This window comes from Condylostylus longicornis, unplaced genomic scaffold, assembly GCF_029603195.1.
Source record: "Condylostylus longicornis isolate FDR11 unplaced genomic scaffold, ASM2960319v2 ptg000072l, whole genome shotgun sequence".
Classification (NCBI taxonomy): Eukaryota; Metazoa; Arthropoda; class Insecta; order Diptera; family Dolichopodidae; genus Condylostylus; species Condylostylus longicornis.
Window position 1 is genome coordinate 1,855,584 of NW_026578040.1, and position 72,089 is coordinate 1,927,672.

At 23.3% G+C, this 72,089-nt stretch overlaps 1 protein-coding gene across 1 annotated transcript; it reads right to left on the reverse strand.

Annotated features, from left to right (window-relative positions):
• Window positions 1-17,793: 17,793 nt before the first annotated feature.
• On the reverse strand, window positions 17,794-52,684 carry LOC129612365 (pseudouridylate synthase RPUSD2-like). Its single transcript, XM_055525924.1, has 11 exons — window positions 52,622-52,684; window positions 46,140-46,232; window positions 41,476-41,563; window positions 40,186-40,408; window positions 34,923-35,010; window positions 20,882-21,102; window positions 20,028-20,218; window positions 19,193-19,414; window positions 18,681-19,078; window positions 18,411-18,566; window positions 17,794-18,309 (listed from the first exon to the last, which is right to left on the reverse strand). The coding sequence occupies exons 1-11, from the start codon at window positions 52,682-52,684 to the stop codon at window positions 18,235-18,237; spliced, it is 1,818 nt and encodes a 605-aa protein (XP_055381899.1). The 3' UTR covers window positions 17,794-18,234.
• Window positions 52,685-72,089: the final 19,405 nt, after the last annotated feature.

Sequence of the window (72,089 nt, forward strand, 5' to 3'; positions counted from 1 at the left end):
ATGTATTGACTTTTGCAAATTTAAAATTTATGCACTCTGTAATATTGATTATAATTTTATTAATACTAGTAATAAAAATAAATAGATTTTTATAATAAATTAAATTTTTTATTAATTATGATAAACTTGTACATTATATATACACCCAAGAATTATATCGCATAATAAAAATATACATTTGTACGTATTCATGTGTATTGAATGTTATTCATTGAAAATATAGGAAAGTTGCAGATCCCAGGGATGCAATAAATTTATATTACAAAAAAGAATAACAATAACAACATTTTATGTCCACATAATATGTTCAAATTAAGAATGTTAAAATTTTAATATAAAATAAGAAGCCATAAATAATTTTAGTTCTAAGGTTGCTGTTGTATGTTTATTATTTATATGCATTTATATGTACTTGAACGTTTTAATTATAGGGTTACCATTTAGATTTTAAACAAGATTAAGGACTTCTTTAAAACGTAATAGTAAAAATTAGATTATTTTTACCAGTTCCGTAATTGTACTGTCTTTTTTCGTGAACAGTGAAGTTTCTATTTCAATAAAAAGACATCGAAAGTGAGTTTTTGATATATGTACTAATAGTTCTTTTCGTTGTGTTTCCTATTTCGTTTCTTAAAGACGTGGGTAAATACGGAAGCAATGGTTACCCTGAATCTCTTGAGAAACTTAAAATGTTTTTTCAAGTTTTATTATTTATTCTCTTATGTACATACATAATTCAATACTACAAACTTTTATCACCTTCGCTACGCAAGCTCTCCAGCGTTAATTTTATGGCTGTTTTTTCTTTACATTTTCTGTTGAAATAATAACTGCAACATAGCTTTCATTTACATGATATGTATTTCTTGAAATAGATGTTAATCCTATACGTGCAAAAAAGTTTTTAACTTCCCACTTTTTAGTTTATTAATCTGAATGGGGCAAATACATATCTGTTTCTGGAAAACCCAACTTCGAATATAAAAACGCGTAAACGCATAGTTGTTTGAGAAAACCGAATTAAAGCCGTTTTCGATGTAATTATTGTAATTTTTTTCAGATAAAAATGCGAAACCAAGTTGCCAATTTTAGAACTGGTAGTAGATCGGACAAACTTTTCTATCACTTAATTTTCAAATCTTGAAATACTTAAGTGAATTGATACGCATAAAAAAATGGCAATTAACCTAATTAGTCATTTAGGTACGTAACAACAAGTTCACCATACATAATAATCCCATTAGCATTTTTAAAAATAGACATGGTCACTTTATTTACGCAAATTTATGCATATACCCCCCAAAATAGAAATATTACGTATAAGTATGTGTACATATTCAAATGAAAAATATTTTGCAATTTATCTTTTGAAATATAATTTCATGTTTTAAATGTAATAAATATATACGGTAAAAGTACAAACATAGTTATAAACATATATGTACATATGTATAGCCAAAAACTTTCTTAAACACAAAAGATATTCATATAAGGAACAAAGCAAATTTTGTTGCAATAATCTTAAAATTATTTCCCAAACGTGATATTAATTATTAAAAAGAGATGATGTTGCCAAAATATCAATATTTTATTAAATAACTATTATAATAATGTATTCTATTATCCATTTTGTACGTGTGTGCATATATATCCATTTTGTACGTGTGTGTGCATACATATGTATATAAGTATACGTATGGAAAATAATATAAATTTCACATAAATTGTTTTATGTAATATTTATCCGTATTTAAAAATGAAAGTTTATGATAAAGTAACCATAAAAATTTTAATAAGATAAAATGCATTAAAATTTTAAATTTACAACTACTTGTATACAAACCAAAAATTGATTAAAGTTGTAGGTATGACTTAAAACCTTCTAAGTAAATTTGGTACCTTTGTGTCACTTTTTGGATTTTGCTTGTGAGTTTTACATTTGGGCACGTGTGCAACGAAAACCAAATCCAAGCATCGTGACTGAAAGTAGCAAAACTTTTGAAATGGAAAAGTTCCATAAATTCCAAAATGCAAGATTGTGAAAAATTTCACAAAACTTAAATTTGCACACATTTTTCAAACAACTTGAATTGCATTCCGAAGAATATGAGGTTCTGAAAATAAAAATTTTCCGAATGCGCTAATTAAGTGAGTGAGTTTTCAGGCTTCGTTGCGTTGAGTGAGATTTTTCAGGCTGCGTTGTGATAGGTAAGATCAAAATTGTCTTGACCACATTTTTAAAAGTTTTATGAAAACCCAATTTATTTGTTATATATTTTGGTTTCTGTTCAATTTGAAGTTTTAGAATTACAGTAGTTATAGTTATATTCAACTTTGTATAATTTTCGCAATTATAATAAATTATATCTTGATCTTAAAACAGTCTTGTGAATTTAGATATAGTTAGAATCCATAAATTTAAAGCTATTTTTATTATAATCAGTAATTTATAACTACACACTTCTATCATATAAAAATATGTGAACAATCTTTGTTTTTAATTTACTAACACTTGCAGCACTTCTAATGCTGCGTGTAAAATATGTTTTAGTTCAAAAAAACACAATTTTTAAGAAAATAGAATTCTCTTGAAATTCGTGATCTAGCAGAAGAATGTTTTATTGAGTTTGAGTTGATGAAATTTAATAAATTTATTTATTCAGTTGGAAAATTTCTGACAATCCTTTTGTGTAAACTTTTGAACATACATTTATAATAGAAACCAAAAATAGCATTTTTCACCTTATAATAAAACTGAGAGAAGAAAGTGAATAAAAATCAAAGATTTAATTTTATTTTTTTATTTCCAACATTTCATATAAATTTTTTCGTATCCTTTTTATAGTTAATGTCACAGAAAAAATGAAAACGGTAGTACAAATTCCTTTGAAAACAGTGAACTTAAGAAGAAAAAAAAAATCCATCAGAATGGAATCAAATCCCTGAATATCACGGATGTGATATAAACAACAACCAAAAATTTCAAAATTATAAAATTGAAAAATTTTTCATCTCGCGTTCCTCATTTTTTAACGACCATGAAATTTGTTATTTGTTCTTCTGATTTTTTTTTTCAAAAGAGAATCAAAAATCAATTTTTCAAGTGCTTTACGTTAAAAACAATTTTAGATTTTTGTTTTTTCCTCAATGTGTTTTTTCAATATTTGCAAAGGACCTTTTTAAATATGTATATACTTATACATACATATATATGATATTTCACACCCCTCCGGGAATACCACAAATATTCAATTTCAGTTTACTTATTTTATTTTATTTTTTTTGTTAAGATTTTTCGTTATTTGTGTCTCTGTTATGATATTTATACGAGTACAAATCTGTGTTATACTGTGTTAGAAAAATCCTTTCAAAAATTAAATATCTCTGCTATAATATGCAAATAAAAGAGCAAGGAAAGTTTATACAATTTAATTCTCAATTCTTGTTAAATAATATCCTTTTTAAATTTATTAACTTGTATATTGTAATAATTTATGAAAACTAAGTGTATTATGAAATATGTACATGTACATAAAATGTTGAAAATGTTATTGAAGTTAAACCTAATTTGACAATGTTTCCCTTTTGTATTCTGAACATTCTTTATCTTGCCTCTTATAAAATTTTCGCTTTATCCATCGTAACCTTTATCCAACTAAACGATTGTAAGCCTTTTGTTTTCGGATCCTTTTTTGGACAAATTTTCTAATTAAACATATTTTAATTTTTCACAACAGTTACTTAAAGACTTTTAATGTTAAAAAGCTCTCATACACTTGCTTTTTATTGAATAAATGGCTTAAAGTAACGCAAATTCGTCTTTAGAAACTTAAGAGAAGCAGAAGGACAAAAATAATACAAAAAAAAAACGCTCGAAAAAAAGGTATCAACTACACAAAAGGATTTTAGAATTTTTTAAGTTCTTTTTGTTTTATCTGTTCTTTTTTTTCCTTGTTTTGTTCTCGTTAAAGTGTATATATGTTAATAATTTTTTCATGTCATAAATATTTGTTTAGAACCTTTTTTTATTACCGTTGAACGAATAATATAATACCAGAACCCAAAAGCGTTGATTGGGTTACGTAAAAGTTATTTTTTCTCTTGGTTCTTTCTTTTCTTTCTTTTTCAGTAGTGAGCACCGTTAAATGTTTCATGCTATAAAACAATAATATTGTTGCTTATATCATGACAGAATTCGTGTTTTGTTTTTTATTTTACCACCTTAAAGCGATAAGAATATTATAATTTCATATTCATAAATTTTTATTAACAATATTTATTCATAAAAAATGTACACAAAATGATTTCTTGTTTCTTTTTTTATCATAATATTTAGAATTTATAAAATATACATTTGTATATACATTTCAGATCAGATCAGTATGTTCATATATACCATAACAAAATTTAAGATTATAAAATTTAATTTTCAAAAAATAAAGATGAAAAATATGCTAAATAAAAACAGAAAAGAGGAATAAAAATGTAAGGAAAAAAAGAAAAACCCTAAAAAAATTGATGAGTCTTTGAAAATGCTTCCCATGCGAGCTTTCTGAATTTTATTTTTTATCCTTTTTTTCATATATCTTGAAAAAATTTTCTTTAATTTTTAAATAAAATACTGTAATAAACAACAATATTCCATAGAACATCAACCTCCCAAATATATGCAATGAATTGATAAAATCTATTTTGTTCCAAATTTTATTTAATAAAAACGATTTAATTGTAAATATTGGCACATTTACACAAATATTTGATGTTTTATTTGTTTTGTTTAATTTTGTCATATTTTTAGAATTTATAAAACCAATATATAAAAATTATTAAATTTCCTGAATAGCAAAGAGAGGAGGTAAAAGTGAATTCATTTGAAGCATCATATAGTTTTGTGTCAAAGTTCAATATTACGTAATTGTAACAATAAAATCTCTCACAAAATAATAAATGTATTTAATATTCGGGTTAGAGTATAGTTAACATGATTACATTTTTCTTTATAAATTTTTTAGAGCATCAATTTTACCTATTATATAAAATAGGTAACATACAGCCCAAATAGGAAAATATTTGATTGCATCAAAAACCTCCACTTGAATTTCTCTAAAAATATTTTCAAAATTTTTGAACAGAATAAAAATGTTAACATTTAAAGGAAGCAAGTAGCACAATATCCGATGAGAATTTCATATATTTCCAATTTTATAAGTTCTTTTCTGTATTTTTATGAAACATTTTTTAACATCACAATACCAGCATGTATACCGAACTGCAGTAGTAGCAATCGATGAATAACAAAGCACAAAAGTGTATTGTCATACAACATACAACGTTACATAACGATATTTTTAAATAAAAAAAAAAAGGAAAAAGGAAATTTTTTTTTCTAATTTTTGGGCAATTGGAAGTTAACTTTATTGCATAATTCTCCTATACACACCAACCTGTAGTATTGCTATAGATTGTGTTGTTTTGGTTATTAGTTTAGAATTGAATCTAAGATTAATATAAATTATATATATTGATATATACATATTTATATATATATATATATATATATATATCACACATTATACAGAAACAATAAAAAAAAAAATAATAAAATAAAAATTAATAATAACAGAGAACCAGAAAATTATTATATAACAAATCCAATAAAAACTAAGGATTCTTACCAATATTATAGATACTTTTTAAAATGTGCCACACTTTCATTATAAAATAATGTAAGCTAAAAAATAGAGATTCAATGGTCCCGAAAAATAAATAATTTTTTTTAACATTGAAGCTACAAACAATATAACATTATAGCTAAAATTCCTTTAGTCAAGGATGTGAAAGTTTCGTTTTACCCCTGACCTGAGCTTACGTATTCTCTAAGTATAACAAAAAAGCTTTGTGTTTAGGTAAAATTGAATTTCCTGAAATCTACAGATTAATTTTTTCTAAAGGACATCGTCATTCGAAACAGATGATTTCTGTAGGATTTTCTATCTAAATTCTTCTGATTTTTGTAGGAATAGTTATCTAAAACCTGCTTTTTTCAAATTGTTTATATCGTTTTCCTTCCAGTTAGCTTATAAGAATCTGAAATTTTAGTAGTTTTTAGATACTTATAAATTGTCTATTTCGTTAGGAAAAAATATAATTACTTTTCTTAGTTCACACAATTAATCCTTGAATTCGACCATTATTTTCACGCTTCATTTAATTTTTTATTTGCTTCATTTGAAATATCTTTGAAATATTTTGGTATACGAATGAAGGGGATTCCAATAATGTAATAGATTGTTTCTAAAAACAGTATTTTAGCTTATTGAGGGGAAAAGCTACTTTGGAAATCATTGGTTTAACCCAACTTTGTTTAATAAATTTTTTTTGTATAATGCGACAATTAATACCATGATTATTGACATTCAAAGTACTAAATAGGGTAGATTTTTGTTATTTCATTTAAAGGAACAAAGGAAATTAAAAAGACTCCTTTTAAAACTTACAGTAAAATTCAATGTTCATAAAACTGTATATTAATTTGATTTTTAAACTTTTAACTAAATAATATATTTGTGAGGGGTTCCACCGAATTTTAATATGAAAATTTTACTGTCTTTTTTATTCAAATTTCCCTTATTATTTCTTTTTTGTGTCCTTTTTTTTCTTATTATTATACAATATTTATATTTAAATAAATATACTTCGTTTTCAGTACCAAAAGGTAAGTATTGTCAATGTCAATAGGGCAAAGATAAAATTTATTTTATATTTTTGAATTCAACTTTTATATTACACTTTCTGTTTTTTTTTATATTATGACTTTTATTCTTTGCTGCTTTGTATACAAAAAACTAAAGGCATCAATTTTAAATTTTATGCATTATTGCAATTTTTCACCAAAATTATTCACAAAAAACCAAAAAAGAACTGGTTAAATTTTTGTGGTTATTTTACATACATATTTACATTTTATAGTATTTCAATATTGAGTAAATTGTTATATACATACAAATTTTCGAATTTATAATTTCTGTACTTTTTTTGTTTTATTTTTGGAAAAATGTTTAAAAATAAAGTCTTTAAACCAAATGCGTAGTAGTGGTACAAAATATTTAAGGATAATGCGTATAAATGGCCATATACATAATATGTATCGGTATTATTATTACATGCTTAATGAAGCATAAAAAATAATTACCGAATAGAGTAGTAATAAAATTTTGTTTTTTTTTTGAGAAAAAAGAGATTAAAAAACCATAATCTGTTAATTAAGTGGGTTGAAACAACTGCCGGAATAAAAAAAACTTTACTTTCATACTTGTATAAAAATTTTTTTTCTGAAATAAATTCTCTAATTAAAAAGAAATCGGACATAAATTACATAAAAATTTTAAAGTTTAATGGAGAAACTGTTAAATAATTAATTTACAAATAAAACAGAAAAAGTACGAACTATCAACTCGAAAATCATTGAATCTTTCAATTTTAATCCATTTCAGTTTATATTTGTAATGTTCATATAACAGGTGATTATTTGCGTCCTTTGAAAACAATCGAAACTACAAATACAAAAAAGTAGAGTAGGAGAACAAACCTCGTTTTTTTATTCAAACATACACGAGTTTATTGTACTAAAAACTTACACAATTCGCTTATTGTTATTGTTTTATACTTTGCTCTTTTGGAATACAAAAGTTAATATAACAGTAGCAAAAAAAATTAAAAGAAAAGCAAAAAAAAATTTATGAAAAAAAAAAAAACAAATAAAGAACGAGAAATTTCGGTTTTTGTTTCGGTAACAGATGTGCCACAATAAAACCATAAATTATTTTAGGTAACGAGATCTGACATTTAAGGCCCGAATATAAAGTTTTTGTGATTTTTTCTGTTTTGCGGTTTTCATTTTCCTGCGATGATGAACTTACATAAAGAGATTTGTGTTTTGTTGTTCTCATGTTGTGACGCTTTCATGTTTTCTTTCGATGTTTGTGTTTTTCCTCATCGTTATTGTGTGGCAATTCTCACTATTCTTTCTTGTTCTATTTCGAACAAAGTTTCCCTTTTATCATTTAATTATTTTTTTTTATTTCCAGATTCTAGTTTATTTTTCCAATATATGCACAGGGCATATATATTGCAAGAGATCAGTTTCCTGTTATTGAAAACAAATTATTTTTGTATTATCTGAAACACGTTTATTCAGTTATTTTCCAATATCTTGTGTTTATAATTCTTTTACTAAAATGATGCTATAGTGGTCTCATTCTATAGCTACAAAACCTGTTATTGTAAATAAAAATGTTAAAACAAATACGTTTTTATTTATTCTCGCAATGTGTGAAGTGTGTTAACTTTACTTATACAATACTGTTCGCATGGGGTCAGTATGATTTATTGCAATTACACTATTATACAATTTTTAAAATGTAAAAGTTATCTTCAATTTATAACACGTAAATATATATATTGCATACTTAAATTTTATAATAAAATAACTTGTGCTAACACTCTTAAAAAATTTAATAATATAAAAATAGCAAAAATGTATAAAGCCCTTAAAAATATATTTAAAAAGTTGACTTAGATTTTTAAAGAAAGACAAATTTATAATTTTCAAATTACATAAAATGCCTGAATTATTAGTCGAATCGATAATTCAAGTCAAAAACGTGAGAAAACTCTTTCAAAGTATTGAAAAAATCTATAAAAAGTTTATACCTATGCGGCTCACATTTAAAAACAGTAAACAGCGACTTTAGAAGTACTAGTATAATTGACAGAGTCAACTGTGTTTTTTCTCGTTTTATTTATTTTTAATTTTTTTTTTTAGTAAAATCACTTAATCTAATTTATTTAAGTTCAAGTAATAAAAGATTGTTACTCCTTGCTTCTTCTGAAATCTCAAAACTTGGGTTTTTCCACTCATATTATGCTTTTTTGTGTCTTTTGAAATACATACATTTATACAAAATTATATCCCGAAGAGGAAAATTTAACTGAATTTCATTGATTAAATACATAAAAAAATAAGGGATTCCATAGAATAAGAAAGGATTTCGTCGGGTCGAATTTCAACGAAAATTCTTTGTGCAATGGAAAATTTTTAGAGAGATATAGACTGAAATGATTTTAATGAAAATTTATTTCTGAGATTACTTTGAATATGAAATGGAGTGTTACAATTTCTTTTGGGATATCAAAATTCGAAAATTAATCTAATAAACCATTTTATATTTTGACCATATCCAAGCAAATCACCAATAGATTTTCTTGAAATTTAACATTTAAGTTCTGTTTGCTAAAGACTTAAAAAAAAATCCTTACTAATATGCAAATTTACATTTTTGTACAAGAGACAAGAAGTGTACAAACCGTTAATGTTAAAAATTTTTTCTCCAAAATTTGATTTAAAATATTTGACAATAAATTATTGCATAAAGTTGGGTCAAACCAATGGTTTGTATTATAGCACTTTTCCCTCCGACAAGTAAAAATACTGCTTTTAAAAACAATCTATGTATACTTCCTACACTATTAAAATTATTTTCATTCATATGCGAAACTATTTCTAGGATTGCATATATTTAGGATGAACGATTTATGCAGTCTTTGAAATAAAGCAAAAATTAATATAAAGAGGGGTTAATATAATGCTCGATTTTAAGGTTCAATTGTGTGAGTTACGAAAAATAATTATATTTTTTAATGTCATTGAATTTACCGTTAGCTTTTTGCGTTTATAGAAATTTGTTCAAAAATTCAAATTTTACAAATTTCAAGAGGCGATAACTTGAGAGGAGGTGGAGATGGAAACAAATTTTTCTAAGTAAATGAACTATTTGTTAATGTCTAAAAGCCCCTAAAATTTTAAGCTTCTACAGGCTGGGGTCTAGAAGGAAAACGAAATCAAAAATTTGAAAAAAAAGGCTTTAGATAACGGTAAATTTGAACGGCCATTTTGTCATTTTTAGGGTTTTGGGTGGTATAACTTAGGGTTAGAGGGAGGAGATAGGTAGAAGTTTTGTAAACAGACACAAAGACAATAAGGTGTCCTTATTTGAATTCGATGTGGTTTAAAGTCAATCAATTCACCAATGTAAACTTGAAAAAAAATTTCATTAAAATCGCTTCAGCTTAAAGAGTGATACAAAAATGCTGTGGTACATGAAAGTAAAAGCAGGCCATCTACCAAAACGCAAAATTTTCTCGTCAAGTTTGTACTCTACTAACACTAAGAATTTCGATAAACATATTTGATATACATAGTTAGAAACAACCATATTTGATATAGTTAGAATCTAGTTTTGTTTTGCATTTTTATAAGCAAAACAGTGGTATTCCTATAATGTCGATATTAAAAAAAAAACAAATAAAATCTCAATGAAAAAACCATCTTCTGCTGTAAAAGTCAAGTTGACATCTATGATTTTGACGTCCACAGTTTCTTAATGGCTCTCTGACATGGCAAAGGTTTTTCAATCGAAAACTTAACATTTAAAATTTACTGCGGTGAAAGTGCCTTTCTAATTATATATATTAGAGTCGGCAAAGCAAATTAAATGATTCTATATAGAAATATTAAACTATTTATTTTTAAGTGAATTGTAAATGGTCCCGTACTGTCTGGTGTTGTCTAAGCTTACAATATCACAGTTTTGAGTCCTTAGTATTGAATGATAAAATATGAAAACAAATAATATTTTTTATTCAAATTTTCTTTTTATTTATTTTTGTTCAAACAAATTAACGAAACAACATTATGAAAATAAAGAAACAACATAACTATTTTGATGCTATGCAATTGGTTTGCTTTTCTGTTCTTTTCCTTCTTTTTTTGTGATTTCTTTTGCAATTTTATATTTCTTTTTTGTGATTTTTTACAAAAAAAAAAACTTTCCATTTCAATTAAAAAAATTTTTATTTTTTTTTTGTATTTTGAAAATTTTTTAAGTAATGCTTTTCAAAAAGCAAAGATTCAAAACAAAATTTAAAGGAAACAGAAGGCAACACGAAAAATAAAAAATTAAAATTGAAAATTACAAAAATTTTACAATTATAATTTTAACAGTTACTTTAATTTTTTTTTAATTTAATAATTTTAATATTTTTTTTATATTTTTTTGTTTTGTTTTTTTTTTTTAACTTATCAAAGGATAATAACCTACTAACACTAATATAAAAAGCTTTTATTTTTTTAATATTTAAAATTTTGTTGATTTTGTTTTTGTTTTTTATTCTTTTTCTTATGATTTTTCTTCGGTATTTTGTTTTTGATTTCCTTATTCTGCCATTTTTTTTTTGTGTAGTAAATCTTCATTTTGTTTTTAAATTTTTTTTTTTGTATTTTTGATATCTTTTTTTATTTTCAATAACTTATTTAATGTTTCTATTGTATATGTATATGATAATGTATAATAATATGTGTGTATATACATATGTAATATATATTTTTATGTACATAAATGTGTAATTATTATTATGTACTTTCAGCAAATATTTTTTTTCTTTTTTGTTATAATTTTTGTTTTCTTCATAATGAAAAATGTCTTCTATGTTTGTATTTTTTATATGTATATGTATGCATATGTATATTATGTAATAATAATGATAATAATAATATTTTAATAATAATAATAAAATTTTCTTAATTTATGAAATTTTTTATTAAATTTTGTGAGTGATAATTTTTCTCATTTTCTTAAATTTTAATTTTAAGGTTGTTTTTTTTAATATTATTTTCTTTTTAATTTTTTTTATTTTATTTTTTTTTTTAAATACTGTATTGTCTTTTGATCATGTATTTTATTTTATTTCTTCTCCTAGATCTAATTTTTTCATTTTGTTCTCAGAAATTTGTTCGTTTTTTACTTTTAATTAGTGACCCCTGTTGCCTTCATACAAAAAGAATTATATTGTATAATCGTATAGTTGATTGATAGTTGATGAAAATAAAAACAATTATATTGAAATTGAAGTAGATAATAACATGCACCCAGGAATACTCATTTTATAAAAGGCATTGATAAAGATAGAAGATAGACTGATAATGATAAAAAGGTCTATAATATGTAAGTACTCGTATGTCAAATATGGAATGCTTACTTTCTTATACGTACTTGTGTTATTTATTGAAAAAAAAAAAAAATATTTTTGCCGTTTTTGGTTTTTTTTTGTGAAGTACTAAATTTTAAAACGGTCAACTCAAAAGATTTTGTTGCAAGCGATGGAAAGAGGGAGGGGGGGGGGGAGTGGATCCCAATGCCCAATAAACAGTACAAATGTTAAGTGATTTGTTCGTTTTCTCACGTTGTATAAAATTGTATTGTAAGTTAAATTTTTGAAATTATTTTATCAAAAAATAAAAAAACCCAAAAAAGTAAAATTTTTGAAAAAATTAGATTAAATGAACGAACGGAATTAAAATCACTGATAATTCTGAACATTTTGAGTTTATATTACAAATTCATTTTATGAATAGCAACTACATTGTAGGGTCAACTAGAGTTTAAGTATTTTTTTTTTAAATTGTTATTATGACAGTTATGATTCTTTAAATATATATTTGTTTTATATATACATAATTTTATAAATATATAATGATATATAATAATAGTGACTTTAAAATATTTTAAAAACCAATTTCCTAGACATTATTTTATATAGGTAATATTTTTGTTTAGTGCCATAACGATTTTCTAATGAAAAATATTTTTATTTTAACTCACTTTTTCCTCTGATTTAATTTCTATTTTTTTTTTTATTTAATTTCATTAATTTTTGTTTAAGTATAAAGCTTACATAAAATTTTTAAATGTATTTGATTTTATCTCATTTTTTTTATCTTCACTTTTTTTTTGTAAAAATTATTTTTAGTATTTTACCTCAGAATTTAGCAAAAATACTTTCTTTTCCGTTAATATTAATTGTTATTTTTTCCACTTCTACTAACGTATGAAATTTGTTTTTTATAGGCTAATAATAAATTCTTTTATAACATGTGATGACTTTTCAAAGTATGACAATAATAATTATTTAAAAAGATGAAAAAATATTTTTTATATGAAAAAAAAAAAAATTTTTTTTGTTATTTTAGAAGAACACAATCTTTGCTTTTCTTTTAAGAAATATTTGGCGTAAATTTAAATGTAATTTATTAACATTAATTAAAATTGAATTTTATATAGAAAATAAATCTCTTTTAGTTTTCAATCAAGAGCTTAGAATTAAATTAGATTTTTAAATTCTAAATAATTCAATTTTTATTCCGTCAATATTTAGTTACTATTATTTGAATAATTTTCGAAATAATGGGTGGGAGAGCAAAACAACATGACTTTGGAAAAATTAAATTAAAACTTAAAAATTAACTTAGAAAGCTAAACCAAAAAATTCCTTTAAAAATAAATTGTAATAATTTTTTAACTAGCATGAGGTGTATAATTTGATAGTTTTTTATATGTTGTTTATAAAATTAATAAGCAATATTCATGTTATTAAAGTTTACCATAATTGATACAATCAAATTGATTGCAAAAAGTGTTTTAAGGACTTCCTTTCTTGACTTGAAGAGTTAAAGCATATATTTTTTATATTTTTTTGGAAACCGGATTTATTTTATAAATAAACGTTTCAATTTCTAAATTTTATGAGATTATCACCTAAACATCTAATAGGACATTATCTAATAAGGACAATTATAAATGCATGTAAGTGTTCTATAATATATAACTGCTAGAAGTTGCAGTACTAATATTCATGATAAGGCCCATAACAACAAAACGATTGTATAGATTGTAGATTGAATATCAGATTATAAAATATCAAAGAGACAGCTATACATATATATATAATTAATTAAAATCAAATTCTTTTATAATTTCAATTCAAAAAAGAAAATTTAAATAATTATTCCACAAAATAATAAATTACATTTAAATTCAATTTTTTTATTTTTTTTTATACATTATGATTGTTAATATAATATATAGTGTTTTGTAATTTTAATTATGAATATTATAACTATATAATAAAAGAAAAATATATTATATTTCATATCATAATAAGAATATCACAAAAAAAAAAAAAACTTAATTTTAATTGATTTTATTTATTTATACGCATGTTTACATTGTATTTAATAAGGATATATGGATAAATTATACATCCTTTGTCTGAATTATCAACATTTTCATTGATTTTCATTTTTATTTTTATATGATAACATTTTTTTTAAAATAAGACATAATAAATCAAAACATTAATAAAATAATATTTACTTATATGTATGTATATTGTGTATGTATGTACTTATATGAAAATGTTTATTTTATTAATGACTTTCCTATATAGTGATGATAAAATCTGAATAACCTATTATAATCATATACGTAATACATATGTGAAAAAAAAACACAGCAAACAATAATTAAATAATATTTTTTTATAATTAAGTAATAATTTGATATTATATAATAAAACAACAATTTATAATGAAATTTATTAATATTATTAAAAAAAATTTAACAAAAATTATAAAATGTGAAGTTTGTAAAAAAAACATTTACTGTCTTTTCTGTCGCTTAGCTACATAAAGAGTTAAGAAAAACGAATATATTAAAAAAAAAAAAAGAAAAAATAATTTTTAAATTTTATAAAAGTATTCCAAATGTCCTTAATTTCCTTAAATAGTCTTTGAAAGATTTACATTTTAAATCTTTCTAAATATTATTTAAATACTTAATTAAAAATGAAAGATAGATTTTTTATTTCTTAATGCTCTCGTTATATAATTATTTATATTTATATTATACAATTGTATTTTCAATATAAATTTTATTTTATTATAAAGATAATGCACTTTTGTTTAAGGAAAAAAACTTCTTTTATTTTATTAATTTTTTATATATTTTTCTTTATTTTTTTAGATTCTTTTTAAGAAACTTTATGATTTTGTGTTTTTTTTTCTTTTAACTTAGTAATTAAATTTTATTTAATTATTATTTACATAATTTGTAAATATCTTTTTTTTATATATAAAATAAAGTTAAGAGAAGAAAAATCGGAAGTCAAATTTATATTTAATTCCTTAAAAACATTTTTAAAATTACAAAAGCACTAAAAATTTCAATTTTGATAAAAAAAAAATATTTTTTTTTTTTTATTTTTAAATATTTTCTCAATTATTTTAAAATACTTTTGTTTTTTAATTTAAATGATTTATTTTGTTTAACTAAATGAAAAAATTTTTGTCTTCGTGATAAAATTTTTGAATACTTTTTTTTAATATTAATTTAATTGATAAATTTATATGTAATATAAATGAATTTCCTTAATTTTGATTTTTTTAATAATTTAAATTGATTTTTATATTTAGTTGATTTTTTAAAATAATAATGAATTTCAAACTTTTTCCTAATTATATTTATTAAAATAAATAAAAAGTAAACATATTATCTAAAAATATAATTATATATTTAAATATATATGTATATATGTATATTATGTAAACATACATTTATATTTATAAATTTTTTTTTTAAATTTTTTAATTTTTTTTACTTTCCCATCTCTTTTTGTTTTGCTTCTAATATTTGTTTTTTTTTTGTTTTATTCTAAATTTTTAATTTAAAGGAAGCACACAAACTTATATAAATAATAAACTTCCTGTACGTATTTATTCTTTTGTTTTTTTGTTTTGTTTATGTAGTTTTTTTAATGTTTGCTTAAAAGTTTTAAATTCTACAAAATTTAAATGTAGACATTTATAGAAGGAGTTCGAAGAGGAAATTAATGACATTATAAATTTAGAGAAATATTTAGAGAAAACAAGAAAATAGAAAAATTTAATTTACTATTTTGTATTTTTTTTTTTTCATTTTTATAGATACAATGAATACAATGTATATTTTATTTACTTACAAATATTTATTATGATTTATATAAGAATTTTTATATACTTTATTTGGATATGTAAGTAGCTATATCGAATAAATTACTGTATTTTTTTTTAAGTTGAAATATTAAAAGAAGAGCTTGATGTGACCATTATGTTTTAATTACGCTGTGACCATTGAAAATAAGAAAGCAAAATAATTAGACGAAAACTTTAAATTTTTTTATATATGGAAAATAAAAGTCAAAATACTCTGAGCTATACTAAGATTATATTCCACACATTTAGAAAGAACATTTAATAATCATGAAGTTTTATTAAAAAGTTTGAAAAAGCAATACTATAACACTATTTTCATGTTAATTAAGCAAGAACTTACTGAAAGAACTATTCGAAATATTCACTTGAATCATAGATTTATTTTCTTTGCTTTATTTCTTTCTTAATAGACAAAAACGGGTACTGTAACTATTAATTTTTTTTAATTGCTGGCGTCATATTGACAGTTAAAAAAATACTTACACTTACAATCTGTAAGTTTTTAAAATATTTATTCGGTTAATTTGATTTTTAATTAGAAAACTTATGAAATTATATATACTCGTGTGTATGTAAATAAAATTATTGATTAGATTACAACGTTCCGATGTGAAAATCATTTTTCTTAAATTATAATTTTTTTTTACTTTAAAGACTTTAAATAATATTTAAGCTGTACAAAAACTATATTTGTACAAAATATTAACTTAAAATTTCAATTTTGATTTTTTGGGTTAACAAAGAGTCCAATATACTTTTTATGTAATTAACAATCGAAATTAAAGTCCCTGAACTGAAATTTTGCCAATACAAAATTAAGGAAACGAAAACATTAAACAAAACACAGAAATTAATTTTTATATTTATTTTTTCAAATTTAATGAATTTAGTTATACATTTAGTGTCAGCGTACTATGTATTTCTAAAATTTAGAATTATTTTAAAATAATTTCGAAAAAAAAAAAAATTATTTTTTTATATTTAATGAGTAGCTTGTTTATTTAAATTGATGTTTCCTAGTAATAGGCAGAACATTGACGCATAATATTTTAATAAATTAAATTTAATTAAATAATTTTTAGTTGTATCTTGTCAATTTTTAATTTATCAACTCATTAAATATGATAAATTATGCTTTATGTATATTTATATCTTATGAGTACGAAAGCTTGCAGATTCTGATTTCATATTGTTATTTTGACAGTTTAAGAAAAGAAAGAATATAGAGAATATTTTTCATAAAAATTTTAATACTCATAAAATTTCTACAGAGAGAAATCTATTTTTGCCTGAAGTACTATCAAATTTCGAATTAAGTTTGAAATTAATACATTTAGAAAGAACTTCCTAAAGAAGGAATGGTCACAAACGTGCTTTTTAATTGCAGTTTTAATGGTAATAAACTGTATAACTATAACTATAATAATTCCAATATTAAAATTTTTTGAATCTAAAAGATTTTTTTGAATAATTATTGAAAATAAGATTATAACAATTATATTATGTAATAAATTTATAATTATTTTTAAATTCTTTAATTTTAAATTAAATAAATTCCTTTTTAATTATTGAAAGCTTTTCTTAATTTAATTTCTCTCTTCTTCATTTCTTTTATAAATTATTATACTGACTTATTTTTTCAAAATTTTTCCAATTTTCTAAATAAAGCCTTATGTATTCCTATATAAAAAAATTTTCTACATAATTTTAATGAAAAATTTTTAATATTAATGAAGAGTTTTTACATAGCGAATATATGAATTTTTCTTTAATAGTGTTCATTACTTGTGTAATTGTGGAGTTTAAAGAATAACTTAAATTTTTTTATGTTTTTTTTGTATATTTTTAATTTTGTATTTTGATTTTAATATATATTTTTCTTTTTAATATTTTGATATGAAAAAATGTCTTTTGAAAAAAATTTTATTTTTTAAATTTTAAACTTTTCTTATTTATTTTTTTTTGTTCTACTTCTTTGTGTATTATTACGAAAGTAGTGAGAATTCTACTGGCTAAAAGTGCACTTTTTCATGTTTTTTTTAATTTTTAATATTTTTTTTCTTTATTTATAAATACATGTACAAATATTTTTTTTTGGTTTTTTTTAAGTACAAATAGGGGTGTTTCTAGAAAAAAAACCTTATGTTAAAAAAAAAAAGAAAATGTTTTATTTCTCAAATTTGTAGTTTAGTTTTACTGTTTTTTATTTTGATAGAAAAAATATGAAATAATTCCGATTTTTTTTTGCATTACTTGCAGTTTTGATTTTTCTTAAATTCCAAATTAAAAAAAAATACATATTTTACTTTCTATTCATATGTAGGATCAACCCATTCAATTTTAGCCCAATTTGGTAAATCAGTTTCATATTCCCAGCCAGGTCCCTAATATTTCAATAAAAGAAATAAAGTAATTTTAATACAGACTATTAAAAAATTCTGGAAGAAGTTAAGAAACAATTTATTTAAAATTCCTAATGGTTTACCTTATATTTCCAAGCATGTAAATACATAACCAAATCTTGTGGTTTTGGATCCCTATATCTTACTTTACATTCATAACAATGTTTATCTGTTGTCATTTTGTCTGGATTAAAAGTTAAATCAGGTGATTCATGTCCAGTTTGTGTAGCAACTGTTACCTATCGAAAATAATGAATTTTTTTTTTCAAAATTTTCTTTGAAATTTTATTTACTTATCATTTTAAAAAAAAACTAATAAGCTTTATTAATACGAGCCAATTTTCATTACTTACCTTGACTTTTGACTGTAAGGCTAATGATGGTGTATTTGAATTTTGATTACAACAATTTCCTCCTAAGTTTGTCTGATTACTTATAATTGATGTAGATATTGTATTGGTGCCTGTTGAAATTAATGTTCCAATGGAATTTGATGTTGTCGTTATGACTCCTGTAGATGATGTTGTTGGTGTTGTTGAATTATTAATACCTGTTGTTATTACTTTTGATTGAATATGATTATTATTGTTATTTTGACTACTATGATGATTATGGTTATGATGACTATTCATATTGCCTTGTATTGTATCATGTGGACTTTCACTTCTTATTGATACTGGTCTAGGGCTTTCTGAACATGGCGATGATTCTCTTGATACACTTTCAGATTCATCATCACTAATTGTATTACCTAAATTTGTGAAAAGAAAAAATAATATTGAATTAAAATTTATTTAGATTGAGTTTTTAGTATTAAATTATTAAATTAAAACATATAAGTATATACGAGTATATATAAATTTACCTTTAACGCAACCACCAAGACTGTCATCGGGATCATTACGAATTGATTTAAATAACGATAATTCTGAATCACCATCAATTCCTAACCAATTTTCAGCATTATGAATATTAATTAAATCTTTAACTAATTGTTCATCTGATTTTCCACCAATATCACCACCTCTACCTTTATTCGGTCCAAAAACTTCATGATTATATAATGGATCATTAACAACAGGATAGCCTTCATGTACAAAAAATAATAGAAGCCAAAAAAAGAAAATATATAAAAATTATAAATGAAAAATTACCATTCTAGAACGTTTACTTATATTGTACACACAATTCTACATATACATGAATATACATATATATACATAATCATATACTCTATACATACATCGATGAAATTACTGTAAATAATAGAAAAGTTTTTTTCAGGACATTAATCTTTATAAAAGGACATTTCCTTTTTCGGGTTCCAATTCTATTTCTTAGTTGAATGGTTTAATACAATACCAAATTAAATTATGTATGTATGTATGTGCTTGTTCGTATGTATAAACATATGAAATATGAAAGTATATATGTGTTTATGTACTTATGCATATTTACATAATATTATTATTTAATATGTGTGTATATGTAGTTGATAAAGAAAAAGGATTTGTATCAATTAAATACAAAACCAAAACAGAACATTAAGGTCATTTCATTGCCCATATACACACATTATATAAAATGGTATGTTTTTGGTGAAAAATTAACAATATAAAAACAAAAGAAAAAACAAGACAAGCAAATAAAACTTTACTTTTTACAACATTATACAAAAAAAAAAAAACAAGAATAGTTACCCAAATATTGCAAATGTACACGTATTTGATGCATTCTTCCTGTTAGCGGTTTACATAAAACCACACTCGTCTTACCATTGTATCCTAATTTCTGAAAGGATGTGGTACATTCTTTTCCTTTAGGCGAAACTTTACAAACACCAATTTTGTAGCTTACAACTTCAATCGGCTCTTTGCATTCTATAGTACCGCTATAATATAAATTTTAGAAATAAAAAAAACAGGAAAAAGTTAGAAATTTAAATTAGTAAAAAATGAAAATTTAAGGACGCAAATACACATTAATAGTTTACTGTTAATTTCCAACTGTATTTGTAAATTTGTTATGTGAAAAAAATTTTCCTTTGTTAAAATTCTATTTAAACCTTAAGTTTAAAAGAAAACAATACCCACGATAAGTGAAGAAACTTCAAAGGCTTTAAAATTTATAAAAGTTGTTTTAAATCAAAAATTAAAGCGTTCAAAAAATTTTATAATCAATGTGTTTTAGTGAGCTAAGCACTTGACTGTCGCAAATTGAAATAATAAGTTTCTTAAAGATTTTCCAAAAAAATTGCTTTGAATACTTAAAGTTTTTACAGTCTAAATTGTTTTTCCCAATTGTTTTTGTAAAATATTCTATTTCATTAAACTCGGTATCCTGTACTGTTTTTTCTTTTTGAAAAAAAATTCAACTATTTATACAATAAAACAGAGCACCCTAGTAAATTACTTATAAAATCACACAAATAAATATAGATCTAAAGTTTGTTTAACTTAAAGAACAAATAAAAATGTGTTATTGAATAAGTCAAGTTGAGATTAGAAAAATATTTTTAGGTGATCCTTCCAATATTAAGTATATGTATACTTACTCTGGAAATTCGCCATCTACTCTGCAAATGTATTCTTTTCGCACTTGTCGATTTCTTATTTGATGTTCCATTTGCCTAGCTTTTTTTGGACTACGACCAAATAAAAGAAGACCAGAAGTTAAGCGATCCAAGCGATGTATTGTTCTCAAATTTTTCAAATTATATTCCTTAGCTAGGATAAAAACTACAGTGTTGTGACGATATCGACCACATGGGTGAACCTGGTTTGTTGTTTTCAGTGTTAATGAATTTTGGTTTTGTTTTGTTCCACCATTTTTCATTTGATATAGGTAGGAGTGTTTTTTTTTTTTAGATTTTGTTGTAATTTTATTCATTGTTAATTTTGGCAGGAGAATAAAAATATGTAGACACAAAAGATAGAATAGAAAAAAAAAGAATAATTTAAATAAAATGATCTGGTAAATAAACTCAAGATTAACCTGTAGTTTTTATTTTTCTGATAATTAACGTTTATATAAAAAGAAATGATAAAAAAAAGAAAAAATTGGACATATTTTTTTTATCGTTCGTTCGTTTTATTTTTTTATTTTAAAACTAATTAAATACCAAATATTTTACCAAAGAAGATTTTGAAAAGCCCTTTTTAATTGAAAATATATATATATATACTTTATTAAAAAAAAAACAAAGGCAAAATGTGAACATTTTCTCGCGCATCATCTTTCCAAACGTCCTTAGAGAGATGATCCTTACTTCATACCGTACATACAAATGAAGCCTAAAAAATATTCATTTATTTTTATTTAATACTTTTTTTTTCTTTTAAAATTGTTTTTTTTTATTTACAGAAAAAAAAATTTACTGTACCGCATATCATATTTTCTGTCCTTTTCTCTAGGATCTAATTATATCTTTGCATAAGGGAGCGTAACTTTCAAATTTCTTTAATATTCTGTTTTTATCCTTTTATTTTTTATTTAATTGTTTTATTTTTATTTTATAATATTTCTACATCATAGAATAGCAGAATTATCCTTAAGTGTATTAAATTACAATTTTAATTAAACATTTCACAAAGATTTTCTCTATGCCCAAAAAGAAAATTTTTACGTCATGGATTTTAAAATTAGTTCATTCTTTTTTTTCTTAATAAAAAAAAAATTATTTCTAATAAGGGTTTTTTAGGTTTTTCTCTTAATTTTCATTATAAAAAAATCCTGGAAGACAAAACATATTATATAAAATACACTAAATTATTTTAACCGAACAATTATTCAAAGATTAACCGTAGATCCTTTTTATATATAGCCATCAAGTTATGTAATGGTTTATTTTAATATAATATATTAAAGCACACATTGTTATTTATATAAAATTATAGCAAATAAAAAAACACACACACATATATATATATATTAATAATAAAAAAAATATAATTTATTTAAAAACTAAAGAATTAAGAGGAAAAAAAAGAGAAAAAAACCTGAAAAATTACTAAAATAAGTTTTGTTTTTAAAAACCTAGAATTCTTTGAAATGGATTTCATATTCAAGATATAATATACTTGTACATATGTACATATATTACCAATGTATTTAAAATTTTAAAAGTATGTTTGTATGCATAGTTGTTAGTCCAAAGCAAAACGTCTTCAAGCACAAATTTTCATTTTGCTGGCAATTTTAAAAGAGAGAATAGCGCAAATAAATTTTGATTTAAATCAAAGGTTTGTAAAGTAGCACCGCTCCTTGATCAAGTTAAAATACTCATTCAAGTGGATAAAAAATAATCGTTTTCTTAAAATATTCTCATTAATGTATGAAAATTACATTAGGAGAAAAATTTATTGCATACATTTTGGATTAAAAACGTTATCTTTGAATTCGAGATTCAGTTACAAATGACTTATCATTAGTTTCTGAGTTTTGTAGAAATATTTTAAAAGCTTAGTCGGAAATACAGGAATCTGAAATTTATAATTCTCCCTATTTTAAGTGGAAAATGAAAGAAGTAGAAAAAAAATTATTCCGATGATGCAAACCACTTATTAATTTTAGCAAATGTTGCAATCTTAAATTTTTGTAGCAACAGCATTAAAATCACTTAATATGTTTTAAAAATATTTTGTTTTTCGATTTTATCTTAAATACACTTTGGACGTTTTGACTTTTTCGACACACCTTCACAATAAGAAAAGTCGTATATGTGTATGTACAATATATTTTTTTGTATGTAATTTATTTAAGCTTTAATTTCAAAACATTTATTTTAAAGACTGTAGGTTTTGTTCTATTTCATGTTTTTTAGTTTAGTTATACGAGTATGTTGAATGGAAATTTATTTGATTGTTTTAATAGTAAGAAACAACAAAAAATAAATAATATCATTTTGAATGTCTGACTAAAGCAACACATACATAAATCTTTTCTCTTCTAAAATTATAAAGTTAAATAAAACAAATGCGTACATAAACATATAATGTATATGTATATTTAAGTAGCGTACGAAAGTATATACATTTGTTTGTAAAGAAAAAACTATCAGGAAGAAAAATTCAACAAAAATAATAACAAAAAAGCACAAACAATTAAGGAAAAGTTTAAAAACTTAAAATTATAAAAACAATAAAGAAAGCGTTTTAAATACATACACAATATGTTTTTGAAGAAAGAGTGCTATAGTTTGATGATGGTGAAATAAACCTGCTTGTATATGTTTGTAAGAACTGTATATTTCCATGTTGTTAACACAATCATGTTTTGTAATCGAAGAAATGAGTCCGCTAACAATTTTCTTTCGTGTATAATAAAGAAAATTAAAATTTTGAAAAAAAAAGAAAATTAACAATATGTTGAAATAAGAAATTTCTTCTCTTTTATACCCCTATTAAAATATTGTTACCTATACGTCATTATAAAATGAGTGGCTTTTATTCAGTGTTTGCAAACGTTCATAACACGTGCGCCTTGAACCACAAATGAAAATTTTAAAAACTATGCAAAAAATTGCAAAAATTAACAAATAATTTAAAAACGGGGCATATTACAATTTTTAAATACAAATGGTAATTGTACCCAAAAGCTAAAAAAAAATCACAATCAAATTAATGATTTATTGAAAGTCATTGGAAGCCATTATATTTTTCCCAATATGTTATAGTATTTTTATAATGTACCTATGAATATATCCATTAGTGTTATATACCAATCGTTAGGCTTAATTTGAGCCCCAATCAAATTTCATTTACATAAAAAATTTTCTCTAAGATTTTTGTTATCACAGTTTTATTTTATTTCGAAAACGATAACAAAATAAAAGCAATAGTCGCAAAAGAAAAATTTTTCAAAATTATTTAAGGATAAAATTTATTTTCTTTGACTTATGATTATTGTTTAAATGTACATACAAAATGTGTATGATGTACAGAATATGAAAATGATGTGGTTTCAACCATAGACGGCTTTCATAAATTTTGTTTTGCTTTTCATCAGAAACATTATTCAATAATGAAAAATCTTGTTATGCAAATTTTTAATTTTCAAAATATTTTTTTATTAAATTTAATAACTATGGAGGTAATATAAGTAATTAAAATTCTTATAAGAAAGTGAAGTTGCCTATATGATAAGAGCAAGATTAGAATGCAAGATATAAAGAATAAAATAATGGCATGATTTCACATACTTAGACTGTAAGAATAACATTTTACAATACAATGGATTGCCTGTACATTTATAAAAAAAACTATGAAAATTTAATTTTTTCTGTACAATGAACCTCTGTTTAATAATGATAAATTATAAGCGGAGAGAGGAGCAAAGCATTAAAGTTCATAATATTATATTCCAATAGGAAGCGTTTTAGAATAAAAAAGTAATAAATTTCATAGGAATCATTTTTTGTTTACTTATGTTTTTTATGATTTTTTTAGATATATATATTTGAGAGTATAAAAAAAAAGAAGTTTAAGTGTGAGTGAGTATAGCATAAAAGATTGAATATTAAATTTGTTGAAAAGATTATTTTTATTGCAAATTTATGGACTCTAACCAAAACTTGATATTAAAAATGCTTTTACATATAGTAAGCTTTTATTTTTTTGGGATCAGTTTGCCTTTTTAATTTATACATATACCTACATATTTTTTTTGGAAATAATATTTTTCAAAAATTCTTTTGGGCCTTATTTTAATACAAAGTCTATAATAATCGGATTTGATTAGATTGTTTGTTTAAGAAATTAATCTACTTATGCATACAAAGGAGAAAAATATTTTTGGGAGTTTTATTTCATTATAGGTACGTATATTTAAATTTATATAAGCCTTATTACAAAATTATAAACCTGTATATTAATTATGTAAGTTTTTTCTATATTTCTGACGTTATTTAATTATTTTAATTATTCAAAAATAGAATTATATAATGAATATAATAATATTAAAATGTCGGAATGGATAATTGAATTTTATAGTTTTAAAAATTTTTAATTATTTGATAAGATTTATATATTTTTATATGATCTTTCAATTATTTTCTGGTTCCCATTTGTTCCTTTCACAACTGATAGATGAATAAATTTTTTAACTTGCCTATTTCGAAGAAATTTAAGTTTTATTTTAATTTAGTTTTTAGTTTATTTGAAACAAAATCCTAGAAATTTAAAGGAAAATTGGATTAACATAAAAATATTAAAATTAAGTAAAATGAAACATTAAAAATAAAAATAAAATTTAGAAAAATTAAAAGCTTATTTTATAATAAAATCTGATTTGAAAAATTTGTAGCTCCATATTCTTTGCAAAATTGTCAACGTCAAACAATTCGGAACTGATCCTTCTAAAAAGCGATTGAAAACCATTAAGATACGAGTATAAATTTTATTTTTCTTGGGTTTTCTTGAGAATCTTGAATCTTTTATAAACCCAATCCTTACATATTTATTCCCAGAATTACACACAGCAACGAAAGTCATCATACACCATTACTTTTTTAAATATGTATGCGTTTTTTTCATGCTTTCAAGAAAATTTTTTTTTCATTTTTATTTTTGATTTTTTTATCAAGTTTTGGATATCTTCCATAGAAAGTTTTGAAATAGAAAAAGAATAAGAAGAAAAAGAAGAAGGAGAAAGAATCACATAGACAATATAAAAAGGACAAAATACAAAATTATCATTAAATGTTAAGGCCAAAAAAAAAACATGGATAATACATATTTGTGGTTGAATTCAGGTTGATAGTTTCCTTTTTCACAATAGCAAAAAATAAAGAAAAATTTCTGGAGTTTTTAATGCAACAAAATGTAACCATATTATTATATGTGTGTGTAACAATACAGTATTAATTCCAATACAGCTTACTCACCGGAATAGAGCATGGTTTGTCCAGGACAACTAATTCGCTGTCTATATAAACTATTTTGATGGGATGTGCTAAAACTGGCGTTTCATGCCTTTTTATTTTTTTGTTTGTTTGATTTTTGTTTTGGTTTTTGTGCGGTGTTGCGTTTGATTGTTTTGTTTTTTTAAATTTTTTTATTAATTGTCACAATGTTTTTCATAATTTATGAAGCATAAATTTAATTTTTTTTTGTATATGTTTTTTAATTTTTTCAAAATTTTTTTTTTGATTTTTCAAATTTGTTAAATTTTTTTTTGTATTTTTAAATAAATGAAATGTTGATTTTTTCGGTTTCAATATTTTTTTTTCAACCAAATTTTGTTTGTTTTTTGAAGCGCAATTTAATTTTTTTTTATTAACAAAAAATTTTTGTATGTTTTGCATGTAAAATTGAAAAAAATCAAGGTTGCCAGTTGGTATACATCGGTTACAATAAAAAAAAAAGTAAAGTAAAAAATAAAAATAAAAAAAATATATATAAAAAAATCAGTTTTAGTGATTTTTAAACTTTTTTGTTTTTTTTATAACTTTTTTCGAACTTTTTGATTTCTTATAACATTATAAAATTTAGTGTTGAAATATTTAAGAAGAAAAAAAAATTAAAAATAAAATAAATAAAAGGTTTTAAGAAATTAATAAATTTATACAAAATTATAAGTACAATATAAAATCTAAATTGATAGTTTTCTATAAAAATACAGAAGCAAAAATACTTAAAAATTTTATTTTATTATTATTAGTATATAAGAATAAAGAAAACAAATTTCTACTTTAAAAATCTCTACTAATTTTGTACAAAATTGAACTATTTTTTTCTGTGTAATAAACAGAACTATACAATTTCGTTATGTGGTTCGTTTTGGTTACAATTTGGTAAGTTTAGCAGAATTTTTTATCTGAATCGTTACTTTATTAAAAAAATGAATATGTATTATAATAATTAATTATTATTTTTATATGAAAAAGACAATATTAATTATTATAAGTGGATCTACAACTAATTTAATTTTCTTTATATGTATATACAAGAAGAACCATTCGTAAATTATAGAGGCAACCATTTGTTTGGTGTGACATTAAATTTATCTTTGTTTAATTAATCAGGAGTACTTGCATCCGTTCTATCATTAAGAAGTATTAATATAAAGAATACAATATTCTTTCGTTCAACTTTAAAAATAGCTTACAAATTATGCGAAAATATTAGTCAACCCCGCCTTGCATAATTTTTACCCAAAAAAATGAAAAGTAAGGAAAATCGATAACAATAAATATAGTTCCTTACATTTTTTTATCGTCTACAAAACCCCCAAAGTTAATATCGAAAAAATGTATATTTTGAATATTTTAAGAATTATTACATGCATTTGCAATTTTAATATTTAATAGGATTATTCGAATGTTTGCATTCAAACTGCAGTGGTTTATAATTATTGATAAGAAAGACTCTTGAAAGACTCTTGTGTTATTGAGCTCTTGTGTGTTTATGAAATTCGTCAAAAACTTTTAATGAAATTTGGAATATAACTAGTTTTCTTTACATTTATTGTTGCTAAAGGAGTAATATAAATTCAATAAAATATGCTATGGCATATTTTGGAAACGCAATCTTACAACAAATTTTAAAAACAATGAAGTTGTCTTCATAAAATATTAGTCTTAACTCAAATTATTACACAATTTTATACAGAAGAATACACAATTTTATACGTTATACGTGCATATATTTTTTAATAAGAATTTTTCTATTCTGTCAACTAATATTATTTGAAATTCATATTCTATTTATAAAGTTAAATATGTGCACTCTTTATGATTTTTAGCACTTTTCTGAAAAAATTTTCAAAAAAAGTGCTTATTATTTTCACTCTATCCGTACGTCCATTCGTCCGTTTGTCCACGTGTCTGTTTACAAGAATTCTACATACTTAAAGAAAGCTTAAATTTCATATGTACATAGATTACTAGAAATTTACTAGAAATTTATTTCTGTAGAAGAAAATTTTCACATATTTCCCCCCCTGTAAAAGTGATACTCCATCAAGGACCCTAAAATGATATTTTCTAACTATTCATTCTAAGGGAACCATAAACTTTTTTCAAATTTGATTAACGAAGTGTGATGCTTTTTCTATCGCGGTGCAAAATAATTAAATATAAAAAAGAAAAATGCAAAATGGCTGCTAACATAAACCATTACCTAACTAAATAAAATTCTCTTAACCCCTTTTTTTCGAATTTCTGATATAGTTTTTCTTCTAAACCACAAGCTGTAGGAGTCTGAAATGTAAGAAGCTTTTAGATACTTGTAAAAACTTTATTTCATTAGAGGAAATCTTGAAATTTGGAAAATTAGAATTTTTGTCACCTCATATTTCCGAAATTGCAACCTTTTCCAAATTTTTATAAAAACAGAAAGCAAACTGTAAATGCCGTGTTATCAAAAGCTATATTTTTTTCTCCTAACTCACGCAATTAACCTTTAAATTCGAGCATTGTGTTAATGCCTTTTCCAATTTTTTTTTGTTTTATTTCAAAGATGGCTTACATTGCTCATTCTAAGCGTATGCAATTTTTGAAATATATTCGTGTATGAATGAAAGTAATTTCAATATTGCGGTACATAGCGAAATTTTTTTTAAGAGCAGTATTTTCACTTTTTGAAGGGAAAAGTGCTACATTACAAACCAATTTTATTAAAAATTTACACGAAATGAGAAGAATTTCTTAGAAAAAAAAATACATTTTAAAATAATACAAATTACTTTTAGTTTTACATAGGTAATAATTACAAAGTAAATTGAAACAAAATTTAAATTTTCTTAATTTTGTTGAAATTTGCATAAACTCAAGTGATAAATTGGTTATGAATACGTCCGATCTAACAAAAATAAATTTAAAATAATTATTAAAATTTTTGATGAGTCTGAGACAATTTGAGAAAAATACGATTTTTTAAAATAAATTTAAATAATTATAATGAAATAATTTGATACAACCTGACATTAAGCATTAAATAATAAAATAAAACTCGCCAAATTTCATGGTAGGCTGAAAGTATTAATTGTAAAATGGATTCATTTTTTAAAAGCGTGAACATGTGAAGCACATTTGTGATATTAAATCATCCATATTATGACAAAAAATTCTTTTGAAGTTGAAAATTTCTTTGTATACATTTTATATAAAAAAACGAACAAAAAAATCGATTTAAATACATACAAGTTACCCATTTTTTGCTTTTTAAAAATTTTAAATACTTCAAATTGAGAAAATTAAAACTTTTGTAGCCAATTGCATAAAAAGTATTTGGATTTTTCAATAAATTTCAACAAAGCAACAAGACATTGTCCCCCTCTTCCTCAAGTTATGGTCATTTTTCTATAATAAAAAATTTTTTTTTTGTTTCTGCTTTGTTTTTTACTATAGATTATTAAGTAAATCATAAAAGAAAGGAAAATGTTTCCTCAAATTTTTTTATAGTCCCAACGAAAGCAAACAGTAATTTTAAATTAAAATTACCTTGACACAAAAATTTTTTTTTATTTTCTACCGGATATCCTTTTTTTATTATAAGCTTACCTTTCATAAGAATAGACAGAGGAGGGCAAAGAGTTGGAGAGGAGGGAAAGAGAGAGAGTAGAGTAATAAAAAGTTTCTTTTAATAAACTAAATTTTTATTAGTGAAATGACGACATTAGTGTTTTGTTTTATTGTTGTTTAAATTTACTTATTAAAAATTATATAACAACAAATTTAGCTACACGAGTATAATACGGAATAATTCCTTTTTTGTGTGGGTGTTTCATGTACTTACTGAAATAAGAATTTTAAAAAATTCAGTAAAAACCAGATGATAATATTAATAAAATTAAGAGAATCTTGCAATGTAATTGAAATCAACTTGATTTTATGTCGAGATTTTTTAAAAGAAATTTTTATAAGTCTTATATTTTAGGTTTATATATTTTATCTGATGATCCAACTATAAAACAATTTTCCGGAACTTCAGTTTCTGCTTAAATTTTATTACGTTGACATAAGTTAAACATAAACTCTAGTCGCCAGTGCAATGACTTTGCTGTCTAAATATATGAAAAGTCATAACTATGAATTTATATCAATATATCTAAGTATATATAACCCACATCAAAGATGTATGAAAAAAATTTTAAAATAAAAACAAAAAGAGATTTGCTAAATATTAATAGAGAAATATTGGTATACATCACATGGAACAACCTTATATTACTGTTTAACTAGAAAAAGGAAAATTTTGACGAATCACTGAAAAATCTCACCCACTATCAATATTTAATTGAAAATGTAAAATATTCTTTAATTTATAAGCATGAATGAGATTTCTAAATGCATTGTATATACGACACATAATGTTTATAGGTGTACATACTGCAACGCATTACAGTATTTCATGCATCACTTAAAATCCGAACAAAATTTTTCAAAATTTTCATTTTATTCAATTATATTTTTTTTTGGGAAAATTTGCCAAGAAAAAGTACACATTCATTTATTTTCAAAATTATGTACATTTATATGTATGTATAAAATTATTTTAAAAACAATTTAAATATAAAAACAATATGAAATGCCAACACAAAATAAATTCGATTTTCTACAAAAAATATTTAAAAAATTTTCGAGTTTTTCCTAATAATTTTTCTATTTTACTGATGTTTTGCTTTTACTTTGTAGTGCTGTATAATTTGGTAATTGTAAATTTAAATTGCTTTAGGCATTTTTTCAAATAAATTCAATAATAAATTATTATTTTCATCCCAAATTAATTGATTTTACTTATTACCGACCGTATTGTGTAAACAATAGGTAGGTTATGTGATGGCAACAAATTTTGCATATCGAGTTTTCGGTGGGAACGTACTTCTCCATAGTAGGGAAGTGTAAATAAACTATTTTAGCAACCTGTCGGTCTGTCGGTCTGTCGGTCTGTGTGTGCACGCGTGTATCTCAAGTTCGGCTGAACCGATTTTAATGAAATTTTATATGTAAGTTTATTTCCACCAGGGCACGGATCGATCAACTTTTGGTATATATCAGGCCTCGGGAACTGCACTTTTTAGCGGGCCTGTTTTACATTTTTGAACATTTTGAAAAAAGTATTCAACCGATTTACTTGAAATTTCATATATAAGCTTTGCTCGATCGTCCGCGAAAATTGCTATGTTTTGGAAGAAATCAGGCATCGGCAACTAGACGTTTACTACGGGCCAAATATACATTTTTGTGTATATAAAGAGAAATAATTAACCGATTTCATTGAAATTTAATTTTTGAATTCCTCGTATTAAAACAATGAACATATAAATTTTTTGGAAAGGTCAGGGCTCGAAAACGGATTTGCGGGCCGATTTTACATTTTTCACCATTTTGAAGAAAGTATTCAACCGATTTACTTGAAATTTCATATATAAGCTTTGGTCGATCATATGCAAAAATTCCTAACTTTTGGAAGAAATCAGGCATCAACAACTGGGCGTTTACTACGGGCCAAATATACATTTTTGTGTATATAAAGAGAAATAATCAACCGATTTCATTGAAATTTAATATATGAATTCCCCGTATTAAAACAATGAACATGTAAATTTTTTGGAAAGATCAGGCATCGGCAACTAGACGTTTACTACGGGCCAAACATACACTTTTGTGTATATAAAGAGAAATAATCAACCGATTTCATTGAAATTTAATATATGAATTCCCCGTATTAAAACAATGAACATGTAAATTTTTTGGAAAGATCAGGCATCGGCAACTAGACGTTTACTACGGGCCAAACATACACTTTTGTGTATATAAAGAGAAATAATCAACCGATTTCATTGAAATTTAATATATGAATTCCTCATATTAAAGCAATGAACATATAACTTTTTTGGAAAGATCAGGGCTCGAGAACTGATTTGCGGGCCGATTTCACATTTTTCACCATATCCACAGAACAAATTGATGGAATTTCTTGAAATTTGATATTTGAGTTCTGGTTGTTACCGAAACTAACTGGCGAGCATTCCAGGGAATTCGGGTAGCACAAAGCGAAACTCTACTAAGAGCCAAATTTACATTTTTCTAAGTATGTTAACTATAAGCTTACTAATGTCCTAAAAATTGGAAAGAAGTATTTAACAGACATTTTTATAATATTCTGTAACACTTTCATTTAACTAGACAATACACAATGCGGTCGGTTATGTGCTGACCACATCAGATTTTTTTTTTAATGAAATAACAAAAAAGTGCGGAGTAATGAAAATATGGAAATGATTATTTTTTGTATAATTTTCATTGTTGGTGTGCAAATATAGTCCCCGTTTTTTTATCAAATTGAAAAATTAAGTGTGAAATGTTCATATTGTGATATTTCACAATTTTATTATAAAATGAATGAAATTATTATTTTCAAATTTTAATGGATATTACAAAATATAATCCAGTGCATTCGTAAATGTGATACTTGTAGTTGAACTGAATTTTTAAAATATGTGGATGTGTGCATATTTTCAAATGGTTTAAAATAATTTTTAAATTCCTTAAAGATTAAATAATAATTATCATTCATAAAAGCCATTCATTAGAAAACATAAATAGGACAATGGTCTCGAACGTTAAACTTTCCCGATATTCGTTTAGATTACATACATGCTTTCCATTTTGCCACTAAACAATAATTTTGTTAAAGTCGCACAAAGTTCGGCGACGTCGCTTTGTCTATATATTATTAACCTTTCTTGCAAAATGAATTTAGAAAAGTTAAAACATTTTGAAATTAAGAAAATATTTACCGTATCTCAGCACATTTCTAATACCTAGCGATATCATAATATAGACCACAGCATGCATGCTTCGCGTCTAATTATTTAAGAATTTTTTGTAAAAAAAACTGGCATAATTTATGCAATCGCAACACTTGGCTTAATGAAGGCAAAATATTTAAATTCAGACAAAATTAACAATTGCAGTTTCTTCCTTTATAGTTAAATATTACAATAAATTTGCTATAAATGCTACATGCATATAAACAAATATGAACATGAGTTACTTGTAGACATATGTAAATGGTAATCAAACGAATTACTTTTTTTTCAGTTTTATTTATTATTTTGTAGCGTACTTTTTTCACCGCAACTTAGAACATAATTTAAAATGTTTTTTTACCAATTTACTGTTGGTTTTGATAACGCCATCTAAAGAGAATATCCTATTGATTATCTATAATTACTTGAATAGCTTATTAATATATAGAATATGTCCATATACATAAATACTTTTCAGTAGGAGTAGTACCTGGAAAACTTAGCTCGAAAATCAAATTTATTTCCCATATAGGGAATAGCATTGAGCGAGATTAACTTTTTTCAATTTTTTTATAATTTAATTTGTAATACATATATATAGTTTACCTATTTTTTTTTTATTCTGTTTCATTTTAATTCGATATAAAGAAATTAATTTTTTAGGAGAGAAAATCCTGGGCAAGTTTTCGAATTTATGTGCAATGCCTATAGAATAAGAAACTTAAATATAAAAATCTTAATCTTTTAAATTAATTTCATAAAAGAAGAAAATTAAATATTTTAAACTTCTCAATATTTGATTAAATTAAATAAGGTTTTTCTATCAGTAAAAAATTTTGAATTTAAAATTTAATTTAAAAGCATTAAACATTATAAAGTATTTAATTAGATTTTTTTTAGTTTCACTATAAAAAATTAAAATATTTCATTCAGTTAAAATCTGTTGATTTCTGAATATCTTGTATATATTTATGTACAAAGCAATGTAGTTTATTTTTTGGTTATTTTTAAACGCAAATTTTACACAAAAACAATTTTAAATAAATTAAGAAGTACAATATTATTGCAAATACATATATATATTAATTTAGGTGCTCTTGGGTCAAAAATGAATAATTTTAAATTGAAAATATTTACGATTAAATTTAATTACATTTTAATTTATCAACTACTTCTTAATTATATTTAATACAAGTAAATTTATATATGAGCGATAAATAAAAAAACGAATCAACTATATTTTTCTTTTTGATTAAATAAATAAATTAAGAAAAAATTATTAAATTATTATATATGAAATTTAATTATTAATATTAAATTTAGTTTTTGTTTTGTAAAAATCAATAAGAATCGGTTCTGAACGATTATTAACAATAAAAAAAAAATATTAACGATTTTTCAAAAGGGTTTGTCATTTTATGATCATTAATTAAAATGTATGATTTTTTTTTATTGAAAAATATTTTAAATAAAAATATTTTTTGTTCTGGTTGTTTTTCGTTTGCTTTGTTTGTTAGTACAACAATATTATGTGAAATAAACGCATTTTATCCTTTTTTTCGTATTTCAAAAATGTCCAATTTTTCTTTTTATTTGATTTTTTAATTTTTTAAATATTTCCAGATTATTTTTTATATAGTATTTTGTTTTTTTTTTTGTTTTTGCTTCTCAAAAACATAACGATTAATGTTAAAAACAACAAATAAAAAATATTAAAAAAAAATATCCAATAATGCTTCTTTTTTTTTGCTTTTCATAATCAAAAAAATTAATTTTTACATATAATATTTATATAAATATAAAAAAAAAATTAAAAAATGGCGGTCATTTAAGCCACTTACTGGAATTGATGCTGGTTTATTAACAACCACAATATCATCATCCATATGCACTATTGTGATTGGTTGACTAGTGACTGGTACTTCATGTCTGGAAAAATATACACAAATATGATTTTAAATAAACAAAAAAAAAACAGAAACAGAAACAGAGAGAGAAAAATAAAAACAACAATAAAAATAAAAAATTAACAAAGATTACTTTTTAAATGTTTTTTTAGCATAATTTAATTTTTTCTTTTTCCAATTTTCTTTCACATTTTATTATGATAGAAATATCCTTTATTATATCCTTTTTGAAAAGTGGCTATACAAATTCAATGAAATATTAAAAAAGATTTTTTTTTGTTTATTATCACTGAAATTAGTTATAGTTAAAAATAAAAATAAATAAAATGAGAATAGTATAGGAAAGAGTAAAAAAAATAAAATATTATTAAAATTACTAAAAAAAGAGAAATTAATTAAAAATTTGTAAAAGCATTTTAACCCCAAAGAAATTATTATAATTTTTTTTAAAAATCATATTCTTTGATCAATTAAAGTGGGATTAAAAAATATATTTGTATTTAGATAAATGGGCCAAAAACAATACCACTTAATTTTTGAAATATTGATGGAAGCACAAAAATTAAACAGACGATGAAACACATAGTTTCCCTTTAAGAATTTAAGTCTTGAATTCTGTAAATAATAATAAAATCGGTGATTCAGTTCAAATGCAACAATAGTGCAGCACATAATTTTTGAAAACATTTTATTAGAGTGGAAATTGAATTATAATAAATTGAAATATACATTGATAAACTTGAAGAGTTCATTCGAAAATCTCTTGTTTGCTAATAAGTTTTTGAAATTAGAGAAATAAATTATAAAATCTGCTTATAGCATTACCCATAAATTTATTAATTGAATTAGTTTGAACATATTTAATTTTAATTTACATTTTCAATACTTTGGAGAACCATAATTAATAGAAATATAGATTTGAAATGCTGTTTTAACCTTAATTTTAATATAAAGCAAATTAAAAACACATTCAATTTACTTAGGTACCCAAATTTCAAACGCAAATCATTAAAAAATTTAAATCTTATAATATGCAAAATTAATTACGCTGAATCAATTAAAATTAAATTATTCGTCTTTTTTTAAATAATTCACTTTAAGTGATAACGCGAACTCAACTAACTACATAATGTATAAGTATAATAAATTAATCAATGTACATATTATACTCGTAAACTTGTAAAGGTTTATTATAATTTTTCAATATATCAAAAAAAAAAAATAAGAACCTCGAAAGAATTCCGTTTATATTCGTAAATACAGAACTATATATATGTGCATTATTATTTCATATTCATGATTTTATTATCATTTCATAGCACATATTGTCATTATTCATTAAGCATATTAAAATATTATCCAAGTATTATATTGTATTTATTTAATTAAGCAGGATATAATTTTAAGGAAGAATAACATATTCGTAAATGTGTACACTGATTGTATATAATACGGGCTTATAAGTCACATCATAATATATAATTTATTGTAACATACTTGTAATTACGTGCTACCATTTCCAATATAATAATTATAAAGACACCATATTACGAGCAAAATAACAATAACGGCAAAGTAACAGTATTAAGTATAATGAATTACACATAATATTATTATGTAGTTTATTATAAAGAGTGATGATTAAAACTTGTTTATAACTAATAAACATAATTTATTAGATTGAATATAATAGTATTTTAAGTGTGGAATTTTATTTAATATATCTGCAATAAAATTAATATCAATTATTTAAGTTACATTAGAATAATGTAATATAGGTATATAAATTAAATTACAACTATCTACATATTGAATATATGTATGGACATGCTCACGTAGATAATTTGATATATGAAATACATTTTAGCAAAATATTTTATTGCACAAATTGATCGTTTGGCATATCGGACAAATTTTGTGACATAATATAAAAAAACCATAACATAAATTATTTTGTTATTTGATAAAAGTGTCGTCTGTGGTATTGTTTTTGCTTGTTTGATTAAAAATAACTGATAATTGCCAAAAAAAGAAATAATAAAAAGAAAAAAGAATATAAAAAATATAGACGCAAATAAATAAATTTTTGAAAATTCAACATTTTACAAAAATTCAACAAAACACAAAAATATTTATAAAATATATATTATGTAACTAAAAATAAATATGCTACACAATAAATATTATTTTATCTAAAAAAAAAAAGAGTATAGCAATAATGAAGACCACAAAAAAATTCAAAAATTTCTATTAATTATAAAGCACCTACTCGTATATTTATTCAGACATTTTCAATTTAATAGAATTAAATTAGAATAATTATTATAATTTTAATATTTTGGAATTAAATGAAATAAATTATTTTAAAATATTTTTTTAGTAAATCGATGGCAATAAGGAAAAGCAATAAAATGTCTACTTAATAAAATCGACAACATATATTCAAATTTATAATGAAATAAAATTTGAGCGAATCCGGAATCAAATCAAATTGATCCAATTGAAGTCAATTTTTGTAAGGAAATGTTATTTCTAAAAAAATCTAGTTAAATTTAAAAAAATGTTAAAAAAGACTGATAACAAATTTTTAAAACAAAGGAGAAAATTAAATAATCAAATAAAAATGGTTGATTTAAGTTCTACAAACTCTTAATAATACACGACTTTTCAAATATTTTCGAAATCCGTTTTTAAGTGCATTTAGTCGAAACTGCTATTGTTTGGAAGTATAATATAGATAATTTTTCTTTATTGCCACAGAAATATTCCCTGATATCCAAAATTGCAACAGTTTTTTTAAAAAAAATTTTGGACATAATTTTCAAATTTAATATTTAGGAGCTTTAGAGCCTTAAATAAAAATATGAATGTACAAATATTTTGAATATTAACTTACATTTCTAAATTGGCTTTTATTTCTAAAAATTGGATGTCAAAGATATTTCAAATAAATATTTTATTTATTTTAAATAATTTAAATTTATTTATTTATTACTGTAAATAATTATGATTTGGGTTTTCTGTTTTTGGTGTGGTAAAAGTAAAAATTCTGCAAAACTTATAAAACTTTCAGGGACAAAATATACAAAAAAATTAATTTCAAAGGTTCAAAATAATTTTTTTATAAAAAAAATTAAAGAATCTTCAAAAATAAAAAAAAAATATGAATTTTAAATTTTTAAAGGACATAAATTTTTTTTTTTTACATAAATTGTTTCTTGTTTTTTTTTTATAGAGCTTTAAAAAAACTCTGATGCTATAAATTTTTGTAATAATGAAAATAAAGTTAGCAAACAAAAAAAAAATTATTTTCATTTTTGATTTCGTCCATTTTTTTTTTTGTTGTTGTCTACTAATCAAAAAACTGAAATATGTACAGTAATTTTTGTACGTTAAATTGTAAATAAAAACTAAAGTATATTTCAATTTTCAAACTGATGATGTTAAAATATAGGTAACTATTTTATATAATAAAGTATGAATTCAAATATACATTCAACTACACGATATTTTTTACTATATACTAAGTTTTTTTGTAAAAAATTTGAAAAGGAAGTATGAAAAATAAAATTTTAGTTTTTCTTTTTTGACTTGTCTGTTTTTTGTTTTAGTCTTTTTTATGTATGTATATATTTGAAAGTTTACATACATATTAACTTAAAGTTGTTTTATATTTGTGTTTTTTTTTTTTGTTTCTCTGTATTTTCTCTCAATTAAAAATTTAATACAAAAAAGCCTCTATTTATATTCAATGCCTCCAGAAAATTTAGCCTCATTGAAAACATTTAATATGCACATAATAGATGTTGTTTAAATTTACATTTTAAAATAGAAGTTATTACTTTGAAAATTTCATTTGTTAATTTATATGATTGAGAGTTTAATTGAAGAGGAAGGGTTAGACTTAATAATATATTTAATTATTTATATAAATACGCACAAATTCGTACAAATATATCAGTGCTCGGGCCGGTGTTATAACATAAGAAAATTGGATATATTAAAATGACGATAAGTTGCCTAAAATGACTAAATCAATGAAAACCTAAATTTTTAAGTATATTTTCTGGAATGTTGTTATGGTACAATTGAATAGTAAATCTTAAAATAAATAATAAAAAAGACAATTGCTAATTCTTACCCGAACACCGATTATACTTAAAAGTATTAACTTAATAGTTAAATGTAATTATTGGCTATTTTAGGTAGAGAATAAAATCACAAACTTTGAAAACAAATAATTGTATTTCGATTTTACGTCTCAATTAAAATAGGTGCACTGCTTTTTCATCGTTATTAACTCATGAGTATACATTTAATGTATGGTAATTGAGTTTTTACAAATTTCAATAGAAATTTTTTTCCATGTCCGAATACGGCTTCAAATAAATTGATGTCGAAGTTTTATGTAAAAAGAATTTAGTAATGGTTGGAAAAAGTACTGAATGAACTCCAATTACGACAGTTCAATTTGATTATGAGGTAACAAAGAATCTACTCGTACATAAGATGTTTTTTAGCGAAATATCTTCCAAAGTATTTTTTTATTATCTGAAATCACTTAAACTTCAGCATATCGCGTGCCTTGCAGTTGCCCACTACATTTCTTTATAAATTTTGGAATAATATTCTCTTAAATTTCTAGAATAACATCTACATTTACTTCAATTTACTTGTTAATTTATAATATTTCGCATATATTATAACAAACAAGAAATTTTTCTAGCAAATTTTACTCTGCTCAAAAGAAATCCTTATAGCTAATGTTATAAAATTTTCATAAATATATGTACAATTTCTTTTATGGACCGACAAGTACATTTACTACTTGTTATATAAGTAAAAATCATATTTAGACAAACGTCAATATTTTCATATAATTGACCATTTGGCACAAACTTCTATAAATGGATGTTAATTATATTAATCTATATACATCTTAAATGCTTATTTTCAAAAATATGAATGTACACAGTGTATAAGAGAAATTTAAATTAACTATGTATAGTGAATATTAACTAAAGTTGTTTCTCTTTTACCTAATACAAAATTAAAGAATTTTCTAAACGAAAACTCATTACTAAAAAAAAATTATATTAGATCCTATTCGAAAAAAAAAATTTTTTTATTAAAAGTAAATTAATAATAAAAGAAAAAATCATTTAATAAAACGTAAGAAAAAAATTAAAACACTCACCTGTGCACAACATTCGCTAATAGATCATTATGTTTAAGTCTGTAATCAGTTGGCACTTTTTCATAATTAACAGTTAATGTTCCAGCTTTAATACATCTTTCATATTCTTCCGCTGGATGTGCTCGAAATTCTCTTGCAAAAACATCTAAAATTTTTTCTCCAACCCATCGACCTTTTGTAAATGTTGTAAATGTAAAATAATATGGATAAACTTTTCGAAGACCTATATACACATAAATTTTTATGTAAATATGTGTAGATGTGTAAGCCATCCCAAATACAACAACATAAATATGAGGGAGAAAAAAACAAAAATAAAACAATTATAATAACAACTCAGTTGCTGCAATATATTTATATAATGTGTTAATCTTTAAAACATGAACTCTAAAATATCCTTTTTTTTAACGAAAAACAAAAAGTTTTGTTATAAAAATTTTTTTATGATTTTTTTCTAGCTATTTTAAATGTAGTTACTAAAATTCATAGTCAATTGATGGACAAGCACGAAAATATATGAATAGAATATCAGAAGCGCTTTAGGAAATATGTACAGTCGAACTCGTATATCAACAATTGGTATTTAAGCGAAACGAACTAAAATTTATTAATCATTGCGAATTTCTTTATAAACGAAAGAGAAAATTTGGCCAAATAACTTAAGTTTCTTATTTTATTTAAAAATAAAACAAAATGTTTAAAAACAACAGCTTGATTCCAACAGCTTTAAAAATTTATATGTATACTTGAATTCACCTAAGCAAAATAATTTATTTGAAATTTTATTCCTGTCTGCTTACAAAAAAAACCTAAAGTAACCTATAAAATTGCACAATGTCAGTGTTGCGGGTTCGACTGTATGTGAAAAAAAACAACAAGTATACATTTTTTTTGTTGGCATTTCAAAACTTTTATTTTAAATTCAAAAGTTATTTTAGATTTTTCCTTTCTTGCTTTAAAGACCCCAAAATTAATATAAGTATGGTACATACTTATGAAAGTGTTTTATAAAACATTTGAATTCATATAAAAATCAAGTTTGGCCTAAAAACATCAAAATTATTATTTTAGAGATTTAAAAAAAAAAATGTTTTAAGTTCAAATTAATTCCATAATTTACATTTAAATTAAACCGAAATTTTCCCTATAAATATGCAATTTCTATTAATAGAGACAAACTTTGAGAGAAAATCTTTCGACATTCTCTCATTAGCCTTGAGTAATTAGATTATGTGTTTCTTTTATTTTTCCATCTTCTTTTGAATTTTAGTTAAAATTTGAAATAATTACCATTTTCAATATAATATGAAGTTTCATGATAACGTTCATCTGTAAAACCGGGTCTTTTAGCCTTTAATGCTTTTGTTTCCAATTTAGCCTAAAAATTAAAAATATATAATATTAATATTAGAATGGAGTTGTAAAAGAAATTCTTAACAATATTTATTATAATACAAATGATTAAAAAACTATTTTACGATAGGATCTACGGTAATTCCTCCATGATGTTCGGTCAATTATGATTGGTGCATAACATTATGATATGATAATTTAAAAATTTAAATTGTTTTAAATTTATTACCGACCGTATTGTGTATACAATAGGTAGGTTATGTGATGACAACAAATTTTGCATATCGAGTTTTCGGTGGGAATGCACTTCTCCATTGTAGGGAAGTGTAAGTAAGCTATTTTTGTCACCCTCGGTCGTCGGTTTGTGTCTGTATTTGCACGCGTGTATCACAAGCTTGGCTAAACCGATGTTGATGAAATTTTATGTGTAAGTTTATTTCGACTATACCACGGATTGATCAACTTTTGGGATATGTCAGGCTTCGGAAACTCAGACATCAGCAACTGGACGTTTACTACGGGTCAAATATACATTTTTGCGTATATAAAGAGAAATAATCAACCAATTTCATTGAAATTTAATATTCTTTGTATTAAAACTGCGAACATATAAAATTTTTGGAAAGATCAGGGATCAGTAACTGATCTGGGGGCCGATTTTGGATTTTTTACCATATCTACGGAACGAACTGATGAAATTTCTTGAAATTTGATATTTGAGTTCTGGTTGTTACCGAAACTAACTGGTGAGCATTTCAGGGAATTTGGGTAGCACAAAGCGAAACTCTACTAAGAGTTAAATTTACATTTTTCTAGGCATGTTAACTATAAGCTTACTAATGCCTTAAAAATTGGGAAGAAGTATTTAACAGGCATTTTTATAATATTCTGTAACATTTTCACTTAACTAGACAATGCATATTGCGGTCGGTTATTTGCTGACTACATCAGATTTTTTTAAATGTTGTAAAAATGCATAAAATCCTAAAAATTAAAATTCATAATTGTACAATTGACAATTTCAGTTAAACGTAAATGGTTTGCAGTAACGATAAGAACAATAATTATAAGAATTATAACTTGGTAACAAACCAGTTTTTAATATTATATTGTTAAATATGATGGTAGACAAAATATGGAGCATCACTGAAAAAGAAAAATCAGATTCTACAAATTAATTTACTTAACATCTATTTTTCAAAAAAAGTTTTGAAAAATAATATACGATGCCCAACATAAAATTTCACTCAATTTGACTTTTGTTCCAGACTTGAACTTTTCTTAAATTAATTTAAGAGTTGAAATTTAGAAAATTTTGGAAAAAATTCAGTTAAATTAAAACCAATTTGCTATAAATACTTTTGAAATCACGTTTTGAAGCCAAAACTTATAATTTTTTTGACGATTCAAATAACAACCTTCTTTTTCTTTTTAAAACAAAAAGGATCAAAAATTCATTTATCTATTTATATAATACATCTATAAAATTAATTATTTATTGGCATATAATAATAAATAAATTAGAGAAAATTTAATTTCTTATAAAAAAAGAAAAATAAAAGGACTCCTTAATCGAAACTGGGTAACAATAGAAGACCTTTTGAATTATTTTTAATTGATCACGTATTATATGATAAAAATTTTTAAGTTTCAAGTCAATAATTATCAAAATGTAATTTTACAACAAAATTTGCAATTTTTTCTCTTATAAAGCCACAATAATTTTTTTTTTTAAGACAAAAACCAGACAACTGTAAAAAGAGAAAACTAAATTGATAAATAAACGTTGAAAAACAAAAGGAAAAGAAAAATTTTAGTAATTTTGATTAGAACTTACTTTTAATCGTAATCCGTTCACTTTGTTACAGACACTTGTATAGAAAATATTGATATAAATAAAAAAAAGGTCAAAATCAGCGTGACAGACAGACTACCAAGTGGTTAAGTAGCAATTTTCTTTATTTCATTTTTGTGTTTTTTCTTCTTTTTATTTTTTTTTTCTATTTTTGTTATGCAATTTTTTTTTCTTATACCAAATTGCTCAAATACTAATAAAGAAGAATTTTCATTTTCATTCTAGTTTTTCGAAACAGAAAAGGTCTTTTTCTAGTAAAAAGGTTAATGATTTTCTTCAATAAAAAAAAAAAATTTGAAACAAAAAAAAATTTTTTTTTTTTATTTTTGCAGCGAAAAAGTTTAATTTTGATTGTTAACGGGAAATGGAAAAACTTTACTGTTTTTTTTTTCGTTTCTTTTTGCTGTTTATATTTGTTTTTCTTTTGTTTTAATCTTTTGTGTTCTTGAACGATTTTCCCTCTATACAAAATAATGAAGATTTTTTCTCTTCTCAATTTTCATTATATATAATTTTCCCTCTTCATAATGAAGGAAAATGAAAATGAAAAATATACTTATGCACACATTTCCCCTTACACACAAATTTGTATATATATATATATATATATATGTACAAAAGTAAATTGAATGTATGTGTGTATGTAGACATAAATTTTTTGTTTTGGAAATTTGTCGAAGCACAAAACAAAAAAAGAGAAAACAATTTTTTTAAAGCGCCGCTGTTAACGAATGATCCTTTATTATTTGCACTAAATTCGCTACTGTTAATTTTTTTTTAAATGCCATTGACTTTTTATTTTTTGTTTGTTTTTTTTGTTCATTCTTGTTTTTACTTTTCATTTATTATTTTTAATGATTTTTTTATTGCATAACGCTATGGGAGTGTCAATATGTCGGGTCAAACAAATATTTGTACCGCCAAATTAAAACAACAAAATGTTGAAGATATAAGTAATATCCATATAATATGCATGTTAACTGTTGTTTTCGGTATCGCACGCGACAGTATGGAGCTGTCTTGAGAAGCTCGATGAATTGGGTAGGTGCATCTGCGTCACCCTGTGCTGAATGCCGGACAATATGGGTATAGAAGGAAATGAAGGAATGAATTACTGCAGACTTAAGGGCACTTCAGTAGGCTGAGCCTGGAAAGCGGAGACACTTGCAGATTCTGTGGGGAGGATGGAGAGGCCATAGTACACCTTCCGGAGGAATGTGATGCTCTGGTCCTGATGCTCTGGTAGAAGAAGAATACTGGGGGGGCTTTGCACTAACGACGGCGGAGTTACGGCCCTCCGGGCCTCACAAATTGTTTGAGTTCATCGGAAAGGTGGATCTCTAGTATTTGTTGTAGGCCATGTCCCGCGCTATCAGGGCGGGGGGGGGCACAATAGATCCTCATACGTGGCCGCGATGCGCTGTTACCCCGGTTTCACAAATATACATAATATGCATGTATAAATACATATACACATCACCTATTATATATTTCTTAGAAATTCAATTTATATACATTCTATAGTTTGAATTTTAAAATTAATTTTTCAAAATTTTATTTCAAAAGGGTTACTATGACAACGTCTTACGTATTCATTCAAATATACAAGTAACCATTTGATTGTAACATAATTGGATTAGCTTTTTAAACTCATTCAAAGTCTTTATAGACACCAAGTATTTGTAAACTTGAGCTTAAAGTCTTTGTATATGGAACACAAATTTAAAATAAAAAATTTTAATAACTTGTAATCAATATCACGTACATATATTAATACACTCACATAATAAAACATAAAATTGGATTATTGGAAATTTCAAGGGAATTCTTAAGCCTATTTAAAAATAAACCAAAGTAATATTCCAAAAAATAATATAAACAAAATTGATAGACAAGAACTTTAAACTTCAAAAAATTGGCAAAAAAAATGGAAGAGAAAAAGTTAAAGTACCTTAAAATTTAATTTTCCTCAATTTAAAAAAAAATAGAAAATAATAAAATACCCACTTTTTCATTTCATCTGATTTATTATTAAGGATTTTCAAATAATTTAATAAATTATCAAAAATTAATTTATTATTGTTAATTTTTTAATTAATTTAAATCTCTTCGTTTATTTTTTCCCGTTTATTTATGTTCTTTTCTTTCTTAAGATCAACGGTTGAAAATATTTATTTATTTATTTATTTATAAAAAAAAAGTTAAGCTACAAAAGGACATGAGAATTCAAGGAACAAAATATAATACAGAAAAAAATTAAAAAAAAAAAAAACAAATCAAAATTAATGGCAACTAAATCAAACCAATTTTACAAAACAACAAATTCTTTTCGTTTTTATAAAATAAACCAAAAAAAAATAAGAAAAACAAACACATAGTATAGAGAAACTCTGAGAATTTTCATGATAAAAAACAGTATTTTTAATAACTCACACAAGAACCAGGTCCTATATACGTTTGTAAGTACCTTATGATATGTTTGTACACAGAAGGACACGAAGATTTCATTTCACATTGAAATATAATATCTAGGCAGGCAGGCAGGTAGGCATACATATACATAAGACACCTTTATTTATTGAAAAATTCTTCGAAAATACAAAAAGAATCAGAAAGAAAAAATATCGGCCTCATATATAAAAAGTAAAAACGTAAACATAAAAAGAGAATAAGAGAAAAAAATAACCAACAGAATGTCTTAATAAATATATTTATACGACTTACAAGTATAAAATATCGCACTTACCTTTTTCAAATCCTTGGATAAATCATTTTCTTCAGCTTTTCGTTTCTCAGGATTTGCCAGTTTTAATTTATCACGATCGGTTTGTAATAAAACCTGTAACGAGAATATGAAAAAAGAAAAGAAAATTAGAAATTTCGAATTAGAAAAAAAAGAAAATCTCATAAAATGGAATTATTAAAAATAAAAAAAAAAAAACCAAAACGCAACAACAACAACAAGTAAAATAAACTAGAAAGAAAAGAAAAATGTTTTTATGTTTGGTTAGTTGATTGTTGTTGTTGTTTTTTGTTGCGCTACATTATGAAATGTATACATAAAAAAAATTTTATCCTTATAGATAAAGATTTTTCCATTTAATTTTTTTTATGTTTAATTTTTTGTTTTGCTTTTTGTTTTTTAAAAACCTACATAAAAAGTAAAACTTTATCTTGTATTTTTTGTGTTTTTTTTTTTTTTTATATTTTTAGCACATTTTATTACTTTTGAATTAAGTTGAACAGCACGCTAAATCAAAGGGTCGTACCTGGATCATAAGTGTTGTATGTCATTCAGATTTTCGCTTTGTTTTTTTTTCCTTTCTTTTACATATTTTTCTATAATTTTTTGTTTTACACTTTTTAGACCTAAAGTGTCAAATTTGACATAATGAAATCGGGTTAATCTTATTTAAAAACCGATTTTTCTATGGTTTTTCTTTGCACCTTTTAACAAAAAAATTTCTTTATCTATACAAATTTTAATTCGAAAATTCCTCAAATAGAATTCGACTATTTAAAAACAAAAAAAAAATATAAAATTAATTTAAATTCAAAAGGTACCTAAAAATATTTTATAAATACAAATAAATTTTTTCTAACTATATACATATGTACACATATACATAAAGAAAAAAAAATCGATATGAAGAAAAATGTTAGAGAAATAAAACGCAAAAAAAATATGGGAAAAAAATTAAACTTTTTTTCTTTTTGTATGTTGTGTTATGAATTTCAATTTAAATACTTAAATACTATTAAACATTTAGGATACAAAAAAGGATTTAAAAAAAAGTTTTACTTTTCTGACAGACATTTTCCTAATAGAATTATAATTTTTCTATATTAGATATTTTTTTATCATTTTTGTTTTTTGCCTTATCTATTGTCTTATATTATAAGACTGAAAGTTTTGTAAATCTGCATATTGTAAAGATCTATAACACTTATGTTAGCTGTACAATGTATGTCGCAGGCAATTACTCAATTCCTAATTGAATGTTCTCCTAATTGGAACCAATCGATTCAATTATATATCTATCGGTTCTATGAATAACATGCAGCTCAATAACAAGAATTGTTCAAAAATTCTTGGATAATTTAATAAAAATTCAATATTATTTAAAAAGTTGCTATTTAAAATTATGATTTAATACAACAACTTGTTTAACAATTAAGCAATTTAATTGAGTGACTTTTGTTTTCATGCCATTGGTTTGAATAGCTTTTCTGGATATACTTAGTAGATATGCAATTTTCATTTTAATAATTAATTTAATTAGTAAATTGAGGTCACGGTTTGTTAACAAGAAATTCCATTTTAATAACTTAAGTCAAGAGCTTGTTAATATATAGCTCTAGATCAAAACTATATAAACTTCTAAATATTATTTTATTTAATGATAGTTCTAGGTCTAGCTATGTAAAAAAATAATAAAAACGATCTATTGAAATTAATAATTTTCGTGTTTCATTATAATTTTGCATAATTTTACGATAATTATAATTTTTGTTTAAAACTTGGTTCCTTGAACTTTTTTCATTTATTTTACTTAATATTTGAAAACAAAAAAAAAGAAAATTTGAACATTTCCTAAATCTACATTTAATAAATGAAATAATTTTAGTTTAAAATCGCAACTTATGACATAAATATTAAGACCAGAAAAATTAATATTAATTTTATTAGTTGCATAAAAGCAATTTTAAATCAACCTCATCGAGTATCTAGAACACAAAAATTTATTTAAAACCTCTTTAAAATAATCAATGAATTTTTATATGCTAGTGAAATGTTTTTTTATGCTAGTGAAATTTTATCCGAAAATGATTTTTTTAATTTGTTAAAAGGTGAACAAATTCAAATAATGCAAGAAAAAAAGTTCAATACCGACGCATTTCGACTGTTTTATTTCATTTTTTTGTTCTTCTCTTAAACGCTTTTACAACTTTTTGATTATAATATGCATAAATGCAAAAAGAAAAAAAAAAAACAAAAATATAAAAATTAAAGGTTGTATCTATGATTATTTTGCATATAAAAATGAATCACACTTGTTATATTGCACAGGATCTTAATAAGAGAATATTTATCATACATACGTACATTCCAAATATATTTATGAAAATATTTATGCTTTGTTATGTATAAAGAAAGAGACAAAAAAACGATATAAAAATCCCTATAAAATCCTTTTTATGATGCATTCAATCTTTCGTAAAATCTCGACAACATTTCATTTACTTTGTATATACACACTTACATATTTCTTTATATTAAATGCAAATACATATATACAATATTGAAATGTAAAAATTTTCATGCACATACATTCACCTTTATATATATTATCATAAAAATTGTATAGTCATATCGAATAGATTCTGATCTTACATATATTTTCAATTTCATTTCAAATGTAAATATATGTATAGGTACTTGTATTGTACATAGAAGCCGACAATATGATATGAACTGAACATATACATTGAGGGGTCAAGTACATTTCCCCAAGAGAGAAAATAATTTTATATTATCATTATTATTTACAGCTTGTTTACGGAAATATTACTGTCAGAATAAAAATTTGTTATGTTCATACATATGGGTTCATAATTTAGTTGGTACTTTTAGGTATTGTTTGCAAAAAAAAAAAATTGAAGAAAAAAAAAAACAAGATTAAATTTTTTGAATTCTCCTATTTTTCTCTATTTATTTTAATTTTTTTCTTTTATTTATACATAAAATATAACAATGATTTCAAGTTTTATTGTATTTCAGAATCCTCATATTAAGTTTCTATGTTACTCGTATTATTCTTTAACAATAAGTGTAATATAACTTATATTAACGATAGTTTATTTGAAAATATAAAAAAAATAGAACAAACGAGCATTTTTAACCGAAAAAAATGTTCTTATAAAAGTAATATGTGCAACACAATAGAACAAATATATTTAATACAGGAAGCAAGCACCCAAGAGTGCATTAAATTTCTTAAAAAATATTCACCAAATCATTCACAAAAATTTTTAAAATTATTTTCAATATTTCATTAAACACTTATGAATTAATCATAAATATTATTTGTTCAATTGGAAAATTTTGTAAGTGAATTTTTTAAATTTTTTAATATAAACAATTTTCAATAAATTTCATTATGGTCCGATCATTAGGCGTTTGTTACATTATAAAAAGTCTTTTTTGTTTGCAGCTCAAAAAAAAAGAAATCATAGAATATCCTACACATTGGCATGGCACTTATTCTAAAATATATGCACGTGACAATCTCGGCACGGAATTTTTTAGACATGATTTACATTTCTTACTGCATAATATGCGACATGAAATCACAAGATTACAGATTTTTGCAATTAGACTTACTACCAAAAAATTTTATAGAAATATAGAATAACATGCACTTTTCCAGCAAAGCATTTACATTCACCCTACTGTAAAATTATTTTACTGTATAGGGATGATTAAAGAAACGAAAAAGTATTTTAGATTGAACCAAAAAATACTTTAAAAACAGAACAACTAAGGGCAAAAGTAAAAAACATAAAAAGAATTTAAACGATGATTATGTATATTTTTTTTGTTGTTTGCCTACGTTCCATCCAATATTTTATCTCATCTACATGAAAAATATATCAAGACAATAAATGGAAAGTTAGGATAAGAGACAAAGGGAAATAGATATTTATACAAAAAAAAAAAATTAACATTGAATGAAAAAAAGAGAAATGAAAATGAAGATGCAATTTTACAGTGGTTAAACATTTTAGTCTTTTCATTTGTTCTTCTTAAATACATGATTTTCTTATTTTTGGAATAATTTTTCAAAAACCCCAGGATCAAAAATGAAGTCTTCTTATTAGAAATAAGATTGAACATTTCATTTTCATTTTAATACGAATATATAAGCAAATTTCACATACGAATGGGCTATCATACGGGGTGGGATGGGTGCCTTGAATTAATTTCATACAAATCAAGAACATGAATTCTAATTTCAGAAGAATTCGAATGTAAAAAAAAAAAAGAATTTTGTTTTCTTTGTTATTTAATCTATATGACAAACTGTTTTAGCCGGTTAAGTGATTTTCAATAGAATCTATAATACTGAAAGTCCACAAAGTTTGCTTTTTATTCTTTGCAATTTTATTTTGCATAAACTAAACTAGTTTTAGAATATAGTAAAAACTTAAGTTTAGCTTTGGTTTGGTAAAATCAAAACCTTAATACCGAAATTTGCAAAAAATTTGATTCAACACAATGGTTATTTTTAACAACTGCCTTTAATGCAGCAATAATAAAATTTTTCATTATTCTGAAACAATGAATTGTACAAAAATGATGTTTTCATAACTTTTAAAAGGGTAGAGAATGGGACATTAAAATTTAAAGTTTCAAAAAATAAACTGCATATTTTAAACAGTAAAATTTTTAACATAAAGTTCTTTAATTTAAAAAATTCTTACAAACTAATTTTTAAACTTCTTCTGATTTAAACTCTAGACTTCTTGGTTTTGATAAATGTAGGAATTTTCTAGTTTTAAATTTTAACTACACATCTTACAGTGTATATCTGTGCAATTTTAGGTTTTTACTTTAAAAGTTAGAGATCAGCAGGATAAATTTAATAGGCGGCTAAAAACATTATTGGAAATCAAGAATTTTAACAAAAAATGACACACCATTGACTTGTGTAACAATGATGGTACAAACCTTATAATACAAACCAGAACCCTGTGACTTTAATTTGTAAGATCTTCAACTTACTAAGTTGATGTAGAAAATTATTCCAATAAACAAAATTTTCTTTAAATTTTTCTTAGTGTTCATATCCAAATATTTTTGGTGTTGCACAATTTAAATTTAAATCTGACAAAATCCCATTTTAAAACCTATTTTCTGAAAAAGGATAGGGTTGTTGTTAAAAAAAGAAACAAGAAAACAAAATAAAACGAAAAGCAAAGAATCAAGTAGGCAGCTAAAAGGAAATTGTTTTTTCATTAAAGTTAAAATATGATATTTGAATATTAGAATTCCTCAGAACATAAGGGTATTCACTTTAAGTATTGTACGTATGTATGTTCAATGTATTCAGTTTAAGTATTGCACTTATATATATAAAAATATATGTTTTTTTTTAATATTGCGCAAACAAGATTTTTCAACTTGTTTTCACTTTATTCTGAATTTTATAAGGATTTTAGAAACAACGATTTTTTGTAGAATAATTTTTTTAATAAACATTCTCTTATAAAAGTAGAGCAGAAGTTTTTTAGGAATATTACAGCTTTACAACTATTTTGTATGTAACATTATGTTTTAAAATTAAGTTTAAAAACTGGAGCAGAGTGAAAGAGTACAGTTTTTATTCCAGCACATTTATGTAATTTCTTTTTCAAGGACACGTCATCCATATAAATTGTTCAAATGTCTAAAATACTCTAATTTAAATAAAAGTTTACAAGTTTAAATAAAATATAATCTTAAACTAATTTATTCTAATTCTATTTGGTTCCAATAGTAACGACTTTCTAACTCTACAAAATAAAAGGCTTTAAAAATAGCTTGAATAAATAGCTTGAATTACTATTGTTTTCGATAGCTTATGTAGAAGGTTTTTGGAAACTGGAGAAAACCGATTAAAATATTTCTTTTTCAAACCAATGATAAATACTTTTAATTTATAATAATTAATATACAATTATTATAATAATTACTAACTCACAAATATATATAGTACTTTGACTAGCTCTAAAACTAATATTGTATATATTTTACACTTAGATTCTTAGAAAACTCTTATCATAATTATTAAAATATTGAAATTACATACAACAGTTCGAAAATGTGATAAAGATAAATTTTGTTTTTAAATTTCCCAATTCAAATTATAACATCTATGATGATTGGAGAAATGCCAAAAGAACCAAACGACACCCTTTCGAGTCTTACTAAATTTTTTTCGTAATTTATATAATGTGCTCATTTAAAGTTGTGAAGAAATCAAATGATAAATTTTCAAACTAAATAAATTTCTATACTCAAACACACATACATATTTATATATGTACATATAAAAATTAAATCTAAAACATAAAATTTGATAAGTATGAAATTTAAAGTAAAATTTTCCTTTTTATCATCTTATAATTCGATAAATTTCAAACGCCATTTCTGTTATATTAACCTCCGTCGATATACTAAATTACATTTTGAGCTAATATACCAAGCAAGGAATGACGTAATTCGTGTCCCAAATTTTTTTCATCCATTATTACATTTAAGGTTTTGTTAATTTCCTATATAAATAAGAATACAAAAAAATGTCCACATTGTATATATATACAAACGTATTACAGTGTGTTTGTTTGTATACAGATTTATATAAATATTTATGATGATAAAATCATTATTTATTTAAGCATTCTTTTAAGAAAGTTATAAAAAAAAAGAAATAAAAAACGAAGGATCAATCATTATCGTCCACTATTCGCTTCACTTCTTTAAATGTTCATTTTATATCATAAAATATTTTGAAAAAAGCATTGAAAGGAATTATTCTTCACCCACCACATATACCTACTCGCAAACACAAGCACTCGTTAATCGAATTGATTCAATATTACAAGAATTATTATCGAATAACTTTTCGCTTAAAATTAAAAAAGATACATAGGTATTAGGTACATAATAAAATTTTATATATAGCGGATAGGGTGTTAAAGTATGATGAAATTTTCCTCGAAATAGGAAGTACTATAAAAAATATATATGTAATTTACAACAAATGCATATGACGATTTCATGGAAGAAAAGTTCGTGCGAAACTATTGAATTTTATCTCATCTTCTTCTTTCAATTAATGGCTTATAAGATGTTTATTCAGCAGTTATAATTTGAGAAACATATTATGGAAATTTTAAGTATGTTTGAAAAAACTTTACTTTCAATTGTTCCAAGTCCCTGAAAACTTTAAACTCAAATGCGTTTGTACAGTGATATTAAGAAATAATTAACTAGCCTGGCAGAGGTTTATTATAATTATCCTGATATTTTGACAAATTCAATTTACTTTTGTGTTTTTTTATTTTATTTTAAAAAGTTTAAGAAATTTTTTTGTTCTGTCATCTAAAATATTTACATATAGCTTATATTACTTCATGCGATCAGAAATCACCCAATCCTCAATATATTTTATATATTTAATTTCTTTTTTCGGTTTGCCGAAAACTTAAGGCAAAACAATAGATTTTTTTTGAAGTGGAACACGAAAAAACTCTATTCGAAAAATTTTTTACTTTATTCTTTATTTTTTTTTTGTTCCTTCATGAACTTTAAGTGAATGTTATTTTTAAGGCGTAAATTTCCTCTTTGGATTGTTTTCTTTTAACTTTAGCTGCTCTTCTATACAATATTTTCAGCAAGGACTATAAAAAAAGATTTGTGTATATAAGTATGTATATTATGTATATAAATATATTATTGGTAAAAAGAATAAATTCAAAATAGCAAAACCCAAAGGATATTTTATACATAAATATCCTTATTATATTGATTATAAATGCATTTTATGTGTATTTAAATATCGGGACTTAAAAAGGACTCTTTATAATTTTCTCCTTTTGTTTTGTTTTATACTATATATAGGTCCATTTTAATATACAAAAATTGTTACTTTTACTTGTCGCTCATTCTGCGTATAAATTATAATTAAGTATGAAAATGAAAATAAGACTGGAATTAAGCGGATCATAGATCTATACTGATAATATTTTATTAAGGATCAAAGTTTTTTCTTATACAAAATTGTTTAAATTTATACTTTTTCGTATTTGAAGAACATTATTAAAATACTATAAATATAAAATATTTTTAATGAAATAATAGAACTTGGATTTCCCCACACTTTTCTAAGTTTTTATGAACTCAACAACCTCATTTTAATTGTAATAAAACTTTGATTTCAATTTTTTATGGCTTTATTTTTCTATCTAAAATACTATAAAAATTTTCTAATACCTGATCTAATTTCATCACATTTTTAATGATTATTTCACAGCTTTTTCTTTTAAATAAACTAACATTATTTTTTAAGCATTTTCCAATTCAAGGAATATTTTCTTAAATAAAAATTCTAGTCAAAAAGGAGGGATACAATAATCATAATGAGATTTCTTTTCAATTCCTTTCATAATTCATTTTTGAATTCGTATTTTTTGTTACGTTTTCAAAATAAAAATAAAAGGAATTTGTCATTTGCTTCCTTTATCGCATACAAGAAAAAAGTACGAATATATATATATATACATATACATTTTCAAAATAGTTGCAAAATTAAAAATTTCCTAAACAAAAGCAATTGCAAAAGATTTTTGTAAAATTATGTAGACATTTAATATTTTTACACATTAATTTAAAGAAAAAATTACATTAAAAGTGTAAAAATGTACAAAATAAAAAAGTTTCTTCATAAACCGGAGAAGAATACAAAAAACGGAAATTTAAAAAAAATGGTGTGTAAAAAAAAATTACGCTGCAAAAGTTAGTGAAAGTATTAAAGAAGAAGTAGAAGAAGAAGAGGAAGAAGAGGAAAGAAAATAAATGACATTTTCCTTAAAAAGCAATATAAAAATAATAAAAATAAAAGAAAACTTGAAAAAAGCAAATCCAAGTTGACCAACCCTAAACTATTCGACCATTTATATAAAAAGGATATATGATTTTCCATTAGTAAATTAGCTAAGATTTTATTACAATGATAACCAACAACTGAAATTTTACAATAACAACAACACAACGAACGATATATATAGAAGAGCTCCCTGCTTTCATATAGTTTTCATGTCCAAATCCATTTAATTACTACCTTGAAATATGAATTTCCCATACAAATTATAATAAAAATGTAATAAATGACTTTTTATAAGTGAAAGGAATAAAATAACAAGAAGAGAAGTAAAACAAAAATTCCTCATATAAAAATTTGTTTATATGAGTTTTGCGTGAGACTGACGCGGTGCGGTTTTAACCTTACGTATTTTCTTTTGGCCAAAAACTTTGAATTCTTGTATAATTTTTTGCGTTTTTTAGTTCTATTTTTTTTTTTTTGTTTTTTTTATTATACTCGGATAGTTTATAAAAAATGAGATTTGAATTAGATTTTTTTTTCTTGTTTCTTTTTTGTTTTGTTTTTGTTTTTCATAATAGCAGTTAAACTTTTATTTGTATGTGAATACATATTTATTATTATTGTATATAAGAGTGTATGCTATAAGTGAGTATATACAAACTATAAAGTTAAATTTAGGTCGATGACTAAGTTCGTTTAACTTCATTTTATAATAAACTGAAATCATTAAATTAAATATTATATAGGACGTCAGGAGCTTAAGGATTAAAGAAATTCAATTCAAGGATTTATTTAAATTTTTTGTTTAGCTAAAAATAAAATGGAAAATATTAATGTGTTTGCTATATATAAAAAAAAAAACAGAAGCAGCAGGCTTCAAGTGTGTGAAAACAATGTAGTTGTTTTATTCGATTTTTTTTCTGCATACATTTAGGATTAATCAACGTTTACTTGACTTGACAAATAATAAAACAAATTCTTATTCCATTTTCTTTCTTGGATATATAGGTAGGAATATTGCTTTGTTTTATTGCTGTGACCCACTTAACATTTTAATGATAAAAACTGTGTTATCCGCATGAAGTATAAAACTATTATCCTTTGAATGAATTTTATAGGGTTATTTTAATAAAAATATAGTCATAATAGACCTATACTTGTATAAAATTAATTTTAAGGTGTTTTTAAAAAAAAATTAATTCAAATTTTTAAAAACATTTAGGTTTTTTTAAACAGCGCTAAAATATGCGCATTAAATTAAAATTAGATGATTAAAAAGAGAACTTGAGTTACGAGTTAAGGTTTATAACTCGCAAAAATTATTAAAGACAATGCTAACAAAATATTTTTGCTTTCATACAAAATCCATAAATACAAAGTGTGTGAATATATCGTTTCTCCTTCTTCCAAGTTCTTCTAAAATATATTTCGAAACCTGGAATCTGTAGCCTTAAAAACATTTATTTTTAAATTTTACTTTATATGGACGTTTCCCGAAGAATAATTTTTTATAATCAAAACTGAAATTGAATTTTAATTTTTGCTTAAAATTGCTTTTACAGCTTTCCTGACTTAAACTAATTGGTACGGTATAAAAAAATTTGAGTGATAATTTTAAAATTTTTAAATTTTTCTCTTAAAACTTAAAAAATGTTGATGAAAATAAGATTAAATTTTCGAAATTTTATTTTTTCAAAGTGTTTCAATATTTCAATTAATTTATTAATCGAACACAATAGGAATGACTAATGAGTTTCATGATGCCTTATATTCTTGATTCATAAAAACACAGAACCTAAACTAAAATGCAAAATTTAAACAAAAAAAAAAACACTTTCAGTTAGTTTAGAGAAAACGGAAAAGTAATGAAAATTTTGAAATCTATTAATCCAATTAATATGATTGTTTTGCTTTTGTTGTTTATTTGTTTTTATCCTCAAAGTTCCTTTGAGCTAAATTCCAAAGGACACAATTTATTTTGTTTTTTTTTTTTTTATTTATACACCATTATTTTGTTTTACTTTTCTGCTTATTTGAATAGCTTTTAAATCAAAGGAATAAAAAAGAATGAGAATGAAAATGTTGAAAATATTTTTCAGCTTTGATACACCAGCAGGGAGTAAAATGCTTTTGGGGGGTTAGTAGTTGTTTATTTTTTTTTATTATGGAAGAAATTGTTTTGTATTTTTTTTTAGTTTTTCTTTATTTTTTTATAATGTAGCAGACAACGCCCAAAACTTACTTATATCAGAAGAGTGAAATCTCATAAATATTTTTTTGTTTTTATTTTTTTATTATTTTTATGTAGTAATATTTAAATATACATACATACATATATAAATATGTGCTTTTAGTCTGACCCTTCGTTATCTGTATTTTCATCATTTATACCATTATCATCATCATTGTCATCATTACAGAAAAAAAAATTCCCTTAAACTCACAAATCTACTTAATTTCTTTACTAACAATTTATAATAGTTTTTGTTGTATACATTTGTTTTCATTTTTCTATTCTGTTTTTTTCTATGGAATATAAAAAAATTAAGTAAAATCATTCCTGCTGCCAATATTAATTCTATGTTTTTATTGTATTCATTTACATGTACACGCAAATACATACAATAAATATCCCATAATATAACAAAGGTACATAAGTAATTTGAATGACCAGCTAAGAAATCTAATAATATTTTTCTATACTAATATATTAAAAGAAAATGAAGTGAAATGAAGCGAATATGAGAAAATTGCGTGTTCAATGTTTATTTTCAAAGTGGTTGCCTTATGTGTGTGTGTATATAAAAAAGGTGTATTTCATTGTAGATAAGCACCCAAATATTCTCTCATGTTATGGTTTATTGTTTTTCTGACTTACTGTTTTCTAACCATATTGTATTGTTTTATTTTTTTTTCAAACGAAATTTCTCGTATGACAGAGAGTTTAAAATCATGGGGAACTTAATTTATTCTTTCCTTAAAAGGAAATTTCTTGAAATGTTTTAAAATTAATATTAACTTTTAAATTTTATTTAAACCTTTTTTCTTCATATTTTAATTACATTTCATAATATTTGCATGATTTGCAAGAACTTAGTTAATAAAAGTTTTGTTATAGTTTTAAATATTTTATGATTAACTTCTAATATTTATCAAAATGTAAACTTATGACGACATACTGTAAATGTAGATATAATGAAAAATTCTTTGATTCCAAGAAAACACATACTCACATATTCATTGCTATACATTGTAGAAATGAACTCAGTTCAAAAGATCTTCATGTATTATGAATGAGTAATACAATAGAAATCTAAATAATTACAGATAGAAGTTTCTACTCTACTTTTTTAGTTATTAAAAATCGATTAATCATATGAAATAGATTTTTTTTCAAATTATATATTTTGTAGAATGTCTTAAATATAAACTTCTTTAAACTTAAATCAACAAACCGGGAGTGTTACGTAAAATGGTTGCTCATTTTTTCCTTTGTAATAATAAAATCATCTTTAATATACCCATATATACTTGAGTGCATAAAATACAACAATATTGCTAGGTATATCCCTTTTTTCCTTTCATACCTTACTTTCAAATTTTTTAAGGAATATTCTTGATAAAACTATATATGTATGAATTTATGTAGTACATAGGCGGGGGTGAAGAAAAAATAAGTCAAAAAGTTTGAAATTAAAACAGAAAAATATATCAGTTAATGTACTGACTTTGGAAAAATGTATAAGAAAAGAAAAACGTATATATACAAAACAAAAAAATAAAAATAAAAGCAGCAAAAAAAAAAAAAACGAAGTATAAAAACTCAAAAGTGAAAAGGTAAAATTAGAATTTTCTTGTAATCGTACTTAAAAATCTCTTGGAAAAAGTGTAATAAATATTTTTAGGATTTTGAATTTTCAACGTAGTATAAAGGTAGAAATATACTCTCTTTTACTCTCTCACCCACTTTTTCTCCCTGTATATACTATCATAAAAAAATGAACAAAACAGTAAGAAAACTTTGTAAACTACATAAATATCAAAGGAAAATAACAAAACAATAATACGAAAAAAAAAAATAATAATAACAAAATATAAGAAAAAAAATTATAATAATAACACAGAAACGAAATGAAAACAACTAGAAGAAAACGTGCAACGATGATGTCATGACCTTTAAATTTTTCCTTCATTTTTGCTCCTTTTTTTTGTTTTATTATTATTTTTTTCTCTTTTTGATAATTTGTTTTTACTTTTTTATTATTATTATTGTGTTTTTTTTTTTTGGGTGTGACGATAGGTGTTGTTCTGTTCTCTAGTAATATTTTCTTTTATAATTTTCACATGTACTCTGTGTACATAACATTAACATTATACATTACAGTTTATAACACATATGTATGTACATACACTCATGCATACATGCAAAACGTATATAGAGATTAGTTTATATGAAATTGCCATAATAAAGTTGATAAAAAGAAAACTTTTTCTTCATTTTGTTTTTTTTTTTGTGTCGTTTATTCCGTTTTATTTTATTTCATTTTTCTATAGGTACGTTTTCACAATATTATTTAAAAAAGGTTAAATCACAAGAAAATTACTGAGATTAATTTTTTATACATAAGTATGTACATAAGAATTCATATACTACATTCATACGGACATGTATATCTACATATATGAAATTAAAGTTAAAAATATAGGAAAGAACAAAAGAACAAAAATAACAAGAAAAACAAAAAATTAATATCATAAAGTGAATTGCCCCTAAAAGTTAATGTCACGTATACCTACACTAGGAATTTTTTCTTAATATTTTTCGATATCTTAACAAAATCACCTTGTAAAGTAAAATGTACTAATAATACATTAAATTTTCTCCTGATTTTGTTTTCAAATAAAATTATATTTTTTAGAATATATGTCAGGTGTTCTATTTAGTATATGCATGTACATAAGTCAAATACACAGCAAGTACCATAAGAGAGAGTAAAAGTTTTATATTCGTTTCAGTCTCAACATCGTCTAGATTGATTTTTTTTGTAAACGAGTAATTTGTTTTCTTTTTTCTGTTTTTTAACTATCATAAAAGTATACTTTAAATTAAAATTTTAAAAGTCGAAACAAAAATAAAAAAATTTCAATGTTATTCTCCCTAATAAAGTTTTTCGTTTTATAAGTAAAGTAAAAAGACGGCTTTTATAACGTAATATTAAAAATTGAAAACTTTTACTGTAAAATTGGATTATTGAAAAGGAAAAACGTAAACGCGTGTGTGAGTGCTTGAAACATTTAAAAAAAAAACTTTTTGCAAGGAGTCGCTCTTCTGAATTTGGTTATAACAAATTGGTTAATGGAAAATAATGAATTTGAAAGGATTTACAAAATAATTTTATAAGTCTGACTCAACAACACCAACTTGTACAAAAATAAATTCGAAATTCTATATTTTAGCATAAATTTTGTAAGAAAATGAATTTATAAAAAATATTACGTTATTCAATGAAAATTCTTAGTACTCGTATTTAAAATATTCGGAATTTTTAAAAACAGAATAAGAAAATTAAAACCTAGGCAAATATTTATCTACTCGTACTCATAGGAGGAAAAATATACTGAAATTGCATAGCTTTAATAACGTTGTTTTAATAAATGGTTTTGATTTTGAGAGTTTTTACCATAGACTGACTAAAATTTAGAAAATCTTAATTAATTATGATCGTTCACTTTCTGTATAATAAGACATTTAAAAAATTTACCATATATTTTAAAGCTTCTACAAAAATTATGGCTTTAAGGCTGTATTTTAGTCATATTGTGTGGTAAACTGAATTGGCTAATAACACAAAAATATTTTTTGCTTGACGTCAAATTTTCTTTCTAACTTTGCCATGTTTATACTTTCATGACAATTCTGGAATGATCACTTTTTCCTAATTTTACCAAGAATATTATTGTAATGACAAAATAAATTCTAACATAGTTAAAACATAATGACAGAGAAAATCATTATTTTATTTTCTTCTACATAATTTTGTTCGGTCACATTACAAAATGAGAAATTTTTAGCCACTATATCGTTAAATTTTTTGAATTTAAATTAATCCTTCAACCCACAATCCTTTATTTTATTTAATCCAAATTTTCGTTTAAATTAAAAAAGAAAAAATTATTTATTTTTTTTTATTTCTTTGTTTTCTGGTTTAAAAAAATTTTACAAAACTCTCATAAACATGATTTTAATTGTAATTTAATCACCGTAAAGTACTTGCTATATAAGGTGTAGAATATTTTAAATAAAAATCATTTTCTTCCATATTCCATTTTATGCTCTTTATGCAATTAACTTAAGGATATTATAACCCTGGGCTGAAAATAATCATTTTTACATTATGTATAGTTAAATTAAATATTTCATTCACATAATACACACGTACCCATACTGCAAGTATACTGATTTACCAAAAATATATTACTTGTAGTTAACTTCGCGTGTATCTAGATCTGTATCTTTAGGTATCATACTATTATGTACAGATCCTCAATTAGTAAATAAATTTAAAAATATATTTTAATATCTAAGACTAAAATTCTCAAAATTATAAGACATGGGCTATATATTATGTATCTTATAACCCTAAATACAAACCAATAAAAATAATTTTATTGAAATAATTTTGAATATTTAAAATAGCAATTTAATGGGGCAACAGAATTTTTGTAAAGAAAAATAGATATGCGGAACATGACTAATTTATACATTATTATCGATGAATAAACTTATAAAAAATATACTTTACATTCTTAATAGAGCATTTGACTCAAGGTGTTTGACACATTTAATATGGGACCTTTCAGAATAAAAATAATTAATTACTACTAATTAACAAAACTATGTGTATTTATAATGGACGCAGTGTAAAAGAATGGCTTATTTTACATTCAACGAGACTGTCTACTATAATTTCTTTGTGAAAGGCGATTAATATTTAATAAAATAAAGTCTATATGCTTAAATAAGTGTGTATGTATATAAAATTGGTATGTGCTAATGGTCTCAAAATAAAATTTAATTTTAAATACTTTGCATATACGAAATTTACAGTCCATATTTGTATTTTTTTTTTGCTTTCCATTTAAAATTAATTATAAATTGTTAATGGTTATCAAACAAATCAAATGACGCCATGTTATATGTGTAGACTTCAAAGAATGCATTTAGATTAAATGATGGTTTTATTAGATTTTTTTTCTCTTATGTTTTTGCTCTTTGTTTGCTTGTTTGTTTTTTTTTCTGGTATAAATATTTTAGGTTAATTTAGTCACATAAAATTAAAAATCATCGAGCACAAAAACCGACATGCCAAATAAAAGTCATTAAAATAAATAATAAATTAATGGTGAAAAAACAATAGTGTATGGATATATTATGTACACATGTATGTAATCGCATAATTACATATAATTTTGAGTTAATTTAAAACTCAACAAAAAGCAAATTTCAAAACAAAAAAAGCCATTTTGTTTTATCACTGCTTATTTGTCGTTTAGATTTTGGTGTTTGTTATGTGATTTTTTGCCCAAAAAAAAAAAAACAACTAAGATAAATAAATTATTTAAAAAACAAATATTCACAATAAATTTTGAAAATTTTCGAAGAAAATAAATGTGCCTATTTATAAATTTAGGACGAAAGGATTTGTTTCCCTTTTTGTTTTTTCCTTTTATGAAACAACAAAACGCTTTTTATTCTTTATTCATGGAAATTTTTTGACAATATTTTGCTTTGTTGTCATGCGGCTCGCATATACATAATATGATTCCGACTATTTTGAAAAGGAAAAGCTTTTCTTGAGATGTGAGCTTGAAATCCTTGGTAACAAAATTGTTAATTTGTTCCGCTTCGCAAATATGGAAAATGTAAATATCACTTCTTTTTTAAATTTATATACTAGATCATATGCATCTTCTTCGAAGTCAAAACTCTTCTGTCATATGTTTGACTGATCTTATACGGCTGAAGAATAAAAATTCGTCCCAAAAATTATTTTGTTTTTTACTGTTCATATTATTTTAAATAGAAAAAATCGATTACCACATCAAAAAACCTAACAGTATTAAATAAAGTTATTCAAAAATTCTTATTTAGCAAAATAGGAAATATTCTGTAAAAAAATTTAATAAAGGTCTGGGTTTTGCCATAGGGAACTCTGAAAGAACAACTTTTTTAAATAAGCGTTTAAAAGACTTCGCATCTCTTCTCTATGCAACAAAATAGTTAGCGATGGCTTAAATTCCATAATCTTAATCGAAAAACATAGCTATTTTTAATTTTATTTGAAATATAATTGTATTTGAAAACTTTTGTCATAGCTTATCTAAATAAAATGGCTGAATTTTAAACTTTAAATAGCAAAAACTTTCAAAATTTACTACACAAATAAAAGAACTAAATTTTATTTTTCAAATATATTGAATAAAAACGAGCTCCGCTTCTCATTTATAGTTGCCAGTACAATCATTTTATTAAATTATGTGTGCATGTACATATATTAAGTATATAAAAACCGAGCACAATACATAAATTTTATAATTAAAAAATAAAGCTCTGTTTTTTCATTTCGCAAAGTACTTGTGATTAATGTTGCTTTTGATTTTCCGTTTTTACTTTTCTTCTTGTTTTTATTTTATGTTATTTTTTATTTAACGTGTCGTGATTAAAGGATCATCGATAGAAACTGTGATAATTCGATGAAATTCTAATTTTTCTAATAGAATATTCATTTAATAGATAAATCAGCACATATGCATTAGCATTATCAGATTTTCAAAATCTACAGATCCATATATATCTAATGCATATAAATATATAAGGCAATAATATGCAGACCGTATACTTTAATATTACCTCTATTGAACGAGTGTAGTATATTTAGTACAAAATTTTTTGTTTTGCAATTTCCATTGGAATTATTTTAAATTTGCAATTGAATTTAAATTTAAATTTAAAAATGTTGGAAAATAAATCAAATGCCAAAAAAAAAGCTTTCAAATGTTTAATTGTGGATACACTATACATACACATAAGAGCTATGTGTAAAAGTACATATTCCAAAACAATAAAACATATGAAAAATAACTAACAAAGAGACAAACTGTAATATTGAATTATTTGAATTTTTTATACACTGCATTGTAACAGCTGTGCAGCATTTTATCTCTGCATCATTCATCTACATGCATGCAATATGTTTTAAGTGGTATAAAATCGGATTTATTTATACCTTTATAATTTCTTTGGTTCTTTTACTTTTTTTCCTTTTTTCTCGTTATTTTACTTCTTTGAACTGAAAATTTTGAATACCTTTCCTTAGTTCATGTTCATTTTCAAATATCATGTTTTTAGATTTGTTTTAAAATTAATTTTTATTGCATTTTTGCTCTAATTAAACTGCATTTTTTTACCTTATATTGTTACTCTTTTGCACACATTATATTTTTACTTACTGATTCTATTTAATTATCCTTAGCATTCGTGCATATATAATTGTACTTATGCATTAATACATACGTATACACACAATTATATAATATGGTATTGAATAATTAGCAATTGTGAAAAACAAAAGAGTTTTTCGCGAAAGGGCATTAGAATTTACTAATTAAGAGCTTCTCCTAAAAATTTCCCTACGACCGCTAACAAATTCAGTTTTTTCAATTTAATTCAATAACTACGCACCGATGTAGTGCTTTTATACTGAAGAGTAAACTCATTCTGATTTTAGTATTAAAAATTAAACAATTAATTTCGCGACAGTTAATACACGTATAAAATAATTAAATTTTTATAACATTATTAAGAAAAAAGTTTCGACTTTACACAATCACACATTTTTAGAAATAAGTAAATTTGAATTGTGTAATTAAAAAGAATAGAAAAAGACACTTTGTTTGCAGCATAAAATAAATGCATTGCCTTAAAATATATCGGAGTTTAAAATATTGGAATCGCCTTAAGAAATACCTGCCTTAATACATGTTCCCGGGTTCTGCTTTGAAATGATAATTCCAAATAAGATTAAGTTCAGTAAATAAACATACAATTAAAATAAACACAGTAACTAAAAAATCGGGCCTGAAAAACTGGACATTCATAAATGAATTCGTAACTATCATTCGGGAATTGAAAAAAAGGTCGGCTGTACGGTAACCTCATCTAATTTTTTTATAGTTGCTTTTTATGTGCATATTTATCTTTTAATTAGATAGAATGAACGCAAATCTCAATAATGCACAAATTACTACAAATAGAACCCATTCTTACTATATGCTTTTATTTTTAATTCAACGTCATTATATTATCGTGGAACCTTATCATTTTATTCAACAAAATCATAATATACAGATTTAATGCTACAACTAGTATCCAAGAATTTTTTTAAATTGTTTTTATTATTTATAACATGATTTTGTTTTAAAACATAATTATATCGTAACTATCTTTTATAATAGAGAGATGGAAAATATTCAAGTTGCAACTATTTGAAATAGTAAATGTACAAATTGTAAAATTAATATAATAATAAGAAACATGTTACATAATTATATACTTGGAAACTTTATATATATTTTTCTATCTTGTGTCATTTAAATAGTTTTTTATTACTTTTGTGAAAATAATTATAAAGAAAAATATTTTATAATCAGAACTGGAAAACCTAAATTGTCTCATTTAAGTTTTCCTCATATCATCGTTTTTTTTCCTATCGCGAAACCTCAAAACAAAAAGTTATTTGTGCCTTTAGTTTTTTTTTCTGCGTTACCTGTTAGAAACAATTGTATTTGCAAACTAGAACTGAAAGCAACCAAACCAAAATACGTTGAACTTACAAAGTTTTGGTGCGCGAACTATACTTTGACAACTACTGCTTCATATTGTACAAAATATGTTGACTGTTTAGTATAGGTGCAAAACTTTTCATATGTTAGTACACTATATCTATTGTATAGTCTATAGGGTAAATATAAGAAAATTTTGTGAAATGTAAATTTGAACGTGATGTTTATTTTCAAATGTGGTAAAATCGAATTAAATTGTATTTTTATTTACTTTCATTCAAACTGGAATTTTATCTTTATATTATACAATAAATTGCATCTGAATAGTATGTAGTATATAATATATGAACACACATGAATGTATATTTACAGACATAACCACAAAATTTTACATAACAAATATTTGGCATATATGGTAAGACTTTACAAAACAAAATTTAAATAATTGCTAAAAAGAAAAAGAATAAAAAAATATATTTGAAATTGTTTCCATTGTTGAAATTATTTCAATTGTCAATAAAATAATAACAAATTATAAATAACTTCTACTGCTACTATCTTTGCTCTTTGTTAAAGTTTATAAATTTCACTAAAAGATCAATGACTTTTGTTATAAATTTTTGATTAATTTTGATTTGGTGAAAAAGGCGTTTGAATTTTAATTGCCTTTAATATTTAATTAAAAAAGAAAATCATTAAATAAAATAAATTCGGATTAAACCAAATGATCTGTAAAATAGCACATTTCGGTTCAACAAGTGAAAATATACTAAGTTTTTACAACAAGTTTTAAAACAATTTTCTACATAAATTTAATTTTTAAATATTTAAATTTAGTAATATTGTTGGTATTCATTAAAATAAATTAAGTTTTTGATATTTTTATTTCAAATGTCCAATAAATTTTTTTAAGGCATTTATAAAAACAATTATTCAATTTATATTTCACCTATGCGCAAATTTTTAGAATTTTGAATAGAAAAATTTTACCAGGAATATTACCTAAGGAAGCCAATAGTTGTACCCGTTACCCTGATTCTTTATCGAATTTGAAATTTTCAATTTCCGACATTTTTTCTAAATTTCAATTTCTAATTTTTTTTCTAAAATTTTAAAATGAGTTCGCCTTACGCTATGCAATTTTGCTTTTAACATATTTTTTTATGTTTATTGCTTTGGTTTAAGATTAAAAAAATCCTTAATATTTGCTTAATATTTAAATTAAAAACGATACTTATATTTATAACATTCACTATTTGATGGCATTTTGATTCCTAGTACTTCAAAATATTGTCAAATTTTAATCAGCATGCACATAGTAAGTAATCTTTTATATAAATTCACTTTAATTTTACCGTCTTAAGTAAAACCAACTCAATCTCAATTTACTTTACTTAAAGTAAAAATGAACAAGTCTTATAGGTAAGATTTATTAAGTCTCATACTTATTTTATATTATAATTTTATTTATAAAAAAAAAATTAATTTGAAATGTTTTCATTCATTATCGTTAAGTCTTTATTACATCTCAAATGCTATTGACATTAACACAATGTGAATATCAAGAGTTTTTCTTTAATAAAAGTACATTATATATTTTATAATCATTATATATATTTGTAAAGCCCAACTAACAAGGTATTCACAAAAAATATTCTTTCTTATTATCACTCTTAATTATTTTATTGATAAGTTAAGGAGGTGTTTCAGAAAAATACATATTATATCGACATTTTCTATCATCAAATTTCATTCCCATATCCATTTTGATCTCCTAAGTATATTTGATTTTTTTTTCTGTTTTCTCTCCATATTATCTTGGTTGCTTTAATAATCGAAATATATCTACTATAATAATTATGCTTGAATGTTCAAGAGTATATTGAGATATTGAAAAGTGAAGAAGGTAGCAAATCATATGCTACACCGAATAAAATCCTAAAAGAATTATAGGAAAAAATTAAATTTTCAAAGAATTTCAACTTTAAAAGAAATTTTTTTTTTTGCAAAAAAGTTTTTATTGAACAAAAGTTTTATAATAAAAAAATCTTCATAATTTATTGACATTTAAAATTGCATATAGCTTGAGGATTCGAAAAAAAAAAAACAAAAAAAAAAGGGAAAAGGAAAGGTTAGGCCTTAAGCTTTTTATTGTTAAAAAATTTATCTCATAATATTTTAAATTTTTCTAGTTTTAAATGAATATTTAAATACTGCAACAGATCATAAAATGTTACCAAATTATAAAAATAATTTTTATTTTTAGTTCTAACATCGTTTAAGGAAAAATTTCGATCGCGTGTATTAAGTTTAACGTTTATGAATGACAAAATAAAGTCCTTAAGGAAATTTTTGTAATTTAAAAAACATTTGCATATTTTTTTTAAAGGGAAATAATGGTTACTACAAAAAAATTTATAAAAATAAAAACAAAATAAAAATTTCAATGCTGAATTTTTCGACTCTTGTGGGTACATTGAATTTTTCTAATGAATTTCATATTCCTTAAAGCCTTCTTTTCTTTCACTTATTATTATAAATGCTCAGAACATTTTATTTATTTAATAACACAAATATTCAAACAAAATTCGAGAAAAATTTTCTTATTAATTTCATTTTGTCAGTTAGTCAATCATTTCTCGTTAGTCTGTTCACAAAATTTCTATACCATTCAAAAAAGAAAGCTTCAACTTTATACATAAATAAAGAATTTCTTTTAAAACCCCGCAAACGTACAACATGAAAAAATTTGCTTTTTTATCGTATAATTATATTAGTAGATATTTCTTACTAAAACAACCTGACCTATGTTGCAGTGGCTCTGCTCCTTCAACCAAAGGGTCTCCAGCTCAAACCCTTGTTAGATTTCTATAAAATCAATGCCCAATATTATATAACTTAATATACAATACTTAAACTTAATCAAACAAAGCGACCGTCAAAATTTACCATCACCTTGAATTAGTATATTTTAAAATTTTTAGATTAGTTTTAGAAAAAAATATTTATTAGACAATATAAATACAAAATTGTGAAACTTTACAGATATTATTAAATTGTTGTTTTTTTTTATCCTAAATTGCGTCTGAAAATAAAAATAATTTTAATTGTCGAGAACTTATTTCTATAGAACTGTCGGGAATTTGCTTTCTCAAACTTTCTACAAAAGCAAGGAACACTAATTGTAAACATGTTCCTGTCAAAATATTTATTTATCTTAAAAAAAATAATTAACCGTCGAATCGAAATAACGTGAAAATGCTTCTTCTATTTATGCTCTCATCTAAAAGTATGCAAATAGAAAGCATACAATATTAGGACAAAAATCTTTTTTAAATAAAACATATTGCATATTTTCTTATACACCATTTTTTTTTAATAAAAAAGGGTTTTCACTAATTGAGGGAAATTTGCTACTTTACAAATCATTCGTTAGGTCCGAGCTCACCAAAATCAAGAATTAACATTTAATTCATTATATCAATATATTGTATTGTATTTGAGTCTACATATAATATACACAACATATACGATAAGTATTATTTTTATAAGCAGAAATTATAACACAATACCCATCACCTCCAGATACCCTCTCCCATATTATTATAATATTATATATGAATGATTAAATTCAGAAATTCAATCTAAATGTTCAGTGAAGCGATAAATTTATCAACGTTTTATAATAACTTGTATACGCTTCGATATTCATAAGTATAGAAAAATATTTCCACATGTAAATAAAAATATTCATATGAACGTACACAAATTACATTATATTCAGCTGTATAATATACATAATTTATATAAAACTGTTTACATATCCTTATTTTTTCGCTAACACTTTACCGTATTTTATAAGGCACAATGAAAGTAACATGTAAAAAAATAGGAAAAACAAAAATTCAAGTAAAACGTAGTGTTTGAACTCAACTTGTTCATAAGAGCATTTATAAGAGCAAGTCTTTTGCTCTTATAAATAACATTCAAATAAACAAATTATAATTTGAGCACATATTATATATGTACATGTAGATACTTTAAATCGTTACCAATATAATGATGATGGCTTTTAATTTTCCGTATATAAAAAATTTTTATTTGTTTTTATTCAATACATAATTTTCATCCTTGATTATATTTTGAGGTTTATATTTTTTAAACAGTTGACAGGTTAAAGGATATTTTGTTCCTTTTACTTCACTTATTTAAAGTAATTCTTAATGTTACCTATCGGCAGTCTGAAACGATAGTGATAGCTAAAAAGAACAAGTCTTTTTCTTTATGATCCATGTCATTTATGAAGTCCTTGTGTATATAGCTATAAATGCAGCTATATCTAAAAAAAAAAAACTGCCTTTTAAGATTCACAGATTGATTCATTCACACATTCTATGTTCATTTCACAAAAAATTTCTTACACAATCTTAAATATTATATAGAATCACATATCTATGTAATAATATACTTACACATACGAGCATATACGTTACATATAAATATAATTGTGTATAAAGGAATTTCAAATACTTTCAAATATAAAAAGAAAAAAAAATTATTTCCAAAAATATTTTTTATATATTTTTTAGGGAATCGTATTAAGTAGGTGGTTGTATGATGAGGTTTCAGGTTTTATTTGTTCAGATTCATGAGTCCCAAAATTATATTTACTACTACAAAATAAAATATTAAAGAGGCACGTGATAACAAGGACAATAATACTTTAATTTTCAAATCCAAAATAAGAGCGAAAATAAAAGGAACGAAATAAAAAGAAAAATCTAATCACATTTGAAATTATATTCATTAGACCGTAATGACTATAATCGTATAATAAGTTTCAATAAAGTCATTTCAATTTGAAAACAAATTTGTTTTGACAAAAATAGCATATGAATTGAGTTATTTATACATTTATAAAGAAAATATTGAATTGCTTACAATATTTATCTTTTATTCAATTTGGAAATTTAGATTACATAATATTTAATATTTCCAATTGATTCGTAGTAGTAAACTTTTTCATATCTTAAAATACAAAGGTAATTTTTAAATTTTCGAACGAAGTTTCTTGTAAGTTTTTAATATTAGTGTGATCATTTTTATATTTGACTAATATTTTCTATAATTTTATTCATTAACATAAAATATAAAAGCTTTCAAATTATTCTACAAAATTCTAGTCAAATTTTAATTTTTTATGTCATTAATTTAAATTATTTTTCTGCATATTATTGTAGTATGTAAATTATGATAATTTTCTATCACTTCATGTTAAATTGAACTTGATTAAAATTTGACAAAAATCTAAGTTTTTTAAAAAAATTAAAAATTGATATTTAAACCTGTTTGAGCGTTTCCGTTATAAAATTTGAGAAATTTGAGAAAATACAAAAAACTCAATAATTTCAGTTAAATTTGCCATTGATGTAGTTAAAAATATTTAAAAAATATATTTCTCTTATATACAGCATCCTTATATGTACACAGGATATACATATGCAAGAATCCTTGTACAGAGTACAAATACAGATCCCTATATTTTCTTGGTAAACCTTTATTCCATATTATTATTTCTTTCGATATATTATCGTCTCTTAATTGGTCAAAAATAATTAAATTTAAATAATTTATAAACATAGTAGTTATATAAGTTATGTATCTGCACCTATACACAATAAAAATTAAAATAAAAAAGTTGAACACAAAATTAATTGATTCAATTAAAAGAATAAGTTTATTTTTTCTCCCCGTAAATATAAAAAAAAAGCAAAAACAAAATAATAGAACAAATATAAGAAATCAAAGAATGAATGAGAACAATTTTTAAAAAATGAAAAACGAATTTTTTTTTTCACTCATAAAATATCCTTTAGTCCTTTTTTATGAAAATAAAAAAGCAACAACTGAACGAGCAGCAAAATAATCACAACAACAAAAATAAACAATGTAGAAAAAACATTTCTTGTACCATTTTCCCTTGATATAACTGTAAACTCAAAGTAAATAATAAATTTAGACAGAATAATTTTTTTTTTGCTGTTACTTTCCTTTCTTATATGATCCGATCATTTGAATGAAAGTCACGTACTTATTGGTTACTCTTTTGTATATACGGGGCATTGTAAAGTTCAAAATGTATTCAAAGAAGCAAATAATCGGACTTTTGTGTGGTTTTCACTTAAAAATAATAACAATAATAAAAT

Excerpts from the sequence above, each read along its gene's own strand:
- LOC129612365 (XM_055525924.1), bottom strand. The coding sequence starts at position 52,684 with ATGGATGAAAAAAATTTGGGACACGAATTACGTCATTCCTTGCTTGGT. Across the intron at positions 35,011-40,185 it reads TTAGCGAATGTTGTGCACAG|ACATGAAGTACCAGTCACTA; the intron begins GTGAGTGTTTTA and ends ATATTTTTCCAG. Across the intron at positions 20,219-20,881 it reads GTAGATGGCGAATTTCCAGA|CGGTACTATAGAATGCAAAG; the intron begins GTAAGTATACAT and ends TTTATATTATAG.